Below are 72,089 nucleotides of genomic sequence, written 5' to 3'. Positions count from 1 at the left end.
AACCTCCACTATTGGGAAATGTGAGGAAAACACCACAGTGGTTGAACCTTACCATGTTGCTGGTGAGGGATTTGCCAGGCTTCAGCATGAGCACACCATCATAACCATCAGCTCTCTAACGTTTCCCATGGCCCTAACTTACTTTACTTACCTGTGAAATGCTTAAAGGTTTATTTATATTTTTGGGGAATCGTAAAAAATACACCTAGTTAAGTTCTAAGAATTTTAAAACACGACAGTACGTTGGGAAAGCCGTCGAAACGACAACTTGCCTGGACACCTGTTCTAGAGGCACACCAGCCTGCAGAAATGCAGTGTCTGACTAAGGGCTGAGGCCGAGGCGACACAACGGAGTGACAGCCACCCAGTGCGAAGCCAAAGCTGAAATGGTCTCATATGAAGGAATCCGAATGGCGGGACTGTGGCTGCGAATGCCATATGCCCCAGGAGCCTCTGAAAGTAAGACCACAGTTTTCCTGTCGTATTCTTTCAGACAGGTCAGCATCAGCTCGGCATGCTCTCGGGAGAGGCGCACCGTCAGTCCAGCTCCAACCCAAGAAAAGTGATGCTCTGCACAGGGGCGATAATTGAGTATGTGGATATCTTCAGGTCTATTGCTGCAAACCAATCCTGAAGACGCACGCAGCAGAGGATGCATCTTTGCGTGAGCTTTCTGAATGCCAGCTTGTAAAAGCAGCGGATCAGAGTAAGTAGAGCTAGGATTGGCTGTAACCCACTGGTCTTTTTGGATACGATAAAGTACGGGCTGCAAAACCCACTCCTCATCTCAGCTTGAGGGACCAGCTCGATCCTTCGCCAGGAGGACAGCAATCTCCTTGCGCAAGACAGGGGCGGACATAAGGCTGACCCTGGTGAAATACACGTCCATGAACTTGGGAGGCCATTTGGCAAACTGAATTGCGTAGCCGAGTCTGATCGTGCAATGAGCCATTGCGACGAGCTGGGCAATGCTAACCAGGCTGGCAGAGCTTGCGCAAGTGGCATCATCGGTATGATCATTGATGACCCAGCGGTGGGGCAGCACGGAATGGAAAAGCTCATCCCGGGAGCTGTGGGGTCCCGAGGAAGAGCAGTAGGCAGGATTCACTCTCACCTTTCTCCCAGGGTCCTGTTGGGGGGCTGGGAGTGCGAGAGAAGGAAGCCTGTCCTCTAACATACTTAGAGCCTGTGGAAAGGTGTACCGATCCTGCAAGCTGGAAGGCATAGCATCCCAGACTGACTGTTCGGGCTGTCACGTCCAGAGAAGGGGAACAATTCTCTTTTATTGAGAATTTGGGGTCATGAGGCCAGCAACCTGGTGTTGAAAAATATCGTTTAATGGTGTCCACAGCCCTACACCGAGGACAGAGAAGTACCCTCTTTTCTGGATGGCGTGTCTCACGGTCGCTATGCAGTCTGTTTCCTGGACTTAATGGTGCCCTGTGGGACTTAAGCATGTCTGCAGGGTGCTCGATTCTGCCGTTTTGCTGGAGGAGCGGGCGGGGGCGGCAGAGCAAGTGTTGAAGCCGCAGGCAGGCGCCCTTGGTGAGGAGGAGCCGAGTTGGATGGTTTGGCAGGAGGAGCTATTGCACTCGACTGCTCTTTCAGCGCAGTGAACTCCTGGGTGAATTCACCAACGGTGTTGCTGAACGGACCAGCCCGGGGTGCATTAAGAAAGTGAACTTTGTCAACGTCATGCATATCTACCAGGTTTAGCCAGAGGTGGTGTTCCTGGACCACTAGCGTGCCCATCGACCTTCCCAAAGCATGCACAGCCGACTTGGTGGTACGCAGAGGTACGCATGCAGGGCAAAAGCAGCAGTGTAGGCTCTGGCCCCGAGGGATGCAGACAACCTACATGCTTTGGACAGGAGATGAGGCTGACCACTCCAGGAAGATGCGCGACACTGACAAAGATTAACCGCAAAGGCGTGCTCGACCTGGGGAATCGCCTAGTACCCCCTGGCTGCTCCACCGTCAAGGGTGGTGAGAACGGAAGCACACAGATTGAGCAGAGAAAGGTGCCATCCAGTTCTGCTTGAGCTCACTGTGCTTGGCCTTCTTCGTAGCCTCCACGTACAGGCCCGGCCCTAACCAATTTGGCGCCCTTGGCAATATTTCAGGTGGCGCCCCGTTGCATCGTAGTAAATTCCACTGGTATTGTACAGATACTCATCAGAAACTAAATAGCTTTGTCTTGGACTTTCTTTTATTTAAATGGCACATTCAAAATACTTTGAAAAAATGGTGCAACGGTGACACCGAGAAACCTCAGCAGCGCATCTGAGGACAGAAGAGGTGTATGTGACACCAGTCTAATAATAAACAAATGATTTAAAGAATAAACATACAAGAAATAATAAAAATAGAAAACGTAGAGATACATGCATGATGTAAACTATACTGTACATACTATATTCATATATTAGTAACAATTAAAATTTTATTGTCATTACAGTGAAATGCTAATTAGCAGAATGCAAAAAAATGAGCAAACTGCACTATAATATACCATGTGGGAATGCTAAGCTATGCTCTAACATTAATGATGTGCACTTTAACACTGATGTAAAGTTTTTGATAAACAAACTTTAAACAATATGAACTGTAACACAACAAACAGCTAGGCTTACTACTATGGAAAATGAAGAGCATTTTGATTGACTATTACAAGCTGGGAAACCGTCAGATAACCATGTCAGTTCAATTAATGTTATAATGCCTGCTGAATAGAGCTAATGTTAATAAGAATTATTATAATTCCTTGCAATTATATAGCGTTTTTCTAGACATTCAAGGCACTTTACACAATGGGGGGAATCTCCTCACCTGGATGATACGACAGCAGGCCGCACACCACACACCGGCAGAGTGATGAAACCAATTATGACATGAGGATGGATAGGACATCCTGTTTTTTTTTATCTCAACCTCAGTTTAAAGTTGAAAGACTGAGCAGTACAAAGTCCCCATCAATATACTGGGGTGTTAGGACCCACACAGACTGCAGGTCGAGCACCCCCTGCTGGCCTCATTAACACCTATTCCAGCAGCAACTTAGCTTTCCCATGTGGTCTCTCATGCAGGTACTGACCAGGTGCAGTCCTGCTTAGATTCAGTGGGCGCCCATGTGGGAGTTGCAGAGAGCTAGCTGCCGGCACACATTTGCCCGAGGAAGGAATGATGGGGTAGTTAGATTACTATTACTATTTTCCATAACATGTATTCCCTTCAATAACATTATCTGATGCTAAAACTAACATATAGCACTAGCTATTTATGGATAAGCAAACCCATACCTGTCAACATTGGGATGTAAAAATATAGGACAATTAGCTTCAAATGATAGAATGCATAGCAAACATTAGAAAATATTGAAAATAGCCTATTAACATCAACGGCCTATACAGAAATTAAATCAAGTTATAAAAATCTCGTTGACTTTTTATTCGCTGTAAGAGCAGCATTGCAGAGCAGCAAATGAATCTCTCATTTTGTTTTGTTTGATAACAGAGGTGTCACTTTAACAATGCACAGATCTAAAAGCTAATTAAGCATTGATTACTTTAATAACTGTTTATGCTCATTTAAGAGAAAATTAGTAGTGTTTAAAATAAAACACGCAGGATGGACATATTAGTAAGTGTATCTGTCTGTTTACACACCCAAATCACTAAAGTGTCCACTTTCGCTCCTTTCTAAACAGAAGCTGATCTGGCAACAGTTTATCATACGGAATGCGTCCATCAGTCAGCATGCATGCACTGATTCAGAGGTTGCGACGATCGCCGCACAGCTTTAATGGAAAGTGTCATGGATTGGTCAGGCTCTCACGACCCCCACTCACGAAGATCACCATCACCTGACTTCTAATGAGCACACAGCTGCATCACATTCACGAGCACCAGATAAAAGCACAGCACTCCAGTCGCTCATTGTCCGGGCTCGTCTCGACGAAAGCGGACAACTGAGCGACCACTCAGCGTAGTCATCCTCAGCTAAAACAAACGATTTACTTACCTGTTCTCTTTGTATTCCTCCTAGTCTTCCTGGTCCTCCCGAATCGTCCTGTCTTCCAGTCCTTCCAAGTCTGTGTCATCCTCTGTCAGCTGTATCTGGTGTGTGCTGTCCATCCTCGTGTATTCCTGTTACCCAGCCACGGAGGAAAAGACCCCAACATCATTCCTGATCCTCCTGGCTATCCTTCATGTGCTCCTTGTTGTCATTTAATAAACACCCTAACGTTTCCTTACCTCTGTCTCCTGTCCGCTTCATAACAGAAGCCCGGACCAATAACGACGACAACATGAGCACCCCCGATCACCTTCAAGAGCTGGTGGACCAGTTGAAGCGGATTCTACAGCCACCAGCTCCACTTTCCAACGCACCACCAGCACCGAGCACTTCCGCCTCCACAGTTTCTTCTTCGGCCCTTCCTTCCAGTCCCATGGCCCGACCAGCGCCCTACTCAGGCGGAGCGGGGGAGTGCAATGGTTTTCTGTTACAATGTTCCCTCATATTCGAAATGCAACCTTCTCTATATCCCACAGATAAGTCGAAGATCGCCTACATCGTATCTCTACTCTCTGGACCTGCACTTAAATGGGCTGAGACGATCTGGAACCAAGCCGGGCCGGTCATGAATTCCATCACTACCTTCACGGAGTATTTCAAAGAGGTGTTTGGACGTTCTGATGGGGAAGTAGCCGCTGGAGAGCAGCTGTATCATCTAAAGCAAGGTACTCTATCTACACAGGAATATGCTCTCCGGTTTCGCACTCTAGCAGCTGCAAGTGGATGGAATGAGAGATCGTTGTTGACCACGTACCGGCTCGGCTTGGAACCCACTCTCCGAATCCAACTGGCCACATTAGATGATACAATGGGTCTGGAGAGATTCATCCAACATTCTCTCCGATGTTCCGATCGTCTCCGTTCCTATCAACAGGACACCATCACCCCCTCGTCTGCACTCCTCCAATCGCCTGAGTCAACAGCCTCTCCAGAACCAGAACCCATGATAATAGAGTCTGGAAGACTGACATCAGCGGAACGACAGAGGAGGCTGACCCGGGGTCTGTGTCTATACTGCGGTGTCAGTGGACACACCCGTATGGAGTGTCCCCTTCGTCCCATTCGGACTTCAGTGAGTGTATTCAGTACGAATATTGAACAATGTAAACCACTTACTACCACCGTACAAATAACTACTGCCTCTATTTCTCTCCTTGTCACAGCCCTCATCGACTCCGGGTCAGCAGGGAACTTCATCTCCCAATCCCTCTGTCGTCAACTCCACCTCCGTACTGAGGCGTCCTCGCATATATACCAGATACAACCGATAACCCAGTGCACTCGATCTTCGACCCGTATCCATCGACAATGCGAAGACATCCTTCTTCAAGTGGGGTTGTTACATCAAGAGAGGATTCAATTTCTGGTTCTGGAGGGTGCAAATATGGACATCATTCTAGGGCGCCCGTGGCTGGTGAAGCACGATCCCATCATCTCTTGGGGCACAGGAGAGATAAAGAAATGGGGATCTGGATGTACACCTGCCTGTTTTCCAAATCTCCCTCTTCAAGGTCGGAACCCCATTTCTTTGTTTGCAACATCGGTCGAGAGCCCTCCTGAGAAGCAGTCTATCCACATTCCTAAGGAGTACAGCTCCTTTCATGATGTCTTCTGCCCCAAGAGAGCTTCCCAGCTACCGCCGCATCGGCCATGGGACTGCGCGATCGACCTAGTTCCAGATGCCCAGTTGCCAAGAGGTAGGATCTACCCGCTCTCGCTTCCAGAGAATCAGGCAATGGAAGATTACATAAGGGAGGCTCTGAGTCAGGGGTACATACGTCACTCAAAATCACCAGCCGCCTCAAGCTTCTTCTTTGTGGCCAAGAAGGACGGAGGGCTGCGTCCATGCATCGACTACAGGGTCCTAAATAACGGTACAGTAAAATACCGATATCCCCTTCCTCTGGTACCAGCCGCTTTGGAACAGCTCCGAGAAGCTAAAGTCTTCACTAAATTGGACCTCCGCAGCGCGTATAATCTGATAAGAATACGTGAGGGGGACCAATGGAAGACAGCATTCGTGACCCCTACTGGCCACTATGAATATGAGGTCATGCCTTACGGTCTGGTCAACGCCCCCTCCGTATTCCAAAACTTCATTCATGAAGTCCTCCGGGAGTTTCTTCACCACTGTGTAATAGTGTACATAGATGACATCCTCATTTACTCCCGGAGTGAGGCCGAACATCGCCAACACGTTGCGGAGGTCCTACACACATTGAGAGAACATCACCTCTACCTCAAAGCGGAGAAATGCTCATTCCACCAGAAGTCGATTCATTTCTTGGGATACATCATTGACCAAACCGGTATACGTATGGATGGGAAGAAAATTGAGGCTGTTCTATCCTGGTCAGAACCCACTTCCATTAAGGAGCTCCAGAGGTTTCTTGGGTTTGCTAACTTTTATAGACGGTTTATCAAGGACTACAGCAGGATTACATCACCTCTCACTAATCTCCTCAAGGGTAAACCCAAAGGACTGGAGTGGACCAAAGAAGCAGCCGCAGCCTTCCGCCTTCTTAAGAAGGAGTTCACAAGGGCCCCACTCCTGACTCATCCTGACCCAAATCTTCCTTTCGTGGTGGAAGTGGACGCATCCACCACCGGCGTCGGGGCAGTATTATCTCAACATCATGATACACCGCCCCGACTGCATCCCTGTGCCTATTTCTCTCGGAAGTTGAGCCCGGCGGAGCAGAATTACAGCATAGGAGACAGGGAGCTTCTAGCAATCAAGCTAGCCTTGGAGGAGTGGCGTCACTGGTTGGAGGGAGCCAAACATCCGTTCCAGGTGATCACAGATCACAAAAACCTCCAATACATCAAAGAGGCCAAGAGACTATGTCCACGTCAAGCCAGATGGTCACTTTTCTTCTCACGTTTTGATTTCTCCATTTCCTATCGTCCAGGACCCAAGAATCTAAGAGCAGACGCTCTCTCTCGTTTACACGAGCATCACGATCATGAAGAACTCCCAACGAAGATTCTTCCCGAACACATCTCCATTTGTCCGATCACCTGGAACGCTCCTCCAGTCGTTGCCACTCCGGAAGCCCCTGCTCCGCCGGGATGCCCTCCTCATCGGCAGTTCATACCACCTGAACACCGGGTAGATCTGATCCACTCCTTACATACCTCGCTAGGCACTGGACATCCAGGGATCAACAATACTCTCTCGCTAGTATCCCAACGATTCTGGTGGCCAAACATGGCAAGGGATGTGAGGCAATATGTTCAGGGCTGTAAGGACTGTGCCCAATCCAAGAGCCCACGTCATCTACCCGCTGGAAAGCTCCATCCCTTGCCGATTCCGAACCGTCCCTGGTCACACCTAGGAGTGGACTTTATCACTGACCTCCCTTCGTCAGAAGGTAATACCTGTATTCTAGTCATAGTAGATAGATTCTCAAAGTTTGTCAAACTAATCCCTCTGAAAGGTCTTCCCACAGCCTTTGAAACTGCCGACAATATCTTTAATCAAGTCTTCAGGTCATTTGGTATTCCAGAAGATATTGTGTCGGACAGAGGTCCACAGTTCATCTCACGTCTATGGAAAGCCTTCTTCAAGCTCCTAGGTGTGGCCGTCAGCCTCTCTTCTGGATATCATCCCCAAACCAACGGGCAGACAGAGAGGAAGATTCAGGAGGTGGGACGGTTCCTGAGGACCTTCTGCAGTGGTCACCAGAACTCCTGGAGCCAGTATTTGGGCTGGGCAGAATATGCCCAAAATTCACTGCGGCAACCCTCCACCGGACTCACGCCATTCCAGTGCGTCCTGGGCTTCCAACCACCGCTCTTTCCCTGGGATGGCGAACCATCTGATGTCCCCGCAGTGGATCACTGGTTCCGGGAGAGCGAGAGAGTCTGGGACGAGGCTCATCAACATCTGCAGAGGGCAGTCCGTCGAAGCAAGGTAACCGCCGATAGGAGAAGGTCTGAAGAACCCAGATACACACCCGGACAAAAGGTGTGGCTATCCACCCGGGACATACGCATGCGACTGCCCTCTCGCAAGTTAAGTCCCCGATTTGTTGGTCCCTTCACCATCGTGGAACAGGTTAACCCCGTCACCTACAAACTACAATTACCCTCTCACTACCGTATTCACCCTACATTCCACGTATCACTCCTGAAACCCTATCACGATCCTGTTCTTCCCTCCACAGAGCCTGACCACGAAGAGGAACCCCCTCCTCCACTGCTCCTAGAAGAAGGAGCCGTCTACGCAGTGAAGGAGATCTTGCGTTCCCGACGTCGTGGTGGCCAGTTGGAGTACCTGGTGGACTGGGAAGGGTACGGCCCCGAAGAAAGGACATGGGTTCCCAGAGCTGATATTCTCGATCCTAGTCTCATGGTGGAGTTTCATGAGAGCCACCCTGAGTTCCCAGCGCCTAGAGGCAGAGGGAGACCACCACGGCGTCGGAGGTGTCGGCCCTCAGGAGCGGGCCCTGGGGAGGGGGGTACTGTCATGGATTGGTCAGGCTCTCACGACCCCCACTCACGAAGATCACCATCACCTGACTTCTAATGAGCACACAGCTGCATCACATTCACGAGCACCAGATAAAAGCACAGCACTCCAGTCGCTCATTGTCCGGGCTCGTCTCGACGAAAGCGGACAACTGAGCGACCACTCAGCGTAGTCATCCTCAGCTAAAACAAACGATTTACTTACCTGTTCTCTTTGTATTCCTCCTAGTCTTCCTGGTCCTCCCGAATCGTCCTGTCTTCCAGTCCTTCCAAGTCTGTGTCATCCTCTGTCAGCTGTATCTGGTGTGTGCTGTCCATCCTCGTGTATTCCTGTTACCCAGCCACGGAGGAAAAGACCCCAACATCATTCCTGATCCTCCTGGCTATCCTTCATGTGCTCCTTGTTGTCATTTAATAAACACCCTAACGTTTCCTTACCTCTGTCTCCTGTCCGCTTCATAACAGAAAGAAAATTAATGCAGATGTTTTTATATTAATTTCAACGTGCTTTCAAGCCAAAATAAAGCGAAAGCACAATTCTCTTGAACAGCTCTTGCAATAATATATAAAAATTTGAGATTGGCTCTGTGTTGACGGTATTTTCACTTTTCAAAGAAAAAATTTAAATATGGGGGAAATATGGGAAAATACGTAAGCTAGATGATAGTGGGCAAAAAGGGGAGAATTGACAGGTATGTATCATGCTAATTGTTAATGGCATTATCAATAATCCTTCGGATACAGCAAAGTAATCTTTTATTTATTCATATTCTTTTCGGCTCAGTCCCTTTATTAATCAGGGTTAGCCACAGAGGAATGAATCGCCAACTTATCCAGCACAGGTTTTACGCAGCAGATGTTTGGTTTTACCCACAAACTCTTGCACACACTCACATACACTACGGACAATTTAGCTTATTCAATTCACCTGTACCGCATGTCTTTGGACTGTGAGGGAAACCGGAACACCCGGAGGAAACCCACGCTAACACGGGGAAAACATGCAAACTCCACACAGAAACACCAACTGACCCAGCCGGAGCTCGGACCAGTGACCTTTTTGCTGTGAGGCGATTGTGCTACCCACTGCGCCATCATTAAATTACCTCTTTTTTGTTGCGTTTTCTAGTCTCTTCTTTTCTAGTTTTGACATACTTCAAGAACTATTAGGGTGGTCAAACTCCTGCAAACATTGAAACGTAAGTCATCCATGGGCATGGAAATCTATTACAGAATATACCTGTTGACTATTTTACCAATGGTGCTGATCCCATTGTACCAGGTGTTGTATGGAGAGCAGAGCAGACGACTGCGTTCAAGTAAGTAAAACATCTGCTGCTGTCAGCCATTGTTTTTGTCCATTTTGACCAGGGTCAAGGATAGTTAGGAAAGGAGATATGCGGTACTCAGCTGGGCAAAGAAGACTATTGCTGTGAAGCATTTTCACAAGTTTCTTTGAGGCTCTCCCTTCACAGTCTTCACATAATCTTTCAATACTGAAAGATATCAATATCTTAACGTCTTTCAATATATTCAATATTGATACAATATATCAATATCTTCACATCTTTCAATATTGAACAGTTTACATAGCAGGAAAAGAGAAAGGAAAGTGGATAAATTCATATCACAGTGGATGCATCAACATCAGAATGACGTTTTGTCAAAAATCAAAAGACTTGTGCTGGGGAATGGCTATCCATGTTGTTGACATAGAGGTAAAACTTTTTAGAAAAGGAAAAATAAGCTGTCGGTGTAGGGTGGTTGCCTCCTTTGGGGTTCAAGGGTTGTATAACCACCACCAGGACTACTGCAATTATTACAGGAGGTCCGCATAACCACACTGGGGTCTAAAATATGAAAAGCTTAGCAAGCGCATATGTCTGGTGGCCAAATATGGCCAAAGATCATGAGAACATGGTCAGACACTGCGAAGAGTGCCAGGAAAACCAGAAATGGTTTCTACTCATTCCTTGCCAGCCACAGGAGCTGCTTTAAGTTTAGATTTTGTGGGTCCTTTCATAACTTACTTATGCAACTCCCTAGCAACACTTTTCTCTATGAGTTCAGCATTCATTATCACCATGTGTGCAAGACTGTTGGAATGAAATCCAACTTCTTTCTCCCACTACAATGTACCCCAAAAGAGGTTGGGATATGAGCCCTCATAAACAACATATGAAACACACAGTGAGTTGGATTTTTTTTTTTAATGCCCTCAAATAAATTACAAAAAAGCCGAAAGTTGTATGATTACATTGCAGATTTGAGAAAAGACTGCAACTGTTTGATCTCTCAAAGGCAGGCTAACATATTTTTTTAGGTGTAATGGCTAGGCTATGTGTTACCTTTGTACCACAATATCTTACAGACAGAAATTATTATTGTTAATAAAACAGAAGTTGTTTGGTGTCAAGGACTACATTCAATTCATGAGGGCTCATCTCAATGTTCTAATCCATTCAGAGGGACCCTCCAAAGGGATTAGGGCATATGGATGAGCCCAGGGCTGGCGAGTCCACAGAGGCGACCTAGGTGGCCGCGTCCTCAGCAGTTATATACGCGTCTAGGACGGCAGAATAGAGAGGGCGGCGTCCACTTGAAGCAAATATTATTATAAAATTGTACATGATAATTTAATAATGTAGGTTCACAAACAGCTCAAAAGACAGCCATTTTAAAAGCTTCCTATTTAAAACAAATCAGAACGGAATATATAAATATTAATTTTCATTTAAAAGCCATTATTGTTAATCGACAAAATAATTGAAAGTTAATTGAGTTAACTTAAAGTATTTAAGTATAAACAATTATAATTTATATATTATAAATTCTTCATATTATAAGCAACAAAAGACATTTTGCATTGCTTTTGCTTTGTGTTTTTTTTTTTTTTTTTTTGCATCATTTCATTTTGCACATATGTGTAGTGCCAGAGGGAATCTGCGGACATTTTTTGCTATTTCTGTGGAGAATTTTGGTAAAAATCTGTGGATTTCTGTGGAATTATTTTGGGAGTATCATAACTAAAACCTTAATATGTGAAATAAAAAATAATACCTTTTAAACTTTTATTTAATGTTTAAAATGCAAATCCAATTAGATTCACTTTATTTGGTAAACAAATCAAGTCTCTCAGACACAAAATATTACTGTACAAACTGCATTGTACATAAATCAGATGATCATTTTCATATTAGTCAATAATATTACTGAAATTAATTTAAAAACGGAATAAATATAAAAGTTCACACATTTAATCAAGTAAATAAACAGAATTAATGATGGGCTAAAAATCTGCGCGCACAGATTCCGTGTGGGCCTACATGTGTCACCACCAGTGTTGGGTAATAACGCGTTACAAGTAAAATTACTGTAATGCCATTACTTGAAACAGTAATTAATGCTGTAACGCATTACTTTTTAAATATATTAACTTCGTTATCATTACAATGGGGTGTGTTACTTGGTAAATGTCTTTCTGGCTCAAATGTTCCATCTACTGTGACAAACAGCAACTCCAATCTCTCAAAGCACCTCTGATACAGAAGTGAGGCAAGCTCTTCCACCCAAACAACAGTGGCTAAATTTTAACCAGATGGTTCTTCGTGAATGGATTACTTAATTAGCTGGATTTGGTTATTGATGATTTTCTAGGATAATTTCGTTCTTCAAAACTCATGCAAATTAATTAAAACTGTGAAGTTGATAAACCGTGCAGTTTTATGCAGCACTGAAGTGACATTATAAGGGCATTAATAGGAGCATTATAATTGTTCTTTGGAAAAGTAACTAAAATTACTTTTAACAGTAATGCATTACTTTTTTTGTGTACGTAATCAACAAAGTAATTGAGTTACTTTTTGAATGATGTAACTGTAACTAGTTACTATTTCTCAGTAACACAAGACTGGTCACCACTCTGAAAGGCCGACCCAAATGCACAAGCAGTTATGGGGGGTTATTGACAGATAATGTGAAACAGTTAAAATGATAAACATTCCAACAGGGAGTGACAAGCGGGGTGGTGCTGGAGGGAGTCCCGGATGCCAAGAAAGGCAGTCAAAAATGACCACAGGCGGAGACTGAGCTGGAATGACCGAGCCAGGCAGGAGGTGGTGAAGGCCTTGGATGAGGCATTGCAGAGCACAGCCAATGGAGATTTGTAGTTTCTCAACCAGTAGCAGCCTGGCAGAGGATACCATCAGCCGGGGACTCACAAGAAGGAGGGCTGAACAGGACCAGGGAACAAAGTTGAGACACAAGACACACACAAAAAAAACTAAAACAAGGAGAACTAAAAACTAGGAAACAACCAAAAAAAAAAAAGTATATGTTCTCAAAAACAGCTTAAAATAAAAAGCAAAGTGATATAAATTCAAAGACTTAAATGACTGATAATAGTATTACTGATAGTAGAATTAATAAATTACGGAAATGACTGACAATAGAATAAACAAAATCAGAGGGAGGAAAACACACGAAGACCAGGTGGAGTCACTTACACTAATGAGAACTTCTAGAGTGCTAAACAAGGGAGCTTGTTATAAAGGAAAACAAGGAGGCTGGAAAAGAGGAGCACATGGCAGATGCAAGCATAGGGCGCTGCTCGATATCCTTGGATCGAGGAGATAGGCGGTTTCCTAAGGAGGCATGAGTGAGGAAACACCAGTGGATCCTTTGCAGAGGAGATTTATTATCTAAACATGACACGCTGTAAATTCTTTTCCCCTTCACATCCGCGCCAATAATCACTTACTACAGCTGATAAACAGACACACATAAATGTGAATATTAAGCATATATTTATTGTTAATGCGACTTGTTTTCAAAGTTCCTTTAATTTTCCCTACTGAAAAAAACAGCTTAAACCAGCCTAGGCTGATTGGTTGGTTTTAGCTGGTCGACCAGCCTGGTTTTAGAGGGGTTTTGGCCATTTCCAGGCTGGTTTCCAACCATTTCCAGCCTGGTCTTAGCTGGTCAAGCAGGGAGATGACCAACTAAAACCAGCTTGACCAGCCTAGCCAGGCTGGGAGCCCAGCCAAAACCAGCTATGTCCAGCTTAAACCAAGCTGGTCAAGCTGGCTTTAGCTGGATTTAGCTGGTCATTTTCCAGCCTAAATCGTGCCGGGTCCATGACGTCATCGACCTTCGCTTTAAAACTTTCACGTAGTTTGAGTGGTTATTGCTAAATTAAGATAAAAATTTCTTGCTTATTGGGCCCAAAACATCTTGTGCAAAAACCTAGAATACTGTCTAACCTAGATTTTCAATTCATTCCTCGTCTTCAAAAACATGATTTTTGATAGCAACCTGTCATTGGAAGGCCAGATTTCAAGCATCTGTAAAACTGTGTTTTATTATCTTAAAAATGTTGCCAAACATTACATATGCTATATAAGTCTAATTCAGAAATGCTCTCATGACCTCTCTCTTAGACTACTGTAATGCGTTACTTGCTGGTTTCCCTGTAGGCCTAATTAACAAACTTCAAAATGCAGCTTGTCGAGGGCTTTCTAGAACTATGAAATATGATCATAATAATCCGGTTCTGTCAGCATTGCATTGGCTCCCTATTAAACATCGTTTAAAATTTAAAATCTTATTGACTACCTAAAGAGCCCTGAATGGCTTAGCTCCACAGTATTTGAGGGAGCTCCTGGCGTATTACAGCCCCTCACATCCACTACGTTCAATTAATTATTGACAATTGATTGCTAGAATATCAAACTCAACTGTAGGCAGTAGATCCTTCTCATATCTGGAACAGCCTTCCTAGCACAGTTCGCGAGGCAGACACACTGTCAGTTTAGAACTAAAGACACATATCTTTGCATTAGCATACACATAAAACACACACACACATAACTTTTGAAATTGAAATCCTTTAAAGGATTGTTAGGCTGCATTAGAGAAAATGGAGCTGGAAACACTTACCAAAAAAGACAATAAGAGTAGATGCCTAATTTGAATGGCATCTATGTTTATGTTAGTCTGTGTCTATCTATCCTGAGGTCTCTTTAATTGGACCTGACTTGTATCTTGAGCAGATGATGTGGTGGTCATGGAGAAGTGGAGAGGATGAGTCTGATTCCTGAAAGACCCCAGTGACAGACGAGTCTCTCTACAATGGATGTTCATCTTTCTCAAGCCTGCGGCCCCTGAATCCAGCTCTGCACAAGAAGTTTTGCCAGAGGAGAACTAGTTGTGCTCAGCTGAGCCTGGTTTTTCCTTTTTTTTCCTTCACTTTCATCGATTGGTGAAGTTTGTTCTACGCCACTGTTGTTACTGGGTTGCTTGGGACTTGTGGAGCTGCGCATTGTTAGAGTTGCTCTTCAGTGTTTTGGCTTTTAGCAGTGACATTTACGTTACACTGAACTTCAACTGTGAAAACTGGACTGAAGCAGTTTCGATTTTCTAGAACTTCATCTATTTTAAGATGATCTATGACACAATCTACATGGTAAAAGCCCTATAGAAATAAAGATGAACTGAACTGAATATTGATTCGCTGGATGTTCTAAGGTGTGCAGTTATTTTTAAGGAAATTTACAGCTAGAGTAAATCAAGGCAGGTCTCAACTACATTACAGTTAACTTAAAATAGAACAATTTTAGTTATGTAAAACTACTATACAGTATACAAACAGCCAATCAAAAATAAATGCACACCTGATCATTTGAAATGCATAAAAGAAGCCTGACAATGTCTTCAGGTGTCAAAGAAATATAAGGCAGAATAAGTTACTACACTGATTTATTAGAAAATATTGTACGCACAAGGTGTAACACCACCTCAGGTGTGTATTATTTTCTAATTATTTAATAGTCCATTGTCAGTTATTCTTTATATATTCTGGTGTGTATTTTAAATACCACAACTGACCGATTTATGTACAGTACATTCTAATTTCCAATATGAACAGTGTACCAATAAATGCCTTTCACAAGCACACAAAATACATAATCATGCAAGTTTCATTTGAACTTTTATTTCATTCATTTACTATCTGCTTTTCAGCGATCTTCGAGTATCTAACAAGTCTAAAAACATAACTACCAAAATCTTTTTCAGCAGATCCATTAAATAGATATGTTCGAAATAATTATTCTCCACAGATTAGACAACATTACACAGTACAGCTAGTTTAGCAAACAGCATAAACATAAACTTTCAAAAACGAGATTTGACTTTTTAAATGTTTCCCTTTTCTTGTGTTTAGATACACTCTGTAACAGCAAAATTACAAGTGCATATATAACTAATTTCTCTCTCTCTCTTTCTCTCACACACACAAACACACACAAATGTTGGTATTGGTGATTTACATTGGTTATGTGTTTTATAGAGTAAAGAAAAAAAATGCTTATTTTATGGCCCCAGACCACCACTACCCCTAAACCCAATCATAACAGGAAACCTATGGCAATTTTGAATGTGGAAAAAAAACCAATAAGTATGATTTTAAAATTGTTTGTAATTATAAGGACACAAGGTATAACCTTGTAAACCATCTTAATAGAGTACAACATGTCATATCCATGTTGTTATACAAATTTCTGTCCTTGTAAACCACCTAAACCAGTGCACACACACACACACACACACACACACACACACACACACACACACACACACACACACACACACACACACACACACACACACACACACACACACACACACACACACACACAGAGAGACACACTTTAAACATTAATGGTAACAAAACGACAGTGTTAAGATATCCGAATCGCAGAAATCAAAGATCATGTCTTTTATAACGCTTGATAACTGTTCATCTGACATAATCAATGCATTTATTGAAATGTAAACACTCTGCATTCTCACTGTTGTTTTTTTCCCTCTTTGACAATTGCTCGCAGAACTATGGGAACCTACAAAACAAGACAATACCACAGAAAGAGTTGGTGTCTGTGGCTTGTTTCATTGCTATGCCATCCCATTCATTAAGAACTCTGTATTTTGAATGTCCATTACTTCTGCCCAGTTAATTACTGCTCATTTGTTATTTGTAGTGTATTCATTGTCCTATAATTTTAAAGAGATATCGTTAGAAACAATTAGGTTGTCAGTGAAAAATACAGGCTCTTAATAAATGGCTTCTTGTGAAGACTCAAAATCAACGCATAGATTATAGACTACGAATATTTTCTGTTTATTCATACATTTTACTTAACAATCGTGCTTTTACATATGACACCATTTAAATACATTTTCTATGTTATCGTTTTAGGCAGTAAAACAGTTAAAAATATACAAAACAATATGATTTCTTACCAGACAGAAACTCTATTTGTTTTATAATCCTTTTTGTAATCATCACTCATAATTTCCATAAGATATGTGCTTCAGAGATCAAAATATTATTGCAGAAAACAGCAATTGTTTTTCAAATGTTTCAACACTTAGACGGAAAAAATGGAGTACAGACATTCACGGTTTTACACAATACAATTTTACAATAAAGTTCTAGATAAAACGGCAGTAAAGTAACTTTGTACAAAATTCACAGGACACAGCCATTTCACATTTTTATGTAGGTACGCATCTCCTCTTAGTAAACATGATTAACATGACCAAATGCTTTTCATGTGTAGCTGCCTTTGATGCAAACTGTCACCACATCATTGCCCTATCATTGGAGAAGTTTTGTGCTTTCGTTCTTTTTTGGGAAAACGAGGGCAGATAAACCCTTCTGATATAGATATATATATATGCTACTTAAAATGTTATCAAGTATTAAGAAATCTTCTTTTATCTAAAAAAAAAAAAAAACACATGGCACAATCTAGTCATGTAAACCATTGTAACTGGGTGGCCAGTTTGTGTGTGGTTATCGGTTTTGTTTTTAGCACATTTTGGCACATGAAGTATAACGGTCATGCAAATTGCAAATGCATTAATCACAGGCTTGAAGAGCTGATATGCACTCAGGGTGAGAGACATATCAGAGTTTTTGTTTCCCTTCTTTTTTTTTGGATATTCCTGAGGGGACATGTAAACAAGACACTGAATTGACAGTACTCATAAGTAATCTGTAGAATAATCAGCAAAAATATTCACCCTGTGTTTTGTGGTGTTCTCATTGTCTGTTTTTTGTTTTGTACCCTGTGCTTTACAAACTACACACTGCCAGGCATAGATTCGTTTTTGCTTTAGTTTAAGATTTTGGTCCTTGGTCTCAACATTAAAGTACAAAGCATTCTAAAAATAACTCTAAAAATGTTTTAATCACACACAAGTACTTTTTTATCTCGGAAAAAATAAAATAGTAACAGTCTCTCTCAACAAAAATATTCAACAAAATATAGAATGGGTCATCCAAGCTGATTAAAAATCATTTGTGCTTCAGACACAGGGCTTGTTCTATTAGCAAACAACTGGTTTCTCTTTTTTATGTCAAAAAAAAAAAAACAGCAACAGTCTCTCAACGAAAATGTTCAACAACATATAATGGTTCATCCAAGGGCTACAGATTAAACATCAGTTGTGCTTCAGACACAGGGTTTGCTTGACACACCTTGGTATTTCCAAATGACCCAGGATGTAACATAATCTCACCCAGTTTCTCTTTGATACTCACGGATTCCCACTTGGTCCCCGGTGCATAACATAAAAAACAGTACATACCTGACATAAATAGCTTATGCATTGCAAAACAATGCACTGTCCTTAAATCTAACTCACAGTATAACCTTAGTAGAGACAAATTCACATAATACATAGTCATTTTTAACACGGACACTCTTTGCTTCGCATTTGGAAAGCTTACAGAATTGCTGTGTGCATGTAAGATTTTCAAATGCAAATGTTTTGCGTGAATATGTTTTTCTTTTTTCTTTGTTTTTTCACATTTTATATTTATGTATGACCCCTGGAGGTAGATGATTCTATTACTGTATAGAGATGGAAGTCTTCTGTGTTGTTAATCTTTGATTGCTCTCTGCTGGGGTACACCTTTACTGGGTTTAAACGTTGGCATCGTTGCCAGGATTAGTTGGAGAAGAGCTATCAGCCTGTACCTGCGGCTGCAGTGGTTGCGGTGGTGATTGTGGTTGCTGAGGTGCTTGGTCCGGTGGCTGCGGTTGTTGCGGTGATTGTGGTTGTTGTGGTGATTGTGGTTGTTCTGGCGATTGCGGTTGTTGTGGGGATTGTGGTTGTAGTGGTGATTGCGGTTGCTGCGGTGATTGTGGCTGCTGTGGTGATTGCTCTTGTATCGGTGGCTGTGACTGCTGTTGCTCTGGCCCGTTCTCCTGGGAACGCTTCACAGCTGGAGGCTGCAGCATTATCCTGATTCGCTAAAATGAGGTCCCAGAACCAGTGAGCACAGATAAAGTAGCTAATAAATTTGTTAGCATTGGTAATTACTAGGAGTGGCTGAAAAAACTTGAAGAAACTTAAAAACAATAAGGTGTTGGCACATAAATGGTGTCGAATTTGCTTCATTTGGACAAAGATGAGCAAACTTAAAGGTTCAAGAAACCCTCGAGTACTTTTTTGGAGATTTTAATAGATTTGTGTGTGTTAAGCATCAGTTAAGACAACGTTAGCACCTGTTAGCTTTAATTGTGGGGGAAACTGGATAATATTGAGCTTTTGTCAGCTAATTTCTTCTTCCGGGTTTAAAATCATTTTTTGGGGCGGAATCAAAATCGGTGACGTAAAACTGCAAGTGGAGTGATGATGCGTTGGTTTCTCATTATTATTCATAGCAGTTTTCTTATCCTATGAGAAGAGCCTGCTTCTTAATTATTCATGACTGCACGTGCTTTCCGAAGGCAAGACAGACCTGCCAAGCTGTGTCCACGGACTCTGCATACGGCATGCGGTATTTACAAATTATCGAATATGTTTTCAAGATCTACGGGGTTTGTTGCATATTTTTTCCCCGCAATCCTGTCAGGGCCGATACAGCAAAGCTGTATGTGTGCAGTAAGCATTTTTGTCGGGAGAGCAGTACGAGAATTGGAGAATGGCGGACTTTGTCCTTTATCAGTGGAGTTCATTCACATTTAGACACATCGCCGTGCTGCTGTGTTCATCTAAATCCTCCAGATTACCAGCAGTGCTAATGGTTGAAATAGGCAGGGCAAGAGACCTGCATTCAGACCCAGGGATTGAGGGAGAAGTCCACATTTATAGTAATTATATAAACACGATTATCTTTATAATGATATAAATTGTGGTTGTGTGTCTATGAAATTACGAATAACAAATGTAGCCGGGCATTAAAATACTGTTTTTTTCTTTGCATTTTAACTTTGTAAACTATAAAATCATGCGTCTCCTCATGGTTTGTGTCTCATTTTGTGAGCCAACTGACAACAGTTGTTCGCTCCCCTCCTTCTCCCCTGCTCTGCTGGCCATGCCGGCTCCTCCCTCAGCTCGCAGAGCTCCACGCCCATCATGGTGCATTTTTTGGAAACATTTTGAGGTAGACTTGAACCGAAAGAGGGGGGTTTCATGGCCCTTTAAGAATTTTAAACATGTAGCATGGTGCTGTGCTTCTCATTTGCTGTCTACTGTTCTTCCCACATCACAAAGCAAAACCTCGAGTTGTCATATGGACACTGACTACGGGATTACAGCAGAATTGTGTGTGATTTGCGGCACACACTTGGTGTGTGAAACTGCTATGTTTTAAAGCTAGCTCTGTGTGGCTCTGAGCTAGAAGCTATTGTAATATAATTTCTAAATAGTTTGGCTTAAAAAATTTAATTCCTCTGTTTGGAATATGAATTACTAGTTCTTTATAATGGTCCATTTCCACTGAGTGGTACGGTATGGTACGGTTTGCTTCGGTATGCTTTTATGGCTGTTTCCACTTTCAAAAGGTACCTAAAAGCGAACTGTCCGTACTACTTTTTGTTAACCCTTTTCAAAGGGTACCAAGCAGGCCTAAAGGGTACCATAAGGCGGAGCTAGACGCACAGCTGAACGCCATTGGATTACAGAGATACATCACTCGCAGAAGCAGAAGAATGAAAACAAAGGAACCACCATGTTTTAAATACACACCCGACACATTACACCATAATACTATATGCATATAATAACGAGCCATGGTTGACCCGAGCTCAAACAAACCTTGTCATTGTCTTGATGTACAGCCACAAAGCCAAGAAGAACAAAATCTGCCGTGTCCTGTTTTTGTTTTATGAGACCGTCTAAAAGTGCGAGTGGTTTTCGCTTTCTCAGGGGAGCTCAAATCGCGTCTATATTTAAAATAAACTTCTTGAGCTGATGATAACAACGTGTGCATGATTATTGAAGTGCTACCGACTTCTGATCCTTTCGGAAAAGAAAAGGACAAATGCGAGAGTGAAGCGTGAAAAAAACAAAGGAGAAGCCTGACAAAACACAGGAGCGAATTGTTTCAGCAAGCTGAATCATGAACAAACTGCCATGTTTATCATTGCCTTTTGAACTATTATGAACTCGTAATGACGAAATTACTCTCTAACAGAGGTTACATGTGCTGGTGAAGATTAAAGACACAGATGAGAGGTTTGCTCTGACTGTAGGCTATATTTTGTGTTGTTTTTGAATCCAAATAAGGACTAAATGTATGCTGTGTGCAGTTTTTCTGTAATTGGTAACATTTCGGAGACTGTAAGGGTCTGTATGTGTTCATATGTGTTCATTTATTTATTTATTTTATGTAATCGCAGACGTTACAGTAGGCTATTTTGCCATTGATCTGCAGTTATAATGAAATTATGTTTAAAGAAAGGTTAGTAATGAACATTTATACACAAGTATTTATGTGTATAAGGCATCTGTTTTGTGAGGAATGCTTCTCATATGATATGTGAACGACCCATATAGCTTTACTTTGACATTTCCTCAAGCGAGAATGACGTTGACTGAAAAACGTCTGTCATACACCACATCCACCAAAAGGTACCCTTGGTACCCTTTAGGCAGTGGAAACGCAAGCCTAATAAAGGTGACCCGTACCGTAACGTAGTGTATCAGTCAGTGGAAACAGGCCATAGTTGCTTTGTAATCAGGCATTTCAATGTTACATTCAGAGCTTGCTTATCCTGAATATAACTTTGTTAATAAAATAAATCTTTTTTTAGGATGACAGTATTATCATACATAGGTTTCAATCGTAAACAAAAGCATAAACACTCTAATTCTGATTAAAATTGAAAGATATTTGCAGAGCCAAAGAAATATACTTTAAGAATTGTTTTGGACTCGGATCATGACTCCCAGAATCGAAATTGGATCATAAAGTACACAAAGATTCCAACCCCTAGTAATTACCGTATGCAATTTAAGATCTATTGATGTAAAAAAACAAAACTGTTACCTCCTTATATGTCCCCTTCAGGTTGAGGAACATGTAGCCCATATATCCTGGTATAAGAACCATAGATGACAGAGCCATAAGCCAGCCCACTCCTTGCCCCCATTTAGGGAACACATAGTTGTTCATTGTAAGAGGAACCATTTGCACCGCGCTGAAGAGGAACACACCCTGTAGGAAATTTCTTAATTTCACCATAATATGTCACTTTTAGAGTCCTTAATACATATCTATGGGCCAGATTTACTAACAGGAGTTAACTAATCATGCACAGTGAAGTTCTTGTATTTTTGCGCCTGGTGCCTGTTATTGAATGTGCATTTGTAGAAGTCTCCCTGATGCTAATTTTATAGGGAGGGTAATGAATCTTTTAATGTATTCCTGCCAACATTTGTCTCTGAAAAACTGGGAGACCAGGGGCTGGTTTAGGGGTTCGGTGTCCGAATAGCACTGTTGAGTTAGTAAATGTACTGATCGGATTCTAAACCAAAATTGGCGACCCGGGGGTGTTACAAACCGTAGAGGTGGGGAGCGGGAAGGGGGTTAAATTACGGGAGTTTTTTGAGAGAAATAACAAAAATGGGAGGGTGGTGGGACATGGGTCTGAAATACAAGAGACTCCCGGGAAAAACGGGAGTGTTGGCAGGTATGCTGTAATGTGATTTACTGACCTTTAGTTCTACCAATCATGTGTAATTTAACCATTATTATTCTTTTTTTTAAAAAGCACATCTTATATTATTTTGTACTTGAAACGGCTGCAATTGACACAACTTAGGTGTCCAGATGTTCCATTTTTTCTGGGACAGTCCTGAAACTCTTTATAGTCTCCCTCGAGAATCAAAGGTAACCAAGCTTAAGGTAGAATAAAATTACCATTCTTTCACAATTGATTTTGCTGAGATTGCAGCGTGCCTACTGTAAAAATTGTTGTATAAACTGGATACTGTTGTATGAACTGGCCCCCTCCCAAGTATAATCACCAGTTTATATCGATCAATGATTAGATCCTTTACCAGAAGGTGGGGCTTCATTCGCTAGAGCGGCTATTAAAAACTATACGACTGACGCATCTTGTATATTCTATAGTCTTTGTTCTAAACATGAGTGAGCTGAGATATTTCATTCAGATGAATTGTAAATACAGCTAGATCCTTTAAATGCAAGTTGACACCTCACATTGAGGTTTTAAAAAGCAGACCAGCAAATAATGCTTTGCTCACACAGTTTTCTGACACATTCCCTTTAAATATATTTTCTATTCAGCTTTTCTGAGATGTACAGTACAGTAGAAACCAAAATAAATACCAATTTTTTTTTTTACAAAAGTGACAATTTCATCCAATGTCACCTTACGTGAACTTAATAAGGCGTGCGAACAGCTGAACACCTGACTGCTGTACTGTTCTACAGTCTTTTACATTCGCAAGTAAAAGGTTGTGGTCTTGTAGTCACTTGTAAACAAAAATTGCATGTAGGCCTATGTACAGTTAAAGTCAGAATTATTACCACCAACCAATTATTAGCTCCCCTGTTTATTTTTTTCCCCAATTTCTGTTTACCGGAAAGAAGATTTTCTCAACACATTTCTAAACATAATAGTTTTAGTAACTCATTTCTAATAACTGATTTATTTTATCTTTGCCATGATGACAGTAAATAATATTGTACTAGATATTTTTCAAGACACTTCTATACAGCTTAAAGTGACATTTAAATGCTTAACTAGGTTAATTAGGCTAACTAGGCAGGTTAGGGTAATTGGGCAAGTCATTGTTTAACAGTGGTTTGTTCTGTAGACTATAAAAAATATAGATTAAAGGGGCTAAGATTTTGACAAAATGATTAAAAAAAAATTAAAAACTGCTTTTATTCTAGCCGAAATAAAACAAATAAGACTTTATTCAGAAGAAAAATATTATCAGACAGACTGTGAAAATTTCCTTGCTCTGTTAAACATCATTTGGGAAATATTAAAAAAAGAATTAAAAAAGGGGGCTAATAATTCTGATTTCAGCTGTATACTTCTGTTACATTTGGAGCACCATAACATTTTTAGGCTAACTTTGGCATCAAGTACTGTATATCAATTATTTTCTTAGATCACCCACACTGCTTATATGGAATGGCACTCCAGATTAAGCTGCATGTTTGATTTTGTTGGGCAGTATGTAAATGAGACGTCGATTCACGCTTTGTAAGTAAATCACCTGCAGAAATTTCCTTGCCCATCACACTGTTTTGGAATTGCTTACATTTGCCCTGTCTTGTATATCTGGCCCCATAAGTCTTATTAAAGCCAATAAATGAGTAAAATGAGAAATAAATAAAACAATGTTTCTATATATATATATATATATATATATATATATATATATATATATATATATATATATATATATATATATATATATATATATACATATATATATATATACATATATATATATATATACATATATATATATATACATATATATATATATACATATATATATATATATATATATATATATATATATATATATATATATATATATATATATATATATATATATACACACACACATATATATATATATATATATATATATATATATATATATATATATATATATATATATATATATATATATATATATATATATATATAGGGGCGAAAATTAAACCTCAGAAGTTAGTCTATACATTATATGTTTGCTTGGAAATCAGGAGTAGTTCTATACACATTATAGATGGATTAAAGCTCCCCACCATCACCCAAAAAACATACACTATTAAATATTTATTAAAATAACTAAACAATTTTGATAAGAAACTGTTCTGCAACTGAGGCGTCTTTCATTGGAGGTCATTAACGGTTTTCTGTCATATCTTTTACTAGTTTAGTGTGCATTCATGCAATTTTAAGTATAAATGATGCTGATTTGCAAATGTTTTTTTTTTTGTGATGCATTTGAATCTGTGTTTGACACAGAGAGATTCAGAGATTCAGTATAATTTCTAAGATAAACGATCAAATAATCACAGAAGTATGAAAGCAATGTGACGCTTCAAATGAATGTTGTTGCAGTTACAATTTTCCGCCAATGTTCCACGGTGACAAGCAAATATCAAAAATGTATTTGTCATCGTTTCATCTGGAGTCACACGTCTTTATGAGTGAGTAATTGAATTAAATCAAGTTAAAGGGTGTAATAATTGTATTCATATACTGTTTATTTGAAATACATATGTTAAACATGTTTTGTTTTAATGTGTGGGATCAGGAAAGGTCCATTAGCTGGAATTTAAACTTGGCTTGGGCTATATATTGGTATATGTTTTGATCCACTTCAAATGGTGACTACTGTATATTAAACATTAATATACAAAAAAAAATTATAATTAGTTGCAGCAAATTGAAATTTTGTCAGGTTTACTAGTAAATTACTTGTTATTTATCATTACTTTTATTGTAAAGTTATTTATATTTAGAATCTTGCAAAAATCATGATCTCAAACTAAAAAAATGTTGATTTTCAGTTTATCTGTAATTGCGCAGCTTTAATTCATCTTCTACAATCACTCCAAAAAATTGCCATCCCAAATTAACTATCCACATTATCTGCGAACATACATACTAAAATAAATAATCTGGCCATCTGACATGTTAACTACTATGTTTTTTCACTGGGTCCTAAAATGTCACATTTACTTCATTTGTATCAGATAGACCATACGAATTCACAACCTCATTACATGATATGATAAAAGTCTTCATTATTAATTTCAAGATGTCTTAAAGGTCTGTGTAGCAGCTGCAATATGGCTTAAAGTGAGAAACACCAAAAGTTGAACTGCATTATACAATGACATTCATTTTGAAAAATTTTAATTGTTATTGAACCGAATTAAATGCATTTTCAGTAGAACTGTTATAGGTAAACTAAATTAATTTCATAACTGATTAGCATAGCAACACTGACAGGTACTCAACTGAATCAATGCAAACTTGATCTTAAAACAAATGTAATCTTTATAGCTGCATCCAACTTAATAATGTATACTATTTTGATACTCACAGATAGTTTCCTGCTAGTTTATTCAAAGAACACTGTATAAAGGGCTTTGTTAATACATATGACATAACAGACCTACTTTGTGGTTATTACAGTTTTTTCCTCAGTAGCTTTGGTGCATTTCCCACAACACTATTTACATTTGCACAACAGTTAATGGATTTCTCAAAACAATTTGCAAAACTTAGTTGATAACCTGCAAAAGCGTATCACTTGTTCAAAATGGAGAACTCATAGGCGGGGCTTGTGTAAGGCTTGGGAAGGCTTAGCCTCCCCCTGGCAAGAGACCACAGAGATAGCAGCAAAGAAAAAACTGCATTGAAAACATGTAACGGGTGTAAGGTGGAATATGAATGTAATTTAATATTGATGATTAACAGAACACTTTAGTTATTGTAAGTTTGTCAATCAAATCAATCAAAGTCCCCCTCCGCACAAAAATGGAACTGTCCAACTCCGCACTTTGCACTGACGAGCACGGGGTTTGACCATAGACTGTAAAAAGATTTTAAAGGTCAAATATTTATTGCTGAATTACAAGTTCGGTTTTCAACTGGCCTCGTGAAAAAGGCGACGTAGGGTGGTAGAATAGTGAGGGCTGCGTCCTCTCTAATATTAATTATTATTATTATTATTATTATTATTATTAAGAGTAATAAAAGCAACAAGGAGTAATAATTTCATTTGATACTGCATACAGTAAGTAATAAATAAATATTTAATAAATAAGTATTTAACAATTTTTAATATTTAATATGCCGCCTATATGAACAGAATAATTTTAATTCGATTTTTAAAAAGTAATAATAATAAAACATAAATAAACTGACCCCAAACTTTTGGCCGGTTGTGTAGGTCAGTGGGTTGGTTTAATAAAATTATTTAATGTGCGTGTTGAATATAAGACGTTTGTTGATAGGCGGTGCTTTTGTTAAAACCTCTTTTTGGTCGGTCGCAAATCTTTTTAAATGCATTAAAAGGCAGCGCAAATATTAGCCTTACCCTGGAGTTTGTTCACCCTCCGCCTATGGGAGAGCTCATTCCTCAAAAGCAAGTATTGATGTTAATGAAAGTTTCAGTGTCATCAAGATAAAAAGTCCTGACACCATTGTTTATGAACAAGACAGTCAAATGGTTTTATCATGTTTTCATTAGGACAGTTTACTCTGTACTTTTATTCCAATGCAAAAAAAGGTCAAACTTTGGTGACACGTCCTGAAAATGCTCAAGACAGCACTAGATACTATTTACACGGCCATTTGAAAACTACAGTAAAGTTAGACATCACTGCATTTAGTGGGGTATCTGAGTACAAGACACTGAATATGCATGTTTCACATGTTTTTCTGCATATGCTCTCTGCAATTCTAATTTATTCACAGCATTGTACAAAAGAATAAATACACCCTTATTTACAACAAACATAAACTTCCTTTGGGTAGAGCTGTGCACAACTGTAAACAATATTGCAGTACATATTAGAACTGAACCTATATACTGTAGGTCTGTAAATCATTCATGAAATTGTTCAATTTAGAAGACATTTTCAGGAAAACATAGATTTAAAATTTTTTATTACATTTAAATTTGATAGATTTTGACACCTAGTTCAACATTTTTCTATGTAATGACTCCAATAATGAAATGTGGACTATTAGTTTTATATGGAATGACTATTCAGCATTCACAAGTTGAATTAATTTTGGCTGACATGACATAAGCGAATGTTAATGTTATAAAACAGCAGAGAGTTGTATGAAAGCAATTGATGCATGTCCAAAGGCATTTGCAATTTGTTGGAAGGAATGAGAAACTGCTACTATGATATGCACAAATGACCAAGTGTCTTGAGAAATGCATTAACTGTTGTGCAAATGTAAATAGTGTTGTGAGAAATGCACCAAAGCCACTGAGAAGAACTGTAATATATATAACAACAACAACATTATTTTATTTACCAATCGTCAGGCCTGTTTCCAACAAGCTCCCTGTTTTTACATTTTAGATTTGAAATATTATTCAAAGAATTTTAGCAACATTTCAGAGAAAACTTTCATATAATGTCTTCTGCAAAAACAAGTACTTTACAGACATTACATTCCAGTTTTTCAGTTTATGATATTCGATGTTTTTAAGAAAATGGCATACTATGCCTGTATCAGTGGTGTAGTCCTTGCTATACGCACGTATACTCAGTATATTTACTTTTTTCCACGTGCTGTTTGGGTATTACCACTTCTGAGGATCAATAATTGCATATACCCTCAGTATACTCACTTATTTTTCTGATTAAAATTCCCTAATTTTTTTGTGTATTATTTTAAATTCTTACTTAAAAATGTATATGTGTGTAAATGTATACACAGTTTTCTTTGTGTACCCCAAAATGATCTGTTCCTGATCCACTCCTGATCCAATCGCCTCTGTACAACAGTTTTTCCAACACAATCTCACGGCAATTCGTACCTTTTTGATTTAGTGGCTAATTCGTATGAATTCGTACGATCTAATTCGTACATTTTCGTACGATTTGCTCATCCCCCAATGACGGTTGGGTTTAGGGGTGGGGTTAGGTGCCACGCCTCCTTTTTAAAATCGTACAAATTCGTACGAATTAGCCACTAAACTGGCAAAACTTAAATACTTACGTTTTCTCGTGAGATCAGGCTGATACACATTTGTCTTAATTGTGCCTACCGCTACATGGAACGACACTATATATATATATATATATATAAAACACTAAAATGTTTTTTATGAGGCAAAGACTATTCTTAAATCGCGTAACAATATGCAATTTAAAAGGGTAACTACTAGTATATAATAGCGACAACAGAAGACCTAAGAGTCCTAATAGTTTGGTTTAAAACAAGCATGCACAAATGTGACAATCAAAAATAATGGCTGATTGATGTTTAAAGGAACCTATTAAATGTAAAGTAATAAGCCAGTAAAGAAAGTGAGTAAAAAAAGCTGTCTTTCCATGTATGCACAGGCCCTATTGAGTTAACTTAAATAAAAGTGAACTAAATTGTTGTAACTATTTTGATTGACTCTTGATATATAAATGATTATATACGCTACATACTGAATACATACAGCCAAAGGCTAGCTTATATATATATATAGCTAATGAATCAAAGATACACTGACTTTCGTTGTTTCTTTGCCTACCTTTATTTAAAATTTGGGTCGAGTGTAATAGTACACCACCTTTTTTTTTAGGACTACACCACTGGCCTGTATTATGTTCTTCATATTTTGTTACATTACAGAAAAGAAGAAAAAAAAAGAAACAGAAAGAAAGCGGGCTACTTACAGCAACAACAAGAGGGGTGAAGAAAACCCAGCACAGTTTCCACCATAGACAAGGCTTGTATCCAATCATTTCCTGGATGTTATCATAAAACTTGTTCACACCTGAAATGACATAAAATTTGAGATAAATCCACTGCAGATATGCTGTAACACCTAAACCAGGGGTGTCCACACTCGGTCCTGGAGGGCCGGTGTCCTGGAGAGTTTAGCTCCAACCCTAATCAAGCACACCTGAACAAGCTAATCAAGCTCTTACTAGGTATACTAGAAACTTCCAGGCACGTGTGTTGAAGCAAGTGTTGAAGCTAGGACCGACTTTGGACACCTCTGACCTAAACTGACAGAAAAGTCCCTACTATACTATATACTATAAATCTATCAGTACTGAATACTATAAATCCATCAGTCAATTCAAGAGTATTGATTTCAGTGGGAACCAAGAAAAGTGAATGTGAAAGCATGTGCTTTAGGAGCTTGGAATGAATTGTCCTTTAAAATAAAGGGTTCGTTAAAATTCAAGATTGGGATAGATAGATAAATAAATAGATAGATAGATAGATAGATAGATAGATAGATAGATAGATAGATAGATAGATAGATAGATAGATAGATAGATAGATAGATAGATAGATAGATAGATAGATAGATAGATAGATAGATAGATAGATAGATAGATAGATAGATAGATAGATAGATAGATAGATAGATAGATAGATAGATAGATAGATAGACAGACAGATAGATAGATAGACAGATAGATAGATAGACAGATAGATAGACAGATAGACAGATAGATAGACAGATAGACAGACAGATAGACAGATAGATAGACAGATAGACAGACAGATAGACAGATAGATAGACAGATAGATAGATAGATAGATAGATAGATAGATAGATAGATAGATAGATAGATAGATAGATAGATAGATAGATAGATAGATAGGTAGGTAGGTAGGTAGGTAGGTAGGTAGGTAGGTAGGTAGGTAGGTAGGTAGGTAGGTAGGTAGGTAGGTAGGTAGGTAGGTAGGTAGGTAGGTAGGTAGGTAGGTAGATAGATAGATAGATAGATAGATAGATAGATAGATAGATAGATAGATAGATAGATAGATAGATAGATAGATAGATAGATAGATAGATAGATAGATAGATAGATAGATAGATAGATAGATAGATGAACAGGGTGAGGTTGTGAAAGACAGAAACAGTTTAAAATTATTTCAAATTGTAAAGTCTAGTATGTCAAAAATAAGTGATTTTTCCTTAAAACAAGCAACCAAAATGAACCAAAAATGAAAACAAAATTATTTTATTAAAGATTAAGGAAAAACTCAGTTATTTTTGACATTATTTCTGAAAACAATAGTTTTTGCTTGTCTATAAAATGCTTCTTGATTTAAGAATTTGTAAATATTAGAAACAAAAGAAAAATCTTAAGTGCTATCCCTGTAATGTCAGACTACCAGAGATATCTTACCAGTAGCCTTAAATGAGGACAGAGGCAAAAGCAGAATTATTAATTTATAACAATACACATATCAGAGGGACATGTGCTGAGTAAACAATATCATAAGAAGATGCTGCAACATCAAATATTCAATTTACAATCATGTCATCAAGAATAATGTACATAAACTGGCAGAAAAGGGCTGCGGTAATGATGTATCATAAACAGCAAAGAAGCTCTAAAGGTGGGGGGCTTTAAGGCTAAATGTATGACAGGACAGTATCAGTGTATTATAAATTATTCGTCATTTGATAGTTTGTATCAACTTCAGTTTGTAATCAAATTCTGATAACATCAATTTATAGTCAAACTTATGCAGTGCAGTGTTAAAGACAAAACAGAGATAGAGATAAAATGAAATAAAATATGGCTCACCATAACACCAGGAGATGGAGATACACTCAAAAAACACCAGGAAGAGCAGGCACATTCCACTGGCTGAGTAATAGTCGAAGAGTTTAAACACATAGAGACCCCCCTAAGACACACAAAACACACGTCACTCTATACTGCAATCATATTAATCATTTAATATAATGAGCGTAATAATCGTTGGCCAAGTGATCGTCATCTGCTTTATGTAAGTCTGACTTACCTGTGTGATATTGGACAGCCCGATGGCGTAGGACACAACGCAGACACATGCAATAAAAATCTCTCTCCTTTTCCTGAGTAGCCGTGGGAACTCATCCACCAGAGCAGTGATGAAGCCCTCCACTGTACAGAACTGCAAACCAACGTCAACAATGCTGTAGCTGTGCTGTATTTATATGCACTCTCAGAAATAAAAGGACAAGAGCTGTCACTGGGGTGAAAGGCTACTTTTACAAAAGGTCCATGCTGGTGCCTTAAATGTACACATCACTGCAAAAGGTCAATGGAATGTCAGTTCAATATATACCTGAACTGAGGCTGATGGTGACGTAAAGTATATAGAGCAATAGTTATAGAACAGAATTAATTTTGTTGTTTTACACTTAAATGTCTCCAGATTTTAATTTATAAATGTATTTATGTGCCCAAATTATGCATTTTTTAAATGTTTCTTTTGTTTTGGAGGCTTCCTACAATCGGTTTACATGCATCCAATGTCAAAACACACTTTCATTTTTATCAGCAAACATGTCTGAAATGCATTTTATATTAGTAATATTTGTTTGTTTGTTTGTTTGTTTTTCTAAAACACTGCTTTCTGCATTCTTACTCTGCTCTGATTCGTCAGATATGCAGTCTTTTGTCAACAGTTAACCACTGACAGTGTGTCGAAAACGAAACACCATTGCCTGAATCTCAGCTCTGAACACTTCCTCAAACCTCAGCAACAGTACATACAGTAGGACAGTGGGACATGTACAGGGGTTGAACAATGAACCTGAACAGTTTTACACCACAATAATTCATAAGTATGGTGTAGGCCAGGGGTGTCCAAAGTCCAAAGAGGGCCGGTGTGCTGCAAAGTTTTGTTCCAACCCCAATCAGACACACCTTAGCTATAGCTAATTAAGCTCTTACTAGTCTTTCTAGAAACATCCATCCACATGTGTTGAGGCAAGTTGGAGCTAGTTTGGAGCTAGGACCGAGTTTGGACACCCCTGGTGTAGGGCCTCCTTTTGTGGCCAATACAGCATCAGGTTTGTCTTGGGAACAGAGAGTTTTAAGCCATTCCTCTTGCAGATTTCCTTGCAGATTTCCTGACTCGCTCCAAAACACCCTTAAGTGGCTCAATAATAATTAGATCTGGCCATGGGAGATGTTCAACTTCACTTTCATGTTCATCAAACCACTCTGTCACCAGTCTTGCAGTGAGTATTGATGCATTATCATCCTGATATACGGCACCCCCTTCAGGAGACAATGTTTGAATCATTGGGTGCATCTGGTCCTCCAAAAGTGTCTGGTAGTCCTCAGCAGTGATGTGCCCAACTAGCACAAGTCTTAAGCCTAAGGAATTCCATGATAATGCAGCCCAAAGCATCACTGTTCCCCCCATGCTTCACTCTGGGCATGAAACAGTCTGGATGGTATACTTCTTTGGGGTTTATCCACACCATAACTCTCTCAGATGTGGGAAAACAGTGAAGGTGACTCTTCAGAGAACAATACATGTTTCACATTATCCACAATTCAAAATATTTGCTTCTGGCATCATTGAAACCAATGTTTGGCGTTGGCAAGTGTGACCAAAACTCATTTTATCACTAAACATGTTTGAAATGACATTTTATATTAGTAATATTTGTTTGTTTGTTTGTTTGTTTTTTTAAAACACTGCTTTCTGCATTTTTACTCTGCTCTGATTCGTCAGATATGCAGTCTTTTGTCAACGGTTAACCACTGACAGTGTGTCGAAAACGAAACACCATTGCCTGAATCTCAGCTCTGAACACTTCCTCAAACCTCAGCAACAGTACATACAGTAGGACAGTGGGACATGTACAGGGGTTGAACAATGAACCTGAACAGTTTTACACCCCAATAATTCATAAGTATGGTGTAGGGCAGGGGTGTCCAAAGTCCAAAGAGGGCCGGTGTACTGCAAAGTTTTGTTCCAATCCCAATCAGTCACACCTTAGCTACAGCTAAGTAAGCTCTTCTTTCTAGAAACATCCATCCACGTGTGTTGAGGCAAGTTGGGGCTAAAATCTGCAGGACTGAGTTTGGACACCCCTGGTGTAGGGTCTCCTTTTGTGGCCAATACAGCATCAGGTTTGTCTTGGGAACATAGAGTTTTAAGCAATTCCTTTTGCAGATTTCCTTGCAGATTTCCTGACTCGCTCCAAAACACCCTTAAGTGGCTCAATAATAATTAGATCTGGCCCTGGGAGATGTTCAACTTCACTTTCATGTTCATCAAACCACTCTGTCACCAGTCTTGCAGTGTGTATTGATTCATTATCATCCTGATACACGGCACTCCCTTCAGGATACAATGTTTGAATCATTGTGTGCACCTGGTCCTCCAAAAGTGTCTGGTAGTCCTCAGTAGTGATGTGCCTATCTAGCACAAGTATTAAGCCTAAGGAATTCCATGATAATGCAGCCCAAAGCATCACTGATCCCCCCCATGCTTCACTCTGGGCATGCAACAGTCTGGATGGTATACTTCTTTGGGGTTTATCTACACCATAACTCTCTCAGATGTGGGGAAAACAGTGAAGGTGACTCTTCAGAGTACAATACATGTTTCACATTGTCCACAATCCAAAATATTTACCTCTGGCATCATTGAAACCAATGTTTGGCGTTGGCAAGTGTGACCAAAAGTTTGGCTATAGCAGCCTGTCCATGTATATTGACCCTGTGAAGCTCCAGATGAACAGTTTTTGCTGCAAACAGGAAAGTCGAGGTGCATGTTTTATTCTGCAGTGAGTTGGGCAGTTGTGGTTTTGTTTTCTTGGATACAATCCGGGTCAGCACCTAGACATCCCTTTTAGACTTCCTCTTGCGTCCACAGTTACTTCTGCTGGATGTGGTTTGTCCTTTTTGGTGATATACTGACATTACACTGGATACCGTGGCTCTTGATACATCACAAAGACTTGCTGTCTTGGTCACAGATGTGCCAGCGAGGCACACACCAACAATCTGTTCTTTTTTGAACTCTGATATGTCACCCATAAGGTTGTGTGCAATATTTTAAGCAAAACTGTGGTTTTGCTCTGATAATTAAACCTTCATTAAACCTTAAATTGAAAGTCTTTCAGTTTCATTCTCCAACCCCTGTACATACACAAAAACGGAAAGGATGTAATGTTTTATCAGTTTTAGACAGATTCTGAAACATCTGAGGGAACACAACTTGAGCAGTTTATTGGTAACAAGTTGGATCATAATAAGCAATCATTTGTTTCTGTTAATCTTATGAATGCAATGGCCAACCAGAGGCATTTACATTAGTCACCCCTGAAGACACTAGAGTTCCTTGTGTGGTTGAGTGACTGAATTCTGCATGCATGGCTATCCTCTAATCAAAAGGACCAAATTTAAGTGCAAATATTATGCAAGTGATTCATCTCACAACTTTAGTGAGTACAACAGATGAAAGTGTAATTGCACACTAGACTACATATTTTGTCAGGAAAATACAGTTGAAGTCAAAATTATTAGCCCCCTGTTTATTTTTCCCCCAATTTTTGTTTCTGTTTCAACACATTTCTGAACATAATAGTTTTAGTAACTCATTTCTAATAACTGCTTTCTTTTATCTTTGCCATGTCGACAGTAATTAATATTTGAATAGATATTTTTCAGGACACTTCTATACAGCTTACTGTGACAATTAAAGGCTTAACTAAGTTAATTAAGCTAACTAGGCAGGTTAGGGTAATTAGGCAAGTTTAGGCATAGTATAACGATGTTTTTTCTGTAGACTATTGAAAAAAATATATAGCTTAAAGGGGCTAATAATTTTGATCTTAAAATGTTTATAAAAAAATTAAAAACTGCTTTTATTCTAGCCGAAATAAAACAAATAAGACTTTCTCCAGAAGAAAAAATATTATCAGACATACTGTGAAAATTTCCCTGCTCTTTAAACATCATTTGGGAAATATTTAACAAAGAAAAAAAATTAAATGGGGGGCTAATAAATCTGACTTCAACTGTATGTGGTGTTGTATTTGAAGATCAAATCAGATATAGTTTATGGGTATGAATATTGGAACACTATTTATATATTGGTTGGTTACAGAAGTGATAATAGCTGATGAATCAGTTCCAAATCAATTCTTTCATTTAGGACATAATAACTTCTTGATCTTTAAATGAGATGTTTAATCCATTCTGACATTTTTGCACAAAAGAGTTTGATTCACATGCTAAACGTAACTGCAAATGAGTTGGATGTTTTGATTTCTGTGCCAAAGCACTGCTTAAGGGTTTGTATAAGGTTTTTTTGGATTATGACTCTGTATGGTGTCACAAAGGGTAAATTGTGAACATAACGAAATGTAAGCTACTTATTCAAACACTAGCTGCCATCTTTTACATTCACAAACAGCTACAACAGACAATGTATGAAAATAATATATTCAAAATAGCAAATTAGAGACACTTAATAGAACACCAATCATAAACATTGTACCAACATCATTACTTCATAATTATTTTGTCCCATTTATCATATAAAACACTGGATTTGAATGACTGTCCAAAAATAAATGCAGAATACAAAACAACAACAATAAAACCAAACACAACCCCATGACTGTTAAAACTACAGTTGAAGACAGAATATTAGCCCCCCTTTGAATTTTTTTTCTTTTTTAAATATTTCCTGAATGATGATTAACAGAGCACTGAAATTTTCACTGTAAGTCTGATAATATTTTTTCTTCTGGAGAAAGTCTTATTTGTTTTATTTCGGCTAGAATAAAAGCAGTTTTTAATTAAAAAAAAAAATTATGGACAATATTATTAGCCTGTTTAAGCTAATTTTTTTTTCCGATTGTCTTTAAATGTCACTTTAAGCTGTATAAAAGTCTTGTAAAATATTATTTACTGTCATCATGACAAAGATAAAATAAATCAGTTATTAATAATCAGTTATTAAATCTATTATATTTAGAAATGTGCTAACAAAATTTTCTCTCCGTTAAACAGAAACTGGAGAAAAAATTAAACAGGGGCGAATAATTCAGGGGGCTAATAATTCTGACTCCAACTGTATATACTTTTATAGCTTTGCATGCTGCAGGTCTGAGATTCAGCTGTAGCTCGATGTGGCTTTGCTTCAGATACATGCAGAAATCGACATCAAAAGATTTAATTAAACACAAGGCTAATTGAGTTTTTTCTTTTTTTAATAAATGTTCATTATGTTTCCTTGTGTGTCCTCCAGGGACAACGGTACTGATGCTGGCAGATCTGAAGCACCTACCAGCACCCGTTTACTTCTGTTTCTAGGTCAGAGCTTGAATGCGTGATATTCTTACCTGACTGTCGATTCCCAGCATCAGCAGCATGGAGAAGAAGAGAATGGCCCACAGTGGGGAAACGGGCAACTGCGTTACAGCTTCTGGATAAGCTAAAAATGCCAAACCCGGTCCTGTGTAAGCCATAAAAAATAAAAAAAAACTGTTATCTGAAGGAAATATCTGCATATTAACTGATCAAATATTTTTGAAATGTCACTACTTCCAGTATTCTAGTCAAATGAACTGAATACCTGACGCAGCTACATCAGCTATTGGTCTCTTTGTCACATGTGCCATAAAGCCCACGATTGAGAAAATCACAAATCCAGCAAACATGCTAGTGAAGGAATTTATGCAGCACACAATGATAGAATCCCTGCAGAAGAAAAAAAATAGAGGACAGGATTTCAAATGTGCTTTAAGCATCTGTGTCATTCTCCTAACTGACCTGAAAGCTGCATGTCAATTTGGCATTTAAGGAGAAGATGGATTATGTAAGCAATGTAGCGGAATACAAAATCAGCTGTTTAATTTGATGGTAATTCTCACTGTGCATATGCTAAAATGTCAGCTCTGACAATAGCCATGTAATCACAGTCAGTCACAGTTATAGGGCTGGCTTGTTCACATGCACAAGCAAACATTACTCACAGCCTTTTAGGGGGCCTAAATGGGGTTGGATCATGCTAACCGATCAAAACCTTGATTTTAAAATGTCACTGTGGTTTATACCTGTACACGTTGTTATTGAAAGGGTTGTAGCTGCCCAGAGCAATAAGGGAGCCCAGACCCAAACCATAGGAGAAGAAAATCTGTGTTGCAGCATCCAACCAGACCTGTGATGGAGAACGGAGCTATTCAGCAGCTAGATCCGGTTTCTTTGATCGCATATTAAAGATACAACATGTAAAATCACCTCAGACTCCTTCAGCTTCTCAAAATCAGGAGTGATATAGAACAAGATTCCCTCTTTAGCCCCAGGCAGGGTCACTCCACGGATAAACAAAATGAACAACATGAAGTATGGATAGGTGGCAGAGAAGTAAACAACCTGCAAAACATTGATTTCTCTATAAAACATTTGCCCTGTGATTTGTTCGTGCTTGTTTAAAAACTGCAGGACATTTTGTTTGTTACTTTCATGGGACAAAGAAATATTTGTTTGCTTTCTCTTAGTATATTGCAACCTTTTTTTTTATTCATGAAATAAAAGTGAATTTCCTCAAACTTCAAGCCTTGAAAACAAGCCAATGAAGACATCTCACCTTTCCAGTCCAGCTAACACCTTTCCATATACAGAAGTACACGAGGACCCAGGCAATGGCCAGTGTTATTGCAAGTGGCACACGAATTTCACCAGGTTTTTCTAAGCCATCAGTCATTTGATGCACATTTCGTCTGTATAAGCACATCATGCAACACAATTACACTTAACAACAAGACAATTACTGGACACATGTATGATGCATTTCAGTTTTCCCAAAATTCTTACTCCCAAAACTCCATGACAGCACTGGTGAGATTGGTGGTGTCTACTATGCTGTAGTTTGTATAACATCTGTCTGTGTTCCATGGATTGTTACACGATTTCCATGGAAGATCCTACAAAAGCAGAACAGCGCTATTTACTAAGCACCCCAGAATCATTTTGTAAACGTGTACCTATATGGCATTTATGGCATGCAATCACATGTGGCAAGGAATGCTTACAGTGGTAAAGGAGTTGTATAAATAGTACAGGGCCCAGGCAATGATGACAATGTAGTAAATGTTCAGCCAAAATGAGAGAACAGCAGCCGCAAGACCAACACCTGTAGTTATGACATATTGTGTTATAATTTAAATGAATGTTTTTTCAAGGCAGCGTGATAAGCTTTTACACAGCTTTATTGCATTTACCCCCAAAAATTGTATAGTCTCTGGGTATACTAGCATCTTCAGAACAACTTATTTAATTGGTAGCAAGCTTACAACACAAAACCCATGCATTTAATTTTACTTATCCACAATTTCTTAGACTTCGCCAACATGGTAAACTCCTAAACCATCTCATATATTCTAATATAGTTGATGGGGAAAAATGTGTTGATATGAATTATATACCTTTAAACATTGGAGCTAGTTTCCAAACCCCGAGGCCACCAATGGATGTGTATTGTCCAAGAGCGCATTCAAGAAAAAAAAGAGGGACTCCCGCAAAAATAAGCGTCAAAAAATAAGGAATCAAGAAAGCCCCTGGAATCACAGAAATACATGAAAGCACCCTGTGGAGCTGTGCACACCAACACATAAGCACGCACACAACATTTCACTTGGAGAAGGTGAAGATGCTCTTACCTCCGCCGTTTTTTCCGCACAGATAAGGAAATCTCCACACGTTTCCCAGTCCGATGGCGTAGCCCACACATGACAGAAGAAAATCAAATTTCCCACCCCAAGTTTCTCTGTCTGGAATGTCTTTCTTGTTCTTCTCTGGTTTGGCGTCCTCTGTTTTGGGTTTGTCATTAGTTGTGATCTCGTTGAGTTCCGTCACAACTTGTCCGTCGGTGCTTTTGGTGTTGTTTGTCGCCATGTCTCTGATTTCAGACAGCAGCAGAGATCCACACAAACACGCGATCGAAGTCGACAGTTTCAGTTAACCTGAAAACACCGAATCACACGAAAAAATCTTTTTCTTTTCTTATTTTTCTCTTTATTCTTATTTGATCGTAAAACAGTCTGCTGTTTTAAAATCGAAGGCGACGCGTAGACCAAACACTAAGAGAGCTGCTGTCTCTAATTGAGACAGAATTGTCAAGACGGGGTTTTTTTTTTTTTTGGATCGAACAATCAATCAGCCTCTCAGTTTGTTTCGACAATATTATGATGCATTCACTATTGTTACCCCTTAATGAATGCATAAAAACACATGCGTACTAAAAAAAATCGAACATTTGCATACTAAAACGGCAAATTACTTGCAAGATTCTTACATTTACTTACAGTGAATTTGTATTCTTTCCCAAGGGGAATATGTCCGTGTTTCATGTAGTGAGGTATCCGTAGATTCCTCTCCAAGTTGTAAACTTCCTGTTTGACTTGGCACATAAATGAGTGTTCTGTCCATGTAAAGCGGTCCTGCGGGAGCTGTCCACGGGCGAGTGGTGCTGAATCCACCGAGCAACGACTGTCTGAGATCAGCAGCTACTCAACATTTCCAGAGCGTCAATGTCATGTGAAAGTCAACACCCCCCACCGACACCCCCAACGGACACACACAAACGCACACTTTCAGGTCAGACGCACAAGTCTTTACCTTAATACGCATGTGTTTGCGTCACAGTCAAAGAAAATTCTTATATCAATAGAAACCTCAAGACCATTATTGTAAAAAAGAACCACAGAAATGCAAATGCATATATTCTGACTAGTTTGAAATTTGTTTAATTGGTTTACTCACACACACACATACACACATGTTGGTCTTAGTATTGTACAAGTACTATCCATTAGCACAACGACTTTTACATGCTTATTATATGGCCTTACCCCACCCTTACCCCTATTCCCAAAACACCAAAATCCAACACACACACACACATACACACAGCCATGAGGTTAAAATGAACTTATACCTTCACTGCCCATTTTAAAGATGAATGCTTCCTCAAATCCAGCCCACTTCAAAATATTATATATCACAAATAATGATGATGAGATGAGGCCACACACAACAATATGGGGCCACCCCTTAAGGGAACACAGAATGCCTCAATAGAAATAATGATGAAATGGTCTTGAAAACTCCGCTGGGCCAGTTGGCATTTCAGTGTGGAGTTTGAATGTTCTCCCTGTGTTTGCGTGGGTTTCCTCTAGGTGCTCCGGTTTCCCCCACAAGTCCAAAGACATGTGATATAGGTGAATCGGGTAAGCTAAAATTGTTCGTAGTGTATGTGTGTGAATGAGTGTTTCCCAGTGATGGGTTGCAGCTGAAAGGGCATCCGCTGCGTAAAACATGCTGGATAAGTTGGCGGTTCATTGCGCTGTGGCGACTGCAGATTAATAAAGGCACTAAGCCAAAAAGAAAATAAATGAATGGTCTTTAAAAACTTTATTAAATGTTTTGGCGTACAGTGCAAAGCATTTACAAACAATGCACTTACTTTTTAGCTAGCTTTTTAAAACGTATTTCAAAAGCAGAATTTTGAAAGTCAGTAAACATTGCTTAATGAAAACCAGTGAGGGATTTGGGTCAGAGTGGTATAGATTTCACCTCTTTTCTCAAAGCTTGGCTCAAAGTGCAGAACTCAATTGGAAGCAGATGGTGAACCAATGAGGGGTGAACTAACCTACTAATGATACTACATGAAATTTAGCATTTGCACTCCATCTGGTTGCATATCCCTTTGGTTATGGGCTGTGAAAACATGACATATTTATGCACCCGCTGTGGATACTTGAGTACTTTTGGCTTGCTGGTGACAATCATTTTATGCCCAGTCAGACTATGAGTAGCTCATCAAATGATATAAAACAGAGACGGAATCAACTGTATTGACCTAAATCTGGTAGTTTGGTGTTTGCTAGAAAAGTTTGCTTGTTTTTAAGAAGACATTATATTATTTAATTTTAATATGTAAGAAAAAATGAGTTTATAAATTGCCTCATGAAGCATAAAACATGCACCTTCAAAATATTCATTCATTTTCTTTTCAGCTTAGTCCCTCTATCAATCTGGGGTTGACACAGCAGAATGAGCCACCAACTTATCCAGCATGTTTCACGTAGCGGATGCCCTTCCAGCTGCAACCCATCACCGGGAAACACCCATACACACTCATTCACACACTATGGACTATTTAACCTACCCAATTCACCACATCTTCGGACTTGTGGTGGAAACCGGAGCACCCGGAGGAAACCTACACGAACACGGGAAGAACATGCACACTCCACACAGAAATGCCAACTTACCCAGCCGAGGCTCAAACCAGCGACCCTCTTGCTGTGAGGCGAGATCGCTACCCACTGCGCCACCGTGTTGCCCACCTTCAAAATATATGAATGATAAACACATTGCAGTTTTATGATTTGAAATATCTATTATATATCTTTATTGTTCGATAAATGAAGTAATCAAGGTCTGTAAAGCAAATAAAGTGCAACATGTGTTGTCGACTTCATCATTTTAAGCATATTATTTAATCTCTACATGAATTATTTTCAACATTAAAAGGAAAGTAGGGTGGCGCAGTAGGTAGTGCTGTCGCCTCACAGCAAGAAGGTTGCTGGTTCGAGCCTCAGGTGGGTCAGTTGGCATTTCTGTGTGGAGTTTGCATGTTCTCCCTGCGTTCGCGTAGCTTTCCTCCGGGTGCTCCGGTTTCCCTCACAAGTTCAAAGACATGCGGTACAGGTGAATTGGGTAGGCTAAATTGTCCGTAGTGTATGAGTGTGAATGAGTGTGTATGGATGTTTCTCAGTCATAGGTTGCAGCTGGAAGGGCATCCACTGGGTAAAACATGTGCTGGATAAGTTGGTGGTTCATTCCGCTGTGGCCACCCCAGATTGATAAAGGGACTAAGCCAAAAAGAAAATGAATGAATGAAAGTAAAGTAACCACAAAACCACTAAACAATTTGTGTGTGTGTGTGTGTGTGTGTGTGTGTGTGTGCATATATTTTAAACTATTTGTTCCACCTACCTCATAATGACTTGGGCTTAATTTTAATCTAATTGAAATATGCACATTCTTTCTAATTGAAGGCGGATTGTTCTAGTGTCACTACTATTTGAGATTCTTAGCAAATCTAAAAAAATAAATAAATAAATGCTGAACACACTAGTAGTTAGAGGTACAGAAGAATCTAAGCCAACCAACAGTGCCGTTTCAGTGGGCTGTATAAAAATATACATCCCTCAAAGCAGTATGGGGTATCTAAATCGTTTTAAAATTTTGTTCAAGTGTTGCTAGGCAACAGCAAAATGGTCTCAGCCTCCTTGTTATATCTGTGTTTCTGCTGGGGTTTGCTCCCATTGATATCTTTTTTTTTTTTTTGCTCTTCTTTCATTAGTAAATATTAAACTGTACATTTATTTTTATTGTGTATTTATTCATACATTATTCTTATTATACGTTCTACTTTCTAAAATTACATTTGATTAACAGAGAAGACTTAATGTTTAAGCCGGCATTGTTTCTATAATTTATTTCTGAAACAAATGACACTTTCCCTTTCCTTGTTCCTTGTTTATGCACAAAAAAATTCATAACTACAACCCCCACGTGATGTTTTTGTAAATATTAAGATTTAATAAATATATGATTTCTGTTTTAAAGACCTCCAACCAAATATACAATGCGCTGAACAGCATGACTACTACGAACACTGAGAACATCACATTGTCTGCAATCTCTCCTCACTGCACTGTGCTACTAATCTACTGCATTCACCGCAATCACTATGGAAACTGACTTTTGCCACACCGCCGCCACTGAAACAGACATCCAGCAAATGCTGTCAGCAATTGTCCACTGACGTGTGTTTACACGGTGGTCTGAATCAGTGATTTATGTAGACCACAGGAAAAGTATTATTTCTCTTATATTACAGTGTTGTAGCGTAACCCAGGGCTGAATTATATATCAGCTCTCAGACACACTAGTGAGCGACTCAAATTCCTCAGCAAATTCTAAAATCCTCATAACAAATGTCACAAATTAGTCCACAGACAAAGCAGCGAGTCCTCTGTTTAAACATAAGGTTTGGACAAAAGGAGTACATCAAAACCTTTTTAATCGAACCACCTGCCTCTGGCTAAAACGTATGAAAATGCTCTTCATGGTTTTAAAGGGTTTATCTGCTTCAAAGGCAGCCGGCTGATGCATCGCATCGACTGTGCAGTCCTCCAGCCCAGAAAGAATGCGCTCAAGCCTTCGGACAAGTTTCTGAGCTCAGTCCTCATTCAGGGGACAGTCACCCCCCCCCCCCCCCCCCCACCCCACCCCCAATCCCTCTTTATTCATTTTTACATAAGACAAATTTACATGTGCAGATGATGTCAGCTCTGATTCTGCATACCACCTCCCCCTTCCAAAAACATGCACCAAAATAAAGCATTTCCCTCCTGAGTGCAAAGCATGTTTGTCAGAGATGCACGTAATAATCCTCGAATGTGATTTGTGTGCATTAAACAGCATGTTATGTGCTACGTGTTAATACAGTGGTGAGACTGAATGATTGACTGCAAAAAGATCATTATATTTGGTTGTAAAATAGAATGGATATATAATGGCAATATGCAGAGCAAAACGCGAGGGAAGCATCTAAAATCCGAAGAGAAAATGATCCTTCCTTCTTTGTGCATGTTGCTGTCACCCCAGATCTTTTCAGAAAACTGCCACAAGCGTGCCTCGCATTTGAATTAGGCTGATGAGTGGAATCTGTGCCCTCAGAGAGGCCAGCGGCACTTCCAACGTCACATGACACTTAATTAGGGATTCTTTTACATTATAAAGCTGGAATTTTGCCAAATGTCTATCAATTGTTTTCAGTCGATGCACTAATAACTGCGTGTGCTGCTGCCTGGGGTGCATCGATATAGCACATTCTCTCTGCTGGCATCTCAGAAAAAAAGAACGACAATCGAGATTGTGTGTCAAAACAGCCAATGAAGGTAAATCTAGTTTTAGATTTGAAGTTTCCCTTTGATGATTATTTGAACGTTTGGAGATGTTTGGAAGGTTATAACCACATGCTATAAGTAAGCAGCGGGTATAACCACATGCTATAAGTGAGCAGCAGCCTCTTTAAAAAGTCAATGTAACCAAATAACAACTTAGACAGCAGGTTGCACTCCTCACTTGCTACACAAGGAGATTATTATTAACCTAAGCATACATTATGGGGTAAATTGGATGCATCAGGACGTATAAGAGTTTTCTGTGAAAAATGCAACACTACTGGACTGCAGTTAATAAAACTTTGCAAAGGCTACTACTGGAGTCAATCGTGGTGTAATGCACATAAAGCAAGAATTGAGAAAGATGTTCTGTAAATTTCTTGAAGGAAATGTTGTGTACTGAACATTTCTTTACATGTGAACTGTGTATTGAGACTGCACAAGATTAACAATTTGCAACCTTTTAACTTACACCCTTTAAAGGGGACATATTATGCAGTGCAAACATCACTTTAAACACAGTTGTGCGGCAACATTGTGTGAATATGGCCAACCTCTGAAAGGTAAAAAGTGAATTTATATATATATATATTTTTTTATATATATATATAAATACACTTGCTAAAAAAAGTCTGCAGAAACACTTTGATTGACATGCTTCCTTTGTATAGTTCATCAGAGGGGGAAAGTCCTGCCCATTAGTGACAGTCTCCCTTATCAGCATAAACAGCCCTGAGTGAGAAGCAGCCGTCCGCCATTAGAACTGTTACACTGTACCTGCTGAAGATAATGACAGTGACTAAGAGCCATTATAAGTGTGGAGTTTTAGGATTAGACTGCCTTCTTCTGAGACATTTCACATTTTCAGTTGTTCACAGAGACAACACTAGTCCTGTTTTAATCTGTTGCTATGCTGACGCATAGGTATTTGTAGCTCCACCCTTTTATGAAAAGAGCAGAATTACGTTTGAATCATTATTATTATTTATTATTATTAGAATATACAAAAAGGTACACAAATTGAGATCATACAAATACAAAGAAAATGAAACAATAACAAAAACAACAACAATACTGTCAGATACTGGCTGGTGCGTGTGTTTGTGTTTGTGTATGTGCGTGCGTGTGTGTGTGTGTGTGTGTGTGTGTGTGTGTGTGTGTGTGTGTGTGTATGTGTGCATGTAAAGGTAACAGGTCAGAGAACATACAAAAGGAACAATAACAGTCAATAAATGAAGCAAGTAACATAAATATATAAAAGAAAGAAAAATCAGAATGAAACCAGTCAGTGACAAGGAGTGACAACAATGCTAGTGATATAATGAGAGTAATAATGACAGTAAACGAGCAAGAAAGGACAACAGTAATAATCATTAACAACAACCTCTACAATAATAATAATAATAATAATAAATCACAAGTACTAAACCAACTATTACTACAGAGAGTTTCTAATGTTACAACTATTACTACTGCTACTACAGCCACAACCACTACTACTACAACAACGTCTACTACTACTGATACTATTACAACGACTACCATTGATACTACTACATCTACTACTACTACTACTGATACTACTACAGTAATGACTGTTACAGACTTTTTACATCTTGTGAAAAGAGGCACATTAGGCCCCCTTTAAGGCAGGACTAACATTATATTAAATGGATTAAATCAACAATACAATAACCTGCCAAGATTAGCTGATTACCTCAAAAGTCAATAGATACTGTCTGTTCATAACATGCAAATGTATCGTTATCCTGTTTGTACATTCCAGCCTTTCTGCCGGAAAACTTTAAAGATTTGTTCTAAGACCTAAGCATTATTTGAAATTATTCTTTGCTTCAGTGATTATTTAAAAAAAGACAAAACTGGTTGATTTAAATTGCAGAATGCTTATTTAAAAATACAACCGAACCATTAATATGTTTAAAGTCATTGTAACAGGCTACCAGAGACAGGATGAATGTCAAAAACAGGTATCTTAATTGGCAGGAGAGTAAATCATTTAAGCAGGTGAGTATTAGGCAAATAAAGGCTAGAAAGGTTTCTGTCTACCTGGTTGAGTCATGATGATGATGGTAGATGATAAGGGAGGTCTGTGATTTTAGAACTAGCTGCACTAGCTGCACACTGCACTAAACAAACAAAGTTTAAATAAAGGCTATAACTACCTTATATTGGGAGACCCTCATGGGGATACATCACCAGTAAATTCTGATATTGTCACTTATAGGAGTGTCAGTGTTTTTTTTTCTTTAAAAACGACTGACACCATTTCTACTATTTTTTAATATGCTTTAATAGCCTTGTATGTTAACAATAATAATCAATAATTAATTTTTAAGCCTAGATCTGGTGGCAAACTGCTTCTTTTTTTTATTTATATTTACATATACTTCCAGCACTTGGGTTCATGTGTACTCAGTGTTGGGTGGAAGGGCATTCACTGCATAAAACATATGCCAGAGTAATTAGCGGTTCATTCTCCTGTGGCGAACCCTGACAAATAAGGGACCAAGCCATAGGATGTACAGTTGCAAGGATTTTCATATACATTATTTGAATTCATTTACTGTACATTAATTGAACAATTACCATTCTGCAAGGGTCACTCAGCTTTATGTGCCATTTAAATCACACATTATGTTTAAACATTAATGAATCCTCACCAACACTACTGTATGTGCAAAAATACATTTTCCAAAACATAAAAAAATACAAGTTTGAGCCATCTAATATTTTTGTAAAAGAAGACAATGGCCTCATCTAAAGGCACAAAAACAGACAGAATTTATTTTAGATACAAAGCTACACAAACATTCAAATGTGTTTAATTATAAAAACGTGTAGTGGAATTCAGTAATTCAAACACAAGGAGTTTCGAGATTTACACAAACAAAAATACAGTTCTGCTACAGTTCTGTTGCCAGGAGAGGATCTATTTTCTGTCGGTCATGTCAAGAGTCACACAAAAGAAGGGTGTGGGGGTGGGTGGCTTTAGACTGCAATGCGATGGACTGGAAGAGTCAAGCCTCCGGGTCGAGGTGCATAGGCTGGAGGTAATAATGTGGCTAAGGACTTATTATATGTCCGGTGCAGCATTGAAAGTGTACACTGGAGCTGCATCTGGAGCGCATGCTCTGTGACTGATAATTGCAGACAACAGCGACTGTGTGGAGAGATAAATGTGCCTTGAGCTACTCTTCCTGTAATCCCTCATTTAAACAGGCGGATAGAGCTGTAGCACGAGACCACACACAAGCATATACTGACACTCAGACTATTTAACTTGTTCAAGGTATTGAACTCTTTAAAAACATACGCATATCTAGTAACTGTGTAACAGTCAATTCAGAAATCAGAATAATCAGAATGTAATCTGAATAAAACTAATGTTTTACTGAAAACAGCTATTTGTTTCTTATGTTGAATTCAGCTGTGCAGTTTCACAAACTGGAATAGAAAAAAAACTATATATACAACTGACTATGATCTACGGACTACCAAGTCTGCTGAGTGTGCCCTGGGAGGGACGATGGCCACATTAGCGGTCCAGGAGCGCCAGCTGTGGCTAAACCTGGCAGATATGCGCAAAGTTGACAGTTCGCTTTCTTAACTTGCCCATATGCCAGGCTGGCATGTTCGGTGACACTGTTAGTGAGTTCACCCAGGAATTCACGGTGGTAAGGGAGCAGTCGGATGCGATGGGCAAAAGCTGGATGCAATGGGCAAAGCCATCCACATCCACTACTTTTCTGCGAGGGCACCCACCTGCGGCTTTAAGATCTGCTCCGCTGCCCCCGCCTGTGCCTTCGGCCAAGCGGCTGTGCCGAGCATGTCACGGGCAACCAGCGCTCTCCACCCCAGGGCGCCGCTATGGCTGGTAAATGTACCGTGAAGCGTCCCTGAGACGGGCCGTCTGGAGAAGAGGGAACTTGCTCTTTCCCCGGTGGGGGGCCGGGCTCTTCATCTAATGACGTCTAAAAAAAAAATTTTAAAAACGCCATCAAACTCTCTAAGAACTTTTTTCCCCTTTCCTGGATGAGACTGCCCAAACACTGCCAGTCTGGGATGCAAATCAGCCCTACCACTCCATGCTGCCCCACCGCTGGTATGTCAGCAATCGTGCCAATGATGGTTAGCGCGGTGACTCATTCGCACGTTCAGACTTGACTATGTGATTCAATTCACGAAACTGCCTCCCACGTTCACAGGCATGTATTTCACAAGGATCCTCCTGGTGAAGGATGCAATTGAGCGGTCCCTCCAGCCGAGATAAAATTACAGCCCGTACTTCATTGTACCCAAGAAAGAGTGGTGGGCTATTGCCAATCCTAGATCTACGCGTTTTGAACCACTGTCCTTACATGGTGCTATTCAGAATGCTTACGCAGAAGCGAATCCCCCGGTGCGTTCGTCCTCGGGATTGGTTTGCAGCAATAGACCTGAAGGACGCGTAGTTCATGTCTCCATACTTCCCCGCCACCGTCAGTTTCTGGGGTTTGCGTTTGGGGGTTGAGTCTGGCAGTACAATTCCTCCTCTTCGGGCTCTCTCTGTCTCCGTGAGTTTTCACCAAACTCGGAGAGTACCCTAGCATGCCTTTGGCATCTGCATACTCAGTTATCTCGACTGGCTGATTTTAGTACTCACGGAATCAATTGATTATGCACAGAGACAGGGTGCTTCGGCGCCTCGACCTATTGGGCTTCAGGTCAACCGAGAAAAGAGCACGCTTGCCCCCGTGCAGAGCATCCCTTTTCTTGGGTTGGAGCTGGACTCGGTCTCCATGACAGCGTGCCTCCCCTGAGAGCATGCCCAGCTGATGCTGACCTGTCTAATAGAGTTCGACAGAAAAACTGTGGTCACACTGATATTATTTCAGAGGCTCCTGGAGCATGTGGCATCCGCAGCAGCTGTCTCGCCACTCGGGTGCTCCATATGAGACCGCTTCAGCATTGGCTTCACGATCAGGTCCCAAGACGCGCTTGGCACGCGGGCGCGCACCGAGTGACTATCAATATGCTGTGTCACAGTGCCCTCAGCCTCTGAACGGACCCTGCATTTCTACAGGCCTGCGTGCCTCTAGAACAAGTATCCAGGCATGTCATTGTTTCAACAGATGCTTCCAGTTGTGCTTGGGGGCCGTGTGTTGCGGGCATACAGCTGTGGGTCCGTAGTAGGAACTGTCAGCTGTTGGCAGTGTATCTCGTGCTGCACCGTTTTTTACTGGTGCTAGAGGTTTTTTTTACACGTGCTGGTCAGGATGGAAAGCACGGCGATGTTGACATTTATCAGCCGTACAGGGGGTATCCGCTTTCACCGCATGTATTAGCTCGCTCGCCGTCTGCTCCTCCGGCGAAATCGCTGCATTCCATTTTTACCCGCCGAGCTCAACCGTGCAGCCGATGCGCTCTCATGGCAGTTTCGCCTGTGAAAATGGAGACTCCACCTTCGGCTGTCCAGCTGTTATGGGTGCGTTCTAGTGCACTGGCTACACTGCTGGCCCCAGGGTGTTCATAATATGCATTTCTCCAGTGAGCCTACTCGCAAAGATACTGTGTAAAGTCAGGGAGGACAAGGAACAGGTCTGTTTATTGCACCTCTCTGGCTCAATCGGACCTGTATTTCACTCTCTCCTCTTGATGGCCTCTCCCTGGCATATCCCCTGGAAGAAGCTTCTTCTCTGGGACAGGCACCGTTTGGCACCCGAGCCCAGATCTATGGAACCTCATGTGTGGTCCATAGATGGAGCGTGGAGGACTTAGGTGACCTACTGGTTAGGTGGTTGATGCCATGACTCAGGCTAGAGCACCCTCTACGAGTCATGCTTATGCCCTGAAGTGGAGTCTATTCGCTGTGTGGTATATTTTTACCTAAGAAGGACCCCGCACATGATCAGTGTGATGCTACCCTCCTTCAGTTAGCTGGAGCTAAGGCTGTCCCCTCCGCACTGAGAGGTTGGTGTTACGATCATCCCCGCTCTGAGGACGCAGTGATGGCGGCGCACTAAGAAAGCATTGCCTCATCATCCAGTTCCTAGAGGCACAAGACGTGGATATTAATTCTATCCTGTTACCCTCTCATACCCACTTGGAAATCTCTCTTAGTAGAGGTCTGCTCGATCACTGGCTCAGTATCTTAAGATTTCTGTCCAGGTAGACAGCTCTGCTGGTCGAGTTGGCATCAGTGAAATGAGCGGGTATCTGAAGGCATTTTTGATCAGCAAAATGTGCCAGTGTGCCTAGGTGCCGTAGGTTCCTATAACGTTCATTTTAGACAACAAAGTGAACCTGCAAGCGCTGCCCACAGAAGAGACAGACCCAGCCTCTTTATTGCTGTGTCCTGATCGCGCTTTGCGTATTTAAATGGACCGTGCTAAGAGCTTATAGATCCTCTGAGCAGCTCTTTGGCTGTTACGGTGATCGGTAGAAGGGAAGTGCCATATCCAAACAGAGATTGGAACAAATCCACTAAACAGTGGATACCATCTCTCTCGTTTATTAGAGCCAGGGTGGGCCGTGTCCCCCAGGAGTGAGAGCACACTCCACTGTGTGCACTGGGTGTTAGCACACGGCGCTTCTCTGACAGACATTGTAGAGCTGCGGGCTGGGTGAGACCTAATACATTTGTGAGATTTTTTTAATCTTTGAGTGGAGCCGATTTCCTCATGTGTGCTGGGAAACCCCGGTGAATGAGAAAATTAAGTTTGGTGTTGTAAAACGATTGCTGCACCTTATTTATTTTTTTGCCTTATTGTGTCGTATATAAAATTCTAGGTGCAATTTTACAATTCCAGAAAAATTATCTAAATCTTTAAAACTTTTTAATAAGTAAGATAAATAAGGGCCAGGTAACACGTTGGAAGACTGCACCTCTGGTGATGCTGGTGCGCTCACGCTGGATGCTTGGCATAACCAGAGACATGGTAAGGTTCAATCAATGTGGCTTTTTCTATAGATTTCCCCATAGTGGAAGTTTCCACATAGCATTGAAGTTCCCCTCCCATTGGGGAACGCAACAATTACTAAAGTAACCCTCATTCCCTGAGGGGGGGGGGGAACGGAGTTGCTATGTTCCTTCACTACAACGATTGCCCCTTAGCTGTTAGCCGTAAAAGTCTCTTAAAGCTAGAAAAGAATGTCTTGGCGTGGCACGAGTCTTTATACAAGATGAACTGCCCTTTCTCGCTTTGTTAGTTGAGTTCCCCACTTGGCGAACCCTGCAGAGTTCCTCCGAGACCCCCAGCATCTGACTTAGTTCCCCCTCCTAGGCGGGGTCGTGTTTTCTATCATCGTTAACCATCTTTTCATATGAAAAGAGTGCTTCTCAGGGCTAGTCCATATGTTTTCTGGCCACCAGGTCTCTCCATTTGGGCAGCAGGTGGCATCTACAGCGGGACTGCATGCTTTCCAAACGTACTGTCGTATTTAAAATTCCTAGTGTTTGACTAGGTTAATAAGATTAAATGTAATTGACGCCAGCTGTGCACGCTTACGCCGCCAACTCGGTCAACTTAACTTGGGAAAAAGCAAAATGTTGTTGGTCCAACCCATCGCTTAAAGTATACATTAGATGTAATTTTGTCTCATGGAATTGAGTTCATTGATTTAGACATTATACCACAAAGTGATAATATAACAGACCACAACCTCTTACTATTTAAGCTGTGTTTACCTGAAACTAGCAGATCTGCACAGATATAGCTCCCTGGTAGAACTACCATCCCGTCTACTAAATATGAATTTAAATATAATCTGATCTTTTGAAATGCACCCGCAAACGCCAATGATCTTGATGTAGTAACCAGCAGTATGGATGCTATTTTTGCTAACACACTAAATACTGTGGCACCCATCAAAATAAAAAAGCCTAGAGAGAATAAAACTACACCATGGTATCACAGTCATATTCACGCTCTCAAAACAGCAACCGGTGCTTTAGAACATAAGTGGAAAAAAAATAAATTAGAGGTCTTTAGAAGCATACAAAGATAGCATGTCCAGGGCTGAGCACCTCCTCAAACTGATAGAAAATAATCATAACAATCCTAGATTTAAATTTAACACCATTGCTAAATTAACAAATAATCGGTCATCTTTGGAACAAAACGTTCCACCGCAAATTAGTAGTGATGACTTCATGATTTTTTCAGTGATAAAATAGAAGGCTTCAGACAGAAAATAGAAGATGGTAAACTTTCTGCACCACCTTATACTTAAGATTCATCAAACATTCCACTGTTCCAAATCCTTTCAGGCTACCTGTTATTAAGCCTATTATAAAAAACCACAACTGGACCCCAGCAACTTTTTAAACCTTAAAATTTCAAATCTTCCATTTATGTCTAAAATATTAGAAAGAGTTGTTTCTGCCTAATTATGCTCTTTTCTGCAGATGAACAACGTTTTTGAAGTGTTCCAGTCAGGTTTCAGGCTTCATCACAGTACAGAATCCGCATTGGTGAAAATAACCAACGATCTACTCTTAGCTGCTGATCAAGGGTGCATCTCGCTATTAGTTTTACTGCATTTGACAACATCGACCACAATATCCTCATAGATCTCTTAAATTCTACAGGTGTCCAGGGACAGGCTCTACAGTGGTTTAAGTCCTACTAAACTGACCATTACTAGTTTGAAAATAAATGGACAGCTTTCACAAGTCAGGCCAGTAAAGTATGGGGTGCCTCAAGGATCAGTTTTAGGCCCTTTGCTGTTTACAATATACATGCTACCCCTGGGAGACATGATTAGAAGTCACAGGATCAGCTGAACTGTCTAAAGATGTTACAGACTGGATGACCAGCAATTTTCTTCTCTTAAATTCAGACAAAACAGAATTATTACTTATTGGGTCTAAATCCTGTACACAGCAGATCTCACAACTCGACCAACAATTAGGGGAATTCAAAGTTAGCGTAAGGTTTTAAAACCGTCAACATTTTCTGCTATACCATTCCCAAGGTATGAGTACGATTTTTATTTACATTTTTTTTTGTTTGTTTTATAGGACAGCAGTATCTCCAGCAGAAAAGATCTGCAAAGATGCTGTTATAAATTGTAAATAAATCAGTGTTTTTGAAAGAAACGAAGGCAGCAGAAATCAATCATTCATTTGAATTATTTAGCCTGACATGTTTACTGATGCAGAATATTTTATATGTTTCTCAAAAAAATATATATTGTGTACAAAGGGGAAAAAGGTTTTGTTTTTAACCCAGACATTCAAAAAGAATATAATTTAGAGCAGTAATCTCAATACCATGATACTGTGAAACCGTGATATTTTTATCCAAGGTTATCATACTGTCAGAAACTTATACTGGCCCAAGCCTAGAATGGGATAGACACCAATACCCTAGCTAGCTAGTGATGCTAGCAGGCTAAAGCTAGAAGCAGATACTAAAGAAATTAGATAAAATTAGCTATTAGATGTTTGGAGTAGATTTAGTTATAAAATAGTATGAAGAGTATGTTCCTGGTGTTTTTTTTTTAAAGGCAGATGGTAATGAATGGTAATGTATTTTGTTATAAAAATCTACTCGACGGAGCTCCAAGCACAAGCAAAATGACACGTTATAATAATAAAACAAAACAGTAATTGATTTTTATCACTTGTGGCACCAATCTGCCTGCATTTAATAGATATTAACATCTTTCTGAATTAAAATTTAACTGCAACTTTAAAAAGCCTGAAATAATTGGAAATTGGCGGCACGGTGGCTCAGTGGTTAGCACTGTTTAAGCACTGTGCAAGAAGGTCGCTGGTTCAAGTCCCTGCTGGGCCAATTAGCATTTCTGTGTGGAGTTTGCAAGTTCTCCCAGTTTTCCCCGCAGTCCAAAGACATGCACTTTAAATGAATTGGGTTAACAAAATTGGCCTTGGTACTGGGAAAAACCCATACACTCACACACACTGAGCTGCGACTGGAAAGGCATCCGCTGCATAAAACATATGCCGGAATAGTTGGTGATTCATTCCGCTGTGGCAACCCCTGAATAAATGAATAATTGGAAATTCGAAACACGTTCCTGTTGTGTTTAATTTATTGAATAACTATCTTTTTATTTTATGATCAGAAATCAAATATATATTGTGAAAGATTATGTTCTGATAGATTGTTTTGTTGCCTATTTTATGCAAAACTGTAAAGTGAAAAAATGTATGAGACCGGACTAACAGATTATTTATTTTGACTATTTAAAGAAACTGTATAAATGTTGCATTGCAATTACTATTTAAAAAACAGAAAAGAATCCAATCCTAAGAAATGGTGTGTGTGCATCTATTTTCGCCTTGTGTATTCTTCTGTCTTATATAGTTGCTGTTTTCCCCTTTCATTTGAGGACACAGTGTGAAAGGAAATTGCTGTGTTCGTCTGTGCTCCGCTACTATATGGTTTCTATGGCAACCTCTCCAAAATGATGTACTCTGAATGGCTTTTCATGAGATGCTGATGATTACAGTCTAGGAAAAAAGGCTGATGTTTCAGTCAGCCATTGCTGTAAAGGGAAGTGTGCAGCGCACCAATAAAAGCATGCTTCTTGTCTTGATACCATGGTTCTGCTGCATGTATTCTACATGATTGAAGAATTATTTGGATCTACTGCCCCCTTCAGAGTGCACAAAAAGTCTATTTCAGTTACAATAACTGTTGATGAACCCTCAACCAAAAACTTGCTTTGAAAATTAATAACGGAAGTGTAGCTTTGTGTGTTATATGTGTTATTTACTATATATCTTAAAGTAGACAAAAAATGGGATTTCAATATGGGAAATCTGATTTCATATTTCAATTCAGGATCCCTTTAACTTATACTGAGCACTAAGCGAGAACACCCCTTGCAGATCTCTCTTTTAAATTAACTGAAAATTAACTGAAAATTACAGTCCAAAAAATGTGTATAGCCAAATGAAAATATGGCAGAACTATATGATACAATTGTAATAACAGGAAAAAAATCAAGAAACAGAAAATATAAAAATTGAGTTGAAATTGTGTGTTATAATGGTTGTTTTTCATAAATAATCACTGATCAGTGTATACAATACATAGAAAACACAACCAGTAGAAACCAAAAATAATCTCATTATATATAGCACAATAACATATTATATAATTCTGAAAAATTTAATAGTAACAGTACAGTACAGAAATAATAATAATAATAATATAAGTAAACATATAGAATGAAATTTAAAATTAAATAATTATGTAATTATATACGAATTAATAATTTAAATAATTATAATTTTTACGGAGCAAAATAAAATAATGCAAGTAAATCTTGGTCCTTTAAAGCACACTTTAATCTTGCCTGGGAAGAACACTTTCCCTTTCATCTTGCTTTGCTATACACAAAAGCAATTACTGTTAATGTTGTGTTCCATAATTAAATAAAATGCACATATTGAGATTCAAATGATTTTACTTTTTAATAAAACAATTAATGGAACTTGTTTAATCTGAAATAATGTAATTATTTTTATTATATCAATAAATACATTTATCTAAATAAAAAAATATTAATTTAATTAATAAAATAAAACAATACATAATTTTATTTTAATTAAATTAACATTTATTAATATTTCACAATATAAAATTTCGTATTTTATTAATAATCATTTTCATAATATTATACTAATATACAAGTAATTTATAAGTGTGTGTGTGTGCGTGTGTGCGTGTGTGTGTGTGTGTGTGTGTGTGTGATATAGGCTATTAATTACATGTACTACATCCTACTGCACTGTTAACATACAGTATATATTTCAATTTAGTATTTATTCTATTATAAACTTTAAGTACGTAATAAGAAAATAACAATGAAACATTAACCTTTACATAGAAAAATACTTATAAAACAAAAGCTGTAGTTTATACGTTTTTATATAAAAAAAGTATAAATGGCTAAAAGTATATTGCATCGGTAGTGTTAAGGACTACCATAGAGATCATTCTCTATGGTAGTCGTTAACACTACCGATGCAATATACTTTTAGCCATGGGAAAAGTTAGGGAAGTTAAGCTTAACTATTGCCGGCTGCCGCTTTGAACCGGGTTCGATTCCTTGCCAACGCATTACCTTTGGCTGCTGTATATATCAAATGGCCGGGTGCCACCCTTGTGAAATTGTCCTGTGATCAGTGCATGTTGCCATGGCTGGACTCCATACTCTGGAGCTTTGTTTTAACCCCAAACCTAAACAAAGAGTGCCTTAATTGAAAGTATACTTCATCAGCTCTTCTGCCGGAGAACGTCCACAAGCGTTGGTGGTAAAGAGGTGAGCGTAGCTGCCTTCCAAGCAGTTTGACTCCCTGCCAACTCATTCCTTTTAGCTCTTTTATCATATGGCTAGGCACCACCCCTGTGGAGATGTTTCGTGGGCAGATTGTTGCTTTTTTACGTTGGCTTGAAGGTAACAGCCAAAAAGTAAGACAAACAAGGGCCTCCCCATCAGGGAATTGAACCTCAGTCTTCTGCATGACAGACAGAGATACTGTCCACTATACTAACAAGGAGCAACACAGTTAGAGCACCCGTTCTCACCCCACACAGATCAGCAATGTAATCCAGTCCTAACAGCATTGTCTGCAGCGCTGGCCCTAAAGACCTTGGCTGACAGCAAGAAGAGTGTGGCCATCTTTTTCAGCACTTCTGTCAGAGTATGACTGTAAGCGTTGGTGGTATAGTGGTGAGAATATTGGTGAGCATTGCTGCCTTCCAAGCAGTTGACCTATATTTGATTCCCTGCCAATGGATTACCTTTGGCTGCTGTAATCCTACATGGCCGGTGTCCACAGTTGTGAAGTGGTCCTCTGACTTGTGGGTAGATCAGTGCATATTGTGATGGCTGGGCTCCGTAGTCTGGACATGTGTTTTTAGCGCCGAAACACAAACAAAGTGTGCCTGGTTTGAAAGCATTCTTGTTGAGCTCTTCTGACAAAAGCTATCTGTAAGCGTTGGTGGTATAGTGATGAGCATAGCTGCCTTCCAAGCAGTTGACCTGAGTTCGATTCCCGGCCAACACACTACTTTTGGCTGCTGTATATATCACATGGTCGGGGACCACTCTTGTGAAATTGTCCTGTGATCAGTGCATTTTGCCATGGCTGGGCTCTGTACTCTGGAGCTTTGTTTTGGCCTCAAACCTAAACAAAGAGTGCCTTAATTGAAAGTATACTTTATCAGCACTTCTGCCGGAGAACGTCCACACTCTTTCATTCACTTATTTTCTCACTTACTGGCTTTGCTCTTTACCTTGTACAATGTCGCTTGTGTGTCTGTCCTTGAGTGCAGGAGAAGCATCGATGGAGGCGTTGGAGCTGGTGCTGGAAGCAGTGGAGTCTCAGATTCGCGGAGTTGCATCAATCTTTAGTGATATTCTTAATGTTAATCAGAGAAACGGACTTATGTTTTGCTCTTTTGAAGTATTAGCGCTTAATGTTATGTTTCCGGACACTATGCAAAAACCTATGTTATCTCTCGCTCTAATCACCATATTTAGACCCCCAGGACCCTATGTCAATTTTCTAAAAGAGTTTTCTGATTTTATCTCTGACTTACTAGTTAAAACTGATAAAATATTAATTGCAAGAGACTTTAACATCCACAAACATGACGCTAACGACACATTAGGGCTCGCGTTTATGGATTTACTACATTCACTAGGGATTAAGCAAAACGTTATTGGTCCAACCCATCGCCTAAAGCATACACTAGATCTAATTCTGTCTTATGGAATCGAGGTCATTGATGTAGACATTATACCACAAAGTGATGATATTACAGACCACTACCTCTTACTATATAAGCTGTGTTTACCTGAAATTAGCAGATCCGCTCCAATGTATCGCCCTAGTAGAACTATTGTTCCATCCACTAAAGATGAATTTATAAATAACTTACCTGATCTTTCTCTATTTCGAAATGCACCCGCAAACGCAAATGACCTTGATGTAGTAACCAGCAGTATGGATGCCAACTTTACTAGCACTCTAAATACTGTGGCACCCATCAAACTAAAAAAGGCTAGAGAGAATAAAACTACACCATGGTACAATAGTCATACCCGCACTCTCAAAACAGCAACCCGTGCCCTGGAACGTAAATGGAAAAAAAATAATTTGGAAGTTTTTAGAATTGCGTACAAAGACAGTATGTCCAGCTATAGGAGGGCTCTAAAATCTGCCAGGGCTGAGCACCTCCGCAAACTGATAGAAAATATTCATAACCATCCTTGATTGTTATTTAACACCATTGCTAAATTAACAAATAATCGGTCATCTTTGGAACAAAATGTTCCACTACAAATTAGTAGTGATGACTTCATGAATTTTTTCAGTGATAAAATAGAAGGCTTTAGACAGAAAATAGGAGATATTAAACTTTCTGCACCGCCTTATACTTCAGATCCAGTAAACACGCCACTGAATCAAAATAACCTACAGTGCTTTAAAATCATAGATGAGGAAGAGCTAGACAAAATTATAAATAGCTCTAAACCAGCTACGTATAAGTTGGATCCAATTCCAACAAAACTACTAAAAGAATTGCTACCTGTTATAGGAGAACCTCTTCTTAACGTTATCAACTCATCTTTAGGCCATGTTCCAAATCCTTACAGGTTAGCCGTTATTAAGCCTATTATTAAGAAACCACAACTGGACCCCAGCAACTTAGCTGATTATAGGCCTATTTCAAATCTTCTATTCATGTCTAAAATACTAGAAAAAGTTGTTTCTGCTCAATTATGCTCCTTTCTGCAGACAAACAATATTTTTGAAGTGTTTCAGTCAGGTTTCAGAGCTCATCACAGTACAGAAACTGCATTAGTGAAAATAACCAACGATTTACTCTTAGCTGCTGACCAAGAGTGCATCTCACTATTAGTTTTACTCCATTTTAGTGCGGCATTTGACACCATTGACCACGGTATCCTCATAAATCGCTTAAATTCTACAGGTGTCCAGGGACAGGCTCTACAATGGTTTAAGTCATACTTAGCTGACCATTACCAGTTTGTGAATATTAATGGACAGCCTTCACAAGTCAGCCCAGTAAAGTATGAGGTGCCTCAAGGATCAGTTTTAGGCCCTTTGCTGTTAACAATTTACATGCTACCCCTGGGAGACATTATTAGAAAACATGGGATCAGCTTTCACTGCTATGCAGATGATACTCAATTATATATTTCAACTAAACCTGATGAAATGTCTAAACTGTCTCAGCTGAGTGTATTAAAGATGTTAAAGACTGGATGATCAACAATTATCTTCTCTTAAACTGACAAAACAGAATTATTATTTATTGGGCCTAAATCCTGTACACAGCAGATCTCACAACTCGACCTACAATTAGAGGGATACAAAGTTAGCGTTAGCTCTACTATAAAAGATCTGGGTGTCATATTAGAAAACAATTTAACTTTTAAAAATCATATATCCCATGTCACAAAAACTGCTTTCTTTCATTTGAGAAATATCGCTAAGTTACAAAAGTATGCTATCCATCTTAGATGCAGAAAAGCTAGTCCACGCTTTAATGACTTCTATGCTGGACTACTGTAATGCACTGTTTGCTGGCTGCCCAGCATCCTCTATTAACAAACTTCAATTAGTACAAAATGCAGCTGCCAGAGTTTTTACCAAGTCTAGAAAATTTGATCACATCACCCCAATTTTATCCTCCTGACACTGGCTGCCTGTTAAGTTTCGAATTGAATTTAAAATATTGCTTCTTACATATAAAGCTTTAAATAATCTAGCTCCTGTTTATCTAACCAATCTTCTGTCTCGCTACAATCCAACTCGCTCTTTAAGGTTTCAAAACTTAGGGCTTCTGGTAGTACCGAGAATAGCAAAGTCGAGTAAAGGAGGTCGAGCCTTCTCATTTATAGTCCCTAAACTCTGGAATAGCCTTCCTGATAACGTCCGAGGCTCAGACACACTCTCCCAATTCAAAACTAGATTAAAGACCTATCTGTTTAGTAAAGCATACACTTAGTGCACCACTTAGGGGGCTTCCACACAGGTTATGCATCTTGTTTATATACACTATGAACAGCAGCTACGCTAATTATTCTCTTTATTCTCCATTTCCACCTGGGGATACTCTTCCCGAGACCCTCAGACTATGCAGAGTCACTGATGTGATCCAAGACTAGCGACAATGATCCCAAGGTTTCCAAATCCTGGACCAGGCCGTATCCTGAGCAGCTACTGTGGTGGTCATGGAAGAGTGGAGAACATGAGACTGATTCCTGTGACGCTCCAGGGACAGACGAGTCTTCACTAAGGCCAGCTTCCAGCCTCTGCTGCTGAGACTGCAGCTCTGCACAAGACGTTTGACCAGCAGAGAAATTAAATTGGTCGTGCCCAACTGAGCCTGGTTTCTCTCAAGGTTTTTTTTCTTCACTTTCGCCAATTAGTGAAGTTTTTTCCCTCTCCGCTGTCGCCACTAGCTTGCATGGTTTGGGATCTGTAGAGCTGCGCATCGTTGGATTTGCTCTTCAGTGTTTGGACTCTCAGTAGTGATTATTAAACCACACTGAACTGAGCTAAACTGAACTGAGCATAAACACTAAAATCTGAACTACACTGTTCCAATTTACTATGACTTTTTATGTGAAGCTGCTTTGACACAATCTACATTGTAAAAGCACTATAAAAATAAAGGTAAATTGAATGGAATTGAATATTGCGATGGCTGGGCTCTGTAGCTTGAACATATGTTTTTAGCACCGAAACACAAACAGTGTGCCTTGGTTTAAAGCATTCTTTTTCAGCACTTCTGTCTGTTTGTCCACAAGCAGTTCATATGGGTTTGACTCCCTGCCAACTTATCCCCTTTGGTTTTTTATTACATGACCAGTCACCTCCGCTTTGAGGATGTTTGGGTAACTTGGTGCATTGTCTGCAGCGTCGTCGCCAAGGACCTTGGCTGTCAGCAAGAGGAGGTTTGAAAACTGGGCTTGGGCAGCTTTTTCTTCGTTATTATTTCTTGCTTCTTCATTAGTCTTCGACTGGTCATCAGCAGTAGCTTAAACAGTGCATCACACAGGAGAACGTTATTAGCATGTTTTGCAGCAAACAAAGCAAGCCATTCATTCTTACACATAGCCCAGCGTTTACTCCACAAAAATGTCAGCCAGACCTGTCATGATCTGCATCCAGTCAACCCTTGCAATGACATTCAAACCGGGGGAGCTTATTACAGTGAATACTGGGTGACAGAAGACAAGAAATTATCGACCTCCGTGTTTTTGGTGAGGTTGTACCTTCAAACGCTTTATCTTACCTCAATGTCAGAACGAGATGAGATCCATACTCGACATGTTTTTTTTTTTTCACCAAGAGCCCACACAAAGAACTCCTTGGTTGAAAGCTTTCATTTTCTACACTTCTGTGAGAGGATGTCCACAAGCGTTGGTAATATAGTGGTAAGCATAGCTGGCTTCCAAGCAAATTTCAGGCCAATGTATTCCTTTTGGCTGCTGTAATATTACATGGCCGGGTGCCACTCTTGTGAAGATGTCCCATGACTCATGGGTAGATCAGAGCATTTTGCAATGGTTGGGATCCATATGCTGGACATGTTTTTTAGTGCCAAACCCAAACAAAGAGGGCCTCAGTCTGTAAACGACAGTTCATTGTTAACCATCTCCACCAGATATGAGAAGGATCTACCACCTACAGTTGATTTTGATATTCTGGGAATAATCAATTGTCCAGAATTAATTGAGCGTAGAGTACATGATGGGCTATAAGAAGTCATTCAGAGCTTTGTGGGTAGTAGGTATATATCAGTGGTGTAGTCCTTGCTATACGCACATATACTCAGTATGCCTACTTTTTTCCACAAGCTGTTTAGGTATTATGACTTCTGAGGATCATACTCTCAGTATACTCACTTGTTTTGGTGATTAAACATTCCTAATTTATGTGCATTCGCGTCTCCTCTAACTGTCTACCAACGATTTTTTAACTCGCATCTTAATTTGTTGTAATTGGTGCATTTTTGTTTAATTTGCACCATTCCCCGCCCCCTGACGAACGCAGCAGCTGTGAGAACATTTCGTGAGAGTTTTTCGAAGATCACAACAAATTAGCTGAATGATGTCTTGCTGAAAGGTCCAAGTAAAATTATAAAACAGCATGGGCGTCGCTTTAGCCTCCTATACTTCCATTCAGCCCCCCTAAAACTTTTGCGATTACCTCATGAACTGTACACTACTAAATGATCGCCTCAGTCCCCTTTAAATTTGATATAAAAACTGTGGCAGAATTCCGCTCCTCTGTTTTCAACTTGATTTTCATTTAGTCAGCAAACCACAGCTGAGCAGACCGTGAGCACAAGGTATGTTTGTTGATAGATTGTTAGAATATCTGCAATATAAAAAAAGCACAGCTGTTTTCTCCAGCAAAAATGTAAATCTGTATATCATATATTCATGTACAGGATTAAACGCAGTGACAGAACCACTTAATGAATGAACTCATTTTAACTGCATATCTGAGTGACATTAGAGTGAAACATCATGTGTTGTATTGTACTAAAAATTATTACCTATTATGACATATATTACAATAGTGAAATATGTAAATAAGCCTGTAAGTTTTCAATATGTTTATATTTATCGCATTATGAATTTGAAAAGTGGCAGATTTATACAACATAGGAAAAAAATGTACTTGAGTTTAGGCTGGTATTTGGATTTTTGAAGAAGTGTGCTTTGCTTTTGTTTGTTAAAAAAATAAAAGAAAATTATTTATATTTATGTATATATATATATATATATATATATATATATATATATATATATATATATATATATATATATATATATATATATATATAGCTAATGAATCAGAGAAACATTGACTTTCGTCGTTTCTTTGCCTACTTTTAAAATTTGGATTGGGTTGGTAATAGTACACCACCTTTTTTTAGTACTACACCACTGGTATATATGTATATTATAAATATGTAATAGTATTTTTGTCTATTCATTTTTGACTAAAGCCTCGTCATGAACAAATAGCTGTTTTATCAGGCTTGCGTGACAGTGATGGACCATCCCACGCTGAGGTGGGCAGGAAGGAGCAGGCTGTCTGTCTATAAAGCTCATTTAGTTTTGTGTCCTGGTCTCCACTAGTGTCGGCACTTCATCTGATCTTCTCACAATGAATGACATCTACAAAGCGGCGGTGAGTCTTGGGTCTTCTGAGTGTTTTGGTGCTTTGAGTTTTAAACAAAGTTTCACTATATACAAAAATATATAGTAGGCTAAAAAAACTTTACTTTTAACTACAGTCATATAATGTATCATACTTTTGTATTCATGGCTTAGCTTTAAGGAGTACTCATTTTTGCACTCTTGTTGAAGATTAAACTTTGTCTGTTTGTAGAAGGATGTAAATGTAATATTTAAATAATAATAATAATAATAATAATAATAATATTAGGTAAGTGGCAGGATGTTAGTAGTGTTATTTCTCACTTATTGCAATGCATGGGATTATTATTCACCAATAATTCATTTACATTTTACACATCTCCAATATTTATTTGCCAATATAAAGCAAAATGAGAGAAATTACATTATGATACAGTTATATATACATAACTGTCTCATAATCCTGCATGCACTAAATAAATATGATGCAGCTTCAATGTAAAAACAGGCATTTTCACCTATCTTACCCTATTTGGATGTCATTAAATGCTGATGTTGTATTGTAACGCATACTACCATTTTAAAATGGTCATGAATAAAAAGAAGAAAACCTATTCATTATGAGGTGTATTTAAAGGTCTCCTAAACACATCTTCATAAAAAGAATGTGTCAGTTTATCAGAGTTTTTCTTTTTATTATTTATGCAATTACTTATGAAGATTATACTGCATGGCTTTATTACATTCAATTTAAGGCATACCTCATCAACACACCCATATTGGCATTACAATGTACATAACTGTTATACATGATTCACTCAAGCTGGCCAGTTTATGTCACTGGGCTAAAAAAAGACAGCTCTAAAAAACCTGACTCTTAAGCATTATCAGAGTTAGATAGGAGCCACTTAAGACAGCAGAGGTACGATCATTCATGACTCCACATGGAGAACCGCCTGCCACACCATGTCTAATTTTGGCCTGCTTCGCTCTGCTGTAAACGTGGGTATGCATGTTGAAAATGCAGGTGCTTAAGATAAAATACTCAAGTCAGATTGACTGTGTGTGTTATCACTAGGTTATCTTGACTGATCACTCTCGCTCTGTCTGTGTGTGTGTATGAGAAAGAGAGATGCAGTCTGGCAAGGAAATCCTGATACATGTTTATATGTTACAGCAGTCTGTTGGTTTGTGTTTGATCCAACAGGGGACTATAGTTAGAAACTCTTACTTAAGCAGCTGAGTTAGCTTGGTTGGATTATCCATCCATTGTTGAGCACCTCATATCATATACGACTTTATCTCTGGTTTGTTATTTTTAATTCTAGTGCACCTTTTCTTTAGAGCAGTGGTCACCAATCTCGGGCCTGGAGGGCCGGTGTCCCTGCTGGGTTTAGCTCCAACTTGCCTCAACACACCTGCCTGGATGTTTCAAGTATACCTAGTAAGACCTTGATAAGCTTGTTCAGGAGTATTTGATTCGAGTTGGAGCTAAAATGTGCAGGACACCGGCCCTCCAGGAACAACTTTGGTGACCCCTGCTTTAGAGTGTAATCTGAAAAGCAACCCAGATCTAACCTCACTTTGTGTATTCGGACAAAATGTGAAATTAAACTAAAACAAATATGTTGTTAATGGAGACAGCCTTTAAAAATGTTTTGGCCATTTGCAAAAGCAGGGTCTCTATAAGGGTCTTTAACTCTAAGAGCAGCTAAAGTTTTAGTATGAGGCAGAATAGAGTAATATGAGAGGAGACGATACTTTCACGTACAGGAGGAGTCAGAATTATTAGCCCCCCTTTGTTTTTGTTTTTCTTTTTTAAATGTTTGCCAAATAATGTTTAACCAAGCAAGGACATTTTCACAGTATGTCCAGCCTGATCTAAGTATTTTACGTTTTGTCAGTTTAGTGGCTAATTCGTACGAATTTGTACGAGTTCAGTCGTACGAAATTGTATGATTTTAAAAAGGAGGCGTGGCACTTAACCCCACCCCTAAACCCAACCGTCATTGGAGGATGAGCAAATCGGACGAAAATGTACGAATTAGATCGTACGAATTGATACGAATTAGCCACTAAATCAACAGTTACGAATTGCCATGAGATTGTGTTGGTATGTCTGATAATATTTTTTCTTCTGGAGAAAGTCTTATTTGTTTTATTTCGGCTAGAATAAAAGCAGTTTTTAATTTTAAAAAACCATTTAAAGAACAAAATTATTAGCCCCTTTAAGCTAATTTTTTCGATTGTCTACAGAACAAACCATCATTATACAATAACTTGCCTAATTAACCTAACCTGCCTAGTTAACCTAATTAACCTAGTTAAGCCTAAATGTCACGTCAAGCTGTATAGAAGTGTCTTGAAAAGATCTAGTAAAATATTATTTACTGTCATCATGGCAAAGATAAAATAAATCAGTTATTAGAAATGAGTTATTAAAACTGTTATGTTAAATCTGCTCTCTGTTAAACAGAAATTAGGGAAAAAATTAAATGGGGGCAAGTAATTGAGGGGGGGGTAATAATTCTGACTTCTACTGTACCTGTGACTGGATGATTATGTTGTAAATGCAATAAAGAGATATGCAAGTTTACAAAGAACAAAAATGTTTTTGAGTTTGCTAACAAACCACAGATGTTTCAGTAGTAGATGATTGGAAGTAAAGTGAAATTTATTCTTAAGATTGAACAATACTGTGTACAACACTTTAACTTTGCATGAAGTCAACTAATTCTATAATCAGATTCACTCTCAAATCTAAAGCCCCGCTTTCATGGCACATACTGTATAGTTATTATGCCCATACAGTAAATGAAATAAATGATTCAGCCAATTCAAAGACAACTAATCATTATTGTAGGCATATGCTTTACTGTAAAACCTTGTCACTCAAATCTGATTGGTTGATTGGAATGTTTTCACGTCATTTTCACAGTTCCTTGTGCATATTTTGTTGATTATAAGTTTAATTGCACTGTACAAAATGCCCTGTAAATTAACAGTAAAATATTGGCAGCTGCAGTTGCCAGCAATGTACTGTTATTTTACAAGATGTTACCGTAAAAACGCATGGACTGAATTACAGTATTTCTCAATTTTTAAAACACTAAGGCCCAATCCCAATTCTATTTTTGTACCCCTTCCTCTTGAAGCAAGGGCTTCAAAATGTATCCCTAAGAATTGAGACACCACTACAGCACCTGCACATGTCATCATATGTCATCGTGAGCTCTTGCTTCATATGAGTGACTGCTGCAGTTATTCCAGCTGCATTATGTTTTGGTATTTATATTCAGGAAATCACTGAAGGCAACAAGGTCATGCTATCATAACGATCTAACGTGGCAATGGACTTGTAACTGTACCGTGCATTTACACCCTGGCCATATTCATCAATGCAAACCAACGAAAACAACATTAACATTATAGCAGACACTGTAAAAAAAGGTCATTCTCAGCCACTAGACTTTTCTGACAGGGTTTTTGAGTGTCAGAATGTTGTGGGACTGCTATACAGGAGTTATTATTAGGGATTATAGATGCCGAAATTTTGCAGTTTTTATTTTAGCGTTTTTGTTTTAAAGCATGGCGGTAAAACATAAACGTGGTTATAAAAACATGTGCTTGTTTGTCATAAAAATTTGTAATAATGACAAAAAATACTAATTTGTGCATCTCTAGACTTCCGGGTGCAGCTATGCAGTCGTTGTGGCTGGTGTATTCTGGGAAATTTTCTAACCCCTTGGATTCGAGTGTGGTCCTGAAAAATCTCTCTTTCGATGGCTATTTAACTCTTCCCCTTAGCCCTACACCTCCAAGATAAAGAGAACTGGGACACCCCTACCCCTTAAGGGGGAGGGCTATGGGATAGAATTGGGATTGGGCCTAAATCCCATTGACTGAACTAAATTCTCAGTTGCCTGACCTCATTTAGCTAATTGTTCAGCCTGTTGTCAATACCTTAAACCATTTCACATGGTAAAACAAACATGTGCAGATCTTACTTGGTCTTTTCAGCAAAACTCTAAACACATTTTTATTCTCAAAACACATTCTGCACTCTAATGCATGTCATCCATGCTGGTAAACACAAGTAGCAACTATCAAATTAAAATAGAGATGTCACTGATGAAACACAACCACACACACACACACAAAACCATGTTTATTTAAGTGCAGCACATTTTAATACAATCATTTAAAGTCCATGTGAAATGAACATTTGAAGTGTTTATTTTGCTACAAAACATTGTTATTCTTTAGGTTAACATTTAGCTTGTGTATGTTGATCAACTGAATAAAAAAATAGATAATTAGCTTAAAAAAAGTGTTTATTTGTAAAAACATAACTCTGTTTTGTCATTTTTTATGATATGCGTTGAAGAGTACAATTGCAAAAACATGATTTATGGAAATGACTTAAATCAGAGCTTATTAGTAGTTTTCAGAAATCCTGTTTTGAAGAGTATTGAAGAGTTCAATTGCAGAATAGATTCCTGAAAAATTCTAAAAACGGTGGCAAATAACTTCTTAAATACCAATTCACATGCTTTCAAGTAACATTACCAAATGACTAAATGAATTACAACCCCAAATCAGAAAAAGTTGGGAGAGAATGGAAAACGCAAATGAAAATAGAAAGTAGTGATTTCCAAATTTACTTTGGCTTTTATTTCAATGCAGACAACATGGAAACACAATATTTCATGTTTTGTCTAGTCAGCTGTATTTCATTTGTAAATACACATCCTTTCTTGTAATTTTGGCCTGCAACACATTCCAAAAAAAGTTGGGACAGAAGCAGTTTAGGGCTAGTAATCAGTTCAGTTGGATAAATAATGATGTGATTTGAAACAAGTGACGTCAACAGGTGATTGTAATCATGATTTGGTCCAAAAGCAGCATCAACAGCTGCCAACAAATACGTGAGAAAATTACTGAAATGTTTAAAAACAATGTTCCTCAAAAAAGATTTGAAGACGTGGATATTTCCCTTTCAACAGTGTATAACATTATTAAAAGATTCAATAAATCTGGAGGAATTTCAGTGAGTAAAGGACAAGGGTGCAAGCCTAGGCTGAATAACCATGATCTTTGATCACTCAGGTGGACCTGCATCAAGAATCATTCATCTGTAAGCGATATCACCACATGGGCTCAGAACTACTTTGGCAAACCTTTGCCAGGTTCCACAATATGTAGTTACATCCACAAATGCCAGTTACAACTGTATTGTGCCAAAAGATAGCCCCATGTTAACAGTTTCCAGAAGCGACATCAACTTCTCTGAGCTTGGAAGTATCTGAGATGGACCATCACACAGTGGAAATGAGTATTTGAGGTATTTTTGAGGAGAAATGGACGCCATGTGCTCCGGACCAAAGAAGAAAAAAAGGATAATTCAGACTTCCATCACAGAAGCCTAAAAGCCAGGGTCTTTTGTGATATGGAGTTGTGTCAGTGCCCTTGGCAAAGGTATCTTGCACTTCTGTGATGGCATGTTGAAATGTACATAGAGATTTTGGAGCACAATATGCTGCCAGGGACGCCCATAATTATTTCAAAAAGAAAATGCAGCACCACATTCTGCACATTACAACGTACTGGCTGTAAAGGAGGAGGATACAGGAAGTTGACTGACCTGCCTGCAGTCCCGACCTGTCTCCAATAGAGAATATGTGGCACATTTTGAAGCGCAAAATGCGACAACAAAGACCCCGTACTGTTGCCCACCTTAAGACTTGTTTGCAGGAAGAAACAGTCCCGAAACATCTTTTAAGTGTTGTGAAAAAGGAATGGCCACATTACAAGGTGGTAAATGCTTTACTGTTACCAAAATTGGAATACGTCTTTATTTTGGAAAAAAACAATAAAAATCATGAGGGACACATTAAATAATGTTTGTTGTATTGTCTGCAAATAAATACAAGTCAAAGTGAATTTAGAAATCACTACTTTCTTTTTTATTTGCATTTTCCATGAAGTCCTAAACCTTGGGGTTGTAAAATCAGTGTAAATAAAATTCAACTATTATGCTTGTTACTACTTGTGTACATACATTTTTCTGTAATGATCTGAGATGATTCTCAATCCATGTCTTCCACAGGCAGAGCAACTCACTGATGAGCAGAAAAATGGTATTGTTCAGAAAAATATACAGCATGCATTTGGATTTAGACTAGCTAAAAATGTTCTAAATTTCTCTATAGTTGAATAAAGCTTTTGATGTCGTTTCCTTCCACTTTTTCTTACCACAAAAAATGCTTCTTGATATTGCAAACAGATATTTGTTATAATATCAATTTAATTTATTATCTTAATTATAACCACTGGTTTGTAGCGCAAATAGTTTTACCTTTTACTGCATTTGAATAGTCTTTGTTATTTACCTGTAGTAATGAATTAGAACTGTCACACAGAACAGACTAAAAAATAAGTTCACAATATGATAAGTTTATAATAGCAACTACACACATTAGCTTTTGACAGTATTGTAAGTAAATATACAAAAAAATCTTTTATTTCAGGAATAATAATCAAAACTAGCACATTTTAGCTAATTGAAATATGTTTTGCCTATATTCAATAATTATTTACCAAACTGACTTGCAATATCATTACTGGTTTGACATAGATACAAATAGCTGTATATATTATATAGCCTAACTAACTGTTTTGCTGCGTTTATGTAGAGTTCCGTGCAGCATTTGACATTTTTGTTCAGGACGCTGAGGATGGCTGTATCAGCACCAAAGAGCTCGGTAAAGTGATGAGGATGTTGGGCCAGAACCCTACACCTGAAGAGCTCCAGGAGATGATCGACGAAGTAGATGAAGATGGTAAAGTCCAGAACAATTCAGAATAAGTAACATCTAAGAACCCTAAGCTGTTTTTTACCTGTAAATATATATTCTGTTGTACCAGTCCCTTACTTTAGAGGAAATAGCAAAGCAGATTTGATCAATCTTAATAAAATATTACAATCTGAACACTCAGTGTTCGTGTGGGGTTCCCCCACAAGTCCAAAGGCATGCACTATAGGTGGATTGGGAGAGCTAAAATTGTCAATAGTGTATGTGTGTTAATGAGAGTGGATGGTGTTTCCCAGTGATGGGTTGCAGCTGGAAGGGCATCCGCTGCGTAAAGCAAATGCTGGATAAGTGAGAGGGGTCTGGATGCAGACCTGTGCAGTGCAATGTGAGTTGCATCCAATGCTTTTTAATGTGCTCACTTAACCCCACCCCTAACCCTACCCCTCACGGGGACATCACTAGCTCCATTGAGTGCATTGTGTCTGATATTGCATCACTGAGATATGCAGTCTCAGCTTGCATCATCTAGGCTGCATCCCGATGTTTTGTGGACTTGGAGATGGCATTCCATCGTGTCCCTCATGGCATTCTGTGGAGGGTGCTCGGGGAGTATGGGGTCAGAGGGCCTGTTGAGGGCCGTCTCGTCCCTGTAAGAACAGAGTAGGAGTTTGGTTTGCATTGCCGGCAATAAGTCAGATTTGTTTCCAGTGCATGTTGGACTCCGTCAGGGCTGCCCCTTGTCACCAATTCTATTCATAATTTTTATGGACAGAATTTCAAGGCGCAGCCTTGTGCTGGAGGGGGTCCGGTTCGGGGACCACAGGATTTCATCTCTGTTATTTGCAGATGATGTTGTTTTGCTGGCTTCATTGAACATGGACCTTCAGCATGCACTGGGGCGGTTTGCTGCCGAGTGTGACGCGGCTGGGATGATAATCAGCACCTCCAAGTCCGAGGCCATGGTGCTCCACCGGAAAAAGGTGGTTTGCCGTCTCCAGGTTGGAGGAAAGTCCTTACCCCAGGTGGAGGAGTTTAAGTATCTCGGGGTTTTGTTCACGGGTAAGGGAAGGATGGAGCGTGAGATTGACAGGCGGATTGGTGCAGCGGCAGCAGTAATGTGGTCGATGTACCGCTCCGTTGTGGTGAAGAAGGAGCTGAGCCGAAAGGCAAAGCTCTCGATTTACCAGTCAATCTATGTTCCTACTCTCACCTATGGTCATGAGCTTTGAGTCATGACCGAAAGGACAAGATCTCGGATACAAGCGGCCGAAATGAGTTTCCTTTGAAGGGTGGCAGGGCGCACTCTTATGGATAGGGTTAGGAGCTCTGACACCTGGGAGGAGCTCGGAGTAGAGCCGCTGCTCCTCCACATCAAGAGAAGTCAGTTGAGGTGGCTCGGGCATTTGTTTCTGCCTACCAAGGGAGGAGTTCCAGGCATGTCCCACCGGGAGGAGGCCTCGGGGAAGACCCAGGACACGCTAGAGGGACTATGTCTCTCAGCTGACCTGGGAACGCCTTGGGATCCCCCGGGAGGAGCTGAAGGACGTGTCTGGGGTTCTCTCCTAAGACTGCTGCCCCCGCGACCCGGCCCCAGAAAAGTGGCAGAAATGAATGAATGAATGAATCATCATTATTATTTTTATTATTATTATTTTAGTATGATTTTTTTCATTTCTTAATAAATAATAAATATTAAATTTAATTTCTTAATAAATAGTCTCATTATTTATT

General features: G+C 39.2%; 2 protein-coding genes across 3 annotated transcripts in view; one reads left to right on the top strand and one right to left on the bottom strand.

Moving 5' to 3' along the window:
- Window positions 1-17,129: 17,129 nt before the first annotated feature.
- slc6a1a (solute carrier family 6 member 1a) lies at window positions 17,130-39,324 on the bottom strand. The gene is made up of 14 exons (XM_056449288.1): window positions 39,028-39,324; window positions 38,794-38,925; window positions 38,401-38,501; window positions 38,183-38,292; window positions 37,956-38,088; window positions 37,607-37,741; window positions 37,423-37,526; window positions 36,942-37,066; window positions 36,709-36,821; window positions 31,371-31,502; window positions 31,151-31,253; window positions 29,270-29,370; window positions 21,893-22,060; window positions 17,130-18,869 (listed from the first exon to the last, which is right to left on the bottom strand). The coding sequence occupies exons 1-14, from the start codon at window positions 39,260-39,262 to the stop codon at window positions 18,540-18,542; spliced, it is 2,022 nt and encodes a 673-aa protein (XP_056305263.1). The 5' UTR covers window positions 39,263-39,324; the 3' UTR covers window positions 17,130-18,539.
- Window positions 39,325-63,514: 24,190 nt separating this feature from the next.
- The window catches only part of tnnc1a (troponin C type 1a (slow)), a 12,740-nt gene continuing 4,165 nt past the window's right edge, over window positions 63,515-72,089 (top strand). For both annotated transcript variants that reach the window (XM_056449323.1, XM_056449322.1), the window contains exons 1-3: window positions 63,515-63,574; window positions 69,653-69,683; window positions 70,239-70,385. In XM_056449323.1, the coding sequence (XP_056305298.1) occupies window positions 63,551-63,574; window positions 69,653-69,683; window positions 70,239-70,385 (202 nt within the window). In that variant the 5' untranslated portion in view covers window positions 63,515-63,550. The remainder of the gene's footprint in view (window positions 63,575-69,652; window positions 69,684-70,238; window positions 70,386-72,089) is intronic.

This window comes from Danio aesculapii, chromosome 23, assembly GCF_903798145.1.
Source record: "Danio aesculapii chromosome 23, fDanAes4.1, whole genome shotgun sequence".
NCBI lineage: Eukaryota > Metazoa > Chordata > Actinopteri > Cypriniformes > Danionidae > Danio > Danio aesculapii.
This window is presented reverse-complemented; position numbering and strand designations above follow the sequence as displayed.

Bases quoted from the DNA above. Each gene is read 5' to 3' on its own strand.
- slc6a1a (XM_056449288.1), bottom strand. From the start codon at position 39,262: ATGGCGACAAACAACACCAAAAGCACCGACGGACAAGTTGTGACGGAA. The intron at 38,293-38,400 runs GTAAGCATTCCT...CTGCTTTTGTAG, and splicing joins TATACAACTCCTTTACCACT to GATCTTCCATGGAAATCGTG. The intron at 38,089-38,182 runs GTAAGAATTTTG...GTGCTTATACAG, and splicing joins GCTGTCATGGAGTTTTGGGA to ACGAAATGTGCATCAAATGA.